Source organism: Pipra filicauda, unplaced genomic scaffold, assembly GCF_003945595.2.
Source record: "Pipra filicauda isolate LSUMZ 115617 unplaced genomic scaffold, ASM394559v2 scaffold114_size2234877_pilon, whole genome shotgun sequence".
NCBI lineage: Eukaryota > Metazoa > Chordata > Aves > Passeriformes > Pipridae > Pipra > Pipra filicauda.
In genome coordinates, this window is record NW_024103596.1 from 1,808,652 (window position 1) to 1,876,161 (window position 67,510).

Genomic DNA, 67,510 nt, shown 5'->3' on the forward strand with positions numbered 1-67,510 from the left:
TCCCACAGACACCAGTAGGAGCACATGACTATTTCACCTCTCCAAAGAGCGCTTCTCCTCCACCCAAAACCACCCAAGGCCTCAGTCTGGGAGCCCAGTACAGAGCTGGTGTAAAGCAGCTCAGTAATGAGATCAACCAGAATTACACCAATTTCCCCCAGCCATAGATCTGGCCCAGCTTTGCTGAGAACACTTGATCTCCTCCCCGAGCGCTGCCAGCTGGGTGAAATACAGCTGCTGCTTCAATAGCGCTCGCAGAAAAAAGGCCTGACATTATTCACAACAAAAAGACAAGTATTGCAGTGCTTGCTTTTTAGATTTCATGGGAGCAGTTTCCACTGGCTTGATGGGAGGGGGAGATGAGCAGAGGGAGCTGCTGGTTGTCAGAGAGCTCTTTGGGCAAAGCTGTCACTAGCTCCCACCCAAGATGTCCCACTGACCTGCAGAACCCATGTGGCATCACCACCATCTCCCCACCCCAACTTTTGCATGGAGATTTCTGGTTTGCCAAGACCAGATCTTCCAGCAGTAGCTCCCATTTTACGGGCTCCATGACCTTCTCCAGCCCATGCTCAGCAGCAAGACACAACATGCAGAAGGGCTGGCTTTTGTTTCAAGAGGAACCATGCCTACCCATTTGCAGGCTCAAATTGAATGGCCAATTCCTTCCTGTGTGCTCTGCAGCCACCACTCTGGCTCACAGCTGACTCAGAGCTCTTCTGCTCCTGCCATGCCAAAGCCTGACCCCCTGTAAACACAGGGGTGTTGCAGTAGCACCATTCAGGCTGTATTTAACCTCTCTGTTGCCTGTATAAGCCAGGCAGACACCTTCTCTGGAGTCCTGGATATTTTTAAGCCATACCCTACCATTCACAGAGAGGTGTGAGTAGGGTTTGCCATGCATGAGCTCTGCAACTCACACTTTGGTTACCAACTCTTCTCCCTCCCCATGCAAACAGAGACCAAATGCCCCAGAGGAAACACCTCGCTCTGACCAGGATGTTTCCCTGGCACAGACTGCTAGCACACCACAAATCTTTAGGATTTGGTCCCAGACCACCATGCATGGAGCGTCCCTGTCTCCTGGTACACGGGGCGCAGCCCCAGCTCTGTGCACAGCCCCAAAATATTGCAGGGGACAGCCCTGCCAATACTCTAGAGACCACCTCCTTCCCCAGCCAGCCTTCATGAGCAGTTTTCTTCATCCTAGAGAGATGACAGATCAAAAGCTTTCACTCCAGAGCAATCTCTTCTCTTAATGAAATGCTTCCTCACAGGTCCACAGCCCACAGTGGCAACATCACCCGCTGATCACTGGCATGGTTGTTTGCCAGGAGGGAAGGCATCCATTTTACAGTGAAAGCATTTAGAAAAGCGGACGGAGAACTTGCCAGGAGAGCCAGCCTCAAGGAGAGGTGGAAAAAAGAGAGCCAGTTAATCACCCAGCATGTGTTATATGTCTGGGTGGAAAATAGGCTGAAAATATCTTGTGTTTCAGAGCAAGCGCATAGTTTTCAGTGGTTCAGCCAGCTGAAGGCCTGGCCTCCAAGTTTCAGAGACAGACTAAGCCCATCTCTAAGCCCAGCTGTTCCCAGGCAGCTTCCTAAATGGGCACGGCAGTTGGACAACATAGCCCTGGGCACAGCTATTCTCACCTCTGACTTGGGGACTTGCTCAGGGGCCCCTAAACACAGAGAGGCATCAGATAGATTGGGTTTTGTGATTGAAGCTGATGTTGGTCCCAGCATTTTTCCAAATGGCCATCATGATTTTCAGAGTCCTACAGATTCAGCTCAGCAGGGGAGGAGGCTCCTATTCCCTTGCTTGCCCAGTATTTTTGGCATTTTGGCCAAGGCCTGGCTCGGGACAGAAGCAGCTGGGCAATCCATCCAGTTGCTCAGCACCTTCATGAGCCATATGGATGGGCCTGAGCCACCCAGCTCTGTGATTAGGAATAACAGCCTAACCCTGAATCTGATTAATAATTCTCAAATAACAACATGTTTGGCACTGGGGGAAGCTGCCAGCAAAAACTGTGGAGTCTAGTGCCTTGTCCACCCACAGGAAATGAAAACAAGGCACTGCTGCTGTCAGCTTCATCTAAAACCCGTGTGGAGGATGAGGACTTTCCCTCCTGACCCCGCATGGCCCATGCCCAGCCAAATGGGGTCCTGAAGATCATCAACCCTGAGCTCAGGGGATGGGATCAGGCTGCTGGGGAGCCAACAAACATCCTGCCAAGCACCTATTGCTGTCCTGCACCCTCCACCCAGCCAGGCTGGTGCCACAGGACCCCTGGGTGCAGGATCTCCAGGGCTCTCCCAGATCCTTGGTGGGACAACAATCGCATCCTACAGATGGGACACCCTGGGAGGGCAGTCAGTGGTGGGACAGGTGGAGAAGATGTTGGCATCAGTGTGGTCTTACCCAGGCTCTGCAGCCTGTGGTTTCCATGCCAGCTTGGCAAACCACCTTTGCCATTGTTTTCTGGGGCTAGAGTTGAAAAAGTTTCCACTTCCTCACCAGCCTTTCTGAGAAAGTGCAAACTAAGCCATGGAGCATGGAGAGTGCAACAAACAAGGGGAGGAGAGGAAGGTCCAAGGTGAGGTGTGCATGCCTGGGCCAACACTCCTCACAGCCAAGGAAAGGGTTTGCTGAGAGGAGTCATGGGCACAACCTGTTGACAAAGGAGAGCAGAGCTCCCACAGAAACAAGCTGGCTCCACCTGGAGCAAGGGATTAGAAACCTCGGCACAGCCCTCAGATTCCTCTTAGCAAACCAACTGTGGCTGGAGGCAGGGATTAAACCCAGTGCCGAGGAATGTGGCTCCTTCCCGCTGCGGAGTCCAAGTTGGCACCGCATCCTCACTCAAGACGCGGCTTACATAATGCAGCTTATGAAAGCAGAATAGCCCGGCCGTGCCAGCCTGTGGGCAGGCCAGGATGGAGAGGAAATAAAGGAAAGGAAAGACATTTTTTGGCTGAGGTAAAGCCTAGCTGCCCCCTGCACCGCTCCCCCAACCTTGCACCATCTCACCAGGGAAGGGAGGAAGGGAGCAGTGAGGGAGAGGGCTCAGGAGAGGCAAAGGGCCCAGTCCTCCTACAAGACTGTGAAGAACTGCAGCCCCAGTGTTCATTCTGGAGTCAGAGAATAGGGATTTTTCCCTCAATTTGCCCCTCTGACCCCGGGTTCCTCCCCAGCCAAGCAGGTTCCCATTGAGATCAACCCATGCGTGCTCTGCATGCAAGGCCACTGCAGGTTTGGGGGGGCTAAGCCACAAGAAGCACCCAGCCCCAAATCTCATTCCTTCCAAACACAGGCCAGACACCTCCAGAGGTAGCTGGGAGATGCTCTGATCCACATCATCTCCCACTGGAGATGCTTAGTGCAGAGAGCAGCAGTGTTGGGCCTATCCAGAGCCCTTCTCTGCGTGTTCCCATGAGTGGTCATTGCACAAGAGAGGGGGACAGTCCCCAAACCATTGCACAAGAGAGGGGGACAGTCCCCAAACACCCAGCATTGGCTCAGAGCAGAGTCACAAGGAGCTAACTAAGGTCACCATCATGAACCAGGCAATTCACAAGTGACAGCTTTAGGCATCCAGATGAGTCACCACTCAGTGGCTGATATCCCACATAATTTACCTGGCCTCGGGGGAAGCAGATCCTACAGACGGGCTGGCCCCTTTATCAGCAAGCAAAGAGTCAGAGTTCAATTTAAAAGCCACAGGAGACAGCATGGTGAAACCAGGCATTGCAAATAGGTTGTCAGTCCCAGATGAAGAGCCTGGGGAGCCACTTGTGGGTGGAGGACCCACTCACGAGCCAGCCCAGGTCCAACCCTGCATCCAGCTGGCTGGGAAAGCCAGGCAGACCTAAGGAGATCTTCCCTTTCAAGAGCTCCCACTTGTTTCCTAAGCAGTTGTCCTCAGTTTAATCAGTAACTGAACAAGTGGGATGAAATCCTGTCTCAGCTGAAGCTGAATTACTGATGTCTGTGATGGCAGGGTTCCCCTTCCAGCTCCACCACCTTTCTCATCTGGGTCACATAAGAAACTACCGAGTGGTCACACTCGACCTGTTCCCAGTGAGCTGGGCTCCAGCACCCTTCCAGAGCATGCCCTGGCCTCCTTCAGAGGGGGAAAAGGACCTTCAGCCACTTTTCCTATGGCTTTTATTGGCTGATGAACAGCGAGCACAGATCTCAGCCGGGACTTGCAGCTGCTGGACCTCCAGGAGGCATTTCAAGAGAGCAAAGCGGGGCTGCCCTGATAACATGAGCTTCTGGCCCAAACAGAGGCTCTTGCAGTTCTGCAAATCATCCTCTCAGCAGTTTGTGCCTGGCTCCCTTCCTGGGACCATCCCTTCCCATCCTCCACAGGCAGAAGGAGGTGCAGGACAGTCACACGGGCCAATATCAACACTGCAGAAACACAGACTTGGAGAAATAAAAGCAATTTCACCTAGCAACAAGAAGTGCCTCTCTTCTTCCCCTTCCGTCCCAGGTAAGGGCATCCAAAAAACAGCTCAGCAAATCCTTACCCACCTCAGGCTGGCTGATTTCTCCTCCAAAAGCCGTGTTCAGGGAGAGGTGTGTTCAGCCAGAGGCTGTGTAAGCATATGAAGGCTGATCTACTGTAAAAGGGTAATCTAGGAAGATCAAATAGCACTAAAAAAACCACACAAAATAAGAAGGGAAGTGGTATGTGGATACTGGAGCAGCATCAGGGCACTCTGTAAGTGTGAAGGGGTAGGAGAAATCCAAGCAGCCACACCTCATGCACCAGGCTTTGCAGGAAGAGAAACCCCCTCGTGTCCTTGCAGTAACTGGGCTGGCACAGCCCAGCACTAAAAGATGCTTCAAGTGTGATCTTGATTAGCTCCTTTGCTCCAGGCTAAGGAGGGAGCTGTGGCTAATCTTATTTTGGTTGCCTTAAAACTCAGTTATGGGGGAAAGCCTGGCATATGAGCAGATATATTAATCGTTTTGGAGCAGCCTTGTCTCCCAGGCTGGTGTTTGATTAAAAGGGAGCACAACCAACAGGCACTTCAAAAAGCTGGTGCTATTTTTGTCTGCTTCATTTGGAGCGGTTCCTGATGCTTCAACGTGCCCAGCAAACCCTTTGGGACTGATCCTTACTATATCATTATTCACATTTTAAGGATGTGTGAGTACAGAGAAAAGGGATTCACTTCCTCCTGAGAGGCTAAGATCAAAAGTCAAAATGTTTTCTATGAATACATAAGCTGTAAATTCAGCTTCTAAGGGTTTCAGCCTCGATTTGTAAGAGCCCCATGGCCTTAAGAGGAGGCCTCCCTACCCTGTAGAGTTGGGAAATGATGTTTAGGTAACTACAAAGCAGATTCAGAAAGAAGGCTATGGGCAAAAAGTCAGAAAACAATGTCTAGAGGGAATGGGGGATTTTTTTTGCCTTCTAATTCATTATAATGGGTTTTTTTCATGTATTTTTTTAATAATCATCTGAAAAGCCACTTTGCAGCACAATGCTGTTTCGACCTTGTTTTCAGTCGGGTAATTGTGCAGTGAGTGGATAAATGCTTTCTCAGCTGAGAACAAGAGGAACCATTAAGCATCAAGCTCCTGACCTAAATTTACTTTCAGGGCAGCTGGAGAAGCAAAGGACTGATGCCTGCTCCCCTTATCACCCTGATGGACAGCCTGGAGATGGCATCTTCTGCAGGGACACACAAATGGTGCTCTGCATCTATGGGGCTCCGTGAGGCACAGAGAAGTGCTGGTTATCCCAAGGACTTTAACCCAAGCAACCTGGTGTAGTGGAAGGTGTGCCTGCCCATGGCAGGGGGGTTGGAATGAGATGATCTTTAAGGTCTCTCCCAACCCAAACCTTTGCATGATTCCATGACAAAACCTGGCTGCCCATCAGCAACTGCCTTGGTGATGCTTAATGGCCAAAACTGAGCCATACTTCCTTTTCCCAATTTTTTCATTCCCCAGGGTCACTGGAGGGACAGGGATCCAGCCTCAAGGATTCAGAGTGTTTGGAAGTACAGGAATTAAAAAAAAAAAAAGCAAAAAAAAAAAAGGCATTACCATGTCTTGTCCCTCCTTCTGCACAAATGCCTTTACAAAATTTTCCTTAATTCAGCTTTTCCTCTGTAACATTTTCTTGGAAGGCAGGAAGAACAGTAGCTGCCTGGCCCCTTTGCCCAAATCAGCACAAAACCTCAACACTTCTGTGCTCATGATTTATCCTATGGGTTTCTTTTGGCTGCAGCACCCCAGATCCAAAATCCTCGTGGCCATGTCACGATGGGAGGAAAGGACATGGTGTTCACTTTGCTTCTGTTCTGGTCACACTCCACCCCACACAGGCACAGGGATAGGGTCATTTTGGGACTGTGGTGAGGAAGGTGCTGCCTTGAATGCTCCCCATGCAAAAGAACAGTTGGTCCACAAAAACACAATAGCAGGAATGGCCTCATCAGCCCAGCAGGATGCTCTAGTGTGGTTAATCCACATTTAAAGATGGGAATGGTTAAAGCATCCACCCTTGTGGGGAAGTACCTCCCAGGGAGCTGGGGAATAGCATCACAAGCTAAATAAAAGACCACAGAAGCAAAGTGACATATTTCTACTACCTTGGTTACGTTTCTAAATGATACCTTTTATGCCAAAGGTGGATGAACAGCATTTTCTCAATAGGGAGAGTGGGAAAGGGTCTTCTTCCACAAAGCCCCCTTTAAAAATGAAGTTTGCTGGAACTTTATTTTCTGTAGGATTTCTATATCCTGTAGAACTTGTATGGGAGGAGGCTGGGGAGATGCACAAACACCTGTAGTGACCCCATAACTCTCTCTATGGACACTCAGAAACCCAGGTCTTTTCCCTTCCCAAAGGAACCCCACTCAAGTCACATCTGAACCATCACTCGCTGGAGAACCAATCACCACTGACAAATCCCCATTTTCTTGAGAGCACAGATGTCTCCCCAAAAAACACCCCAACAATGAAAAGCCCCATCCATACACTATGAGAGTCAAACTCCCTTCAAATGGCGAAGGCAATACACATACAAAAAGAAGCTGCAGAAGTCAGAGTTAAGGTTTTGATCTTTTTTTCTTTTTTTATTATTAAAAAAACAGAACTATTCGGAAGAAGTCCAAATGCAACGGAATATAACTGGCACCATCTAATATACCCAAGTGTAAAATCCCGGAACGTTTAAACCCCCCCAGAACGAGCTGGGGGTGCCAGGGCTGACTGGGAGGGACAAGTGGCCTCTCCTTTCTCCCAGCCCCCATCACGGCTGGATGGCAGGCAGCCCGAGAGCCAGGACACAACAGTGGCATCAACGGTCTCTGTAAAACCAGTCAGTTTGAGAAACTAAGAACATTATGAAAAAAAAAAAAATATCTAAAACTTCTTTTTTCTTTTTTTTTTTTTTTTTTCCTTTATCAAAAGCCCTGCTTTAGTGACATGCTAGCCCTGCTGGAAAGGTAACACACCCACAGCTCTGTCCGGAAGGCGGGGAAGTTGACCGGTCAACTCCTAGTTCAGGACACCTTCCTCCTGTTGAGCCACACACTTGTTAGTGCATTGTGGCCACTCGAGTTACAGTGATGCTTCTGCAGGCAACTGGCTCTGGGAGCCGCCTCCTGCAAGCTCCACTCCACACTGGAACAAATCTCATCCAAGTCTCCTCCACCAAGCCCTCCAAGCTCACCCTCAGTCCCACCTGGAGGCTCTCCGACAGCATCCGGCAAGAGCTCTGCCTGCTCCAGCTGGATGAGGCATTGGAACGTCATCTCTTTTAAGAAAAAAACACTTTCATATATAATTTTTTTTTTGCTGTTTTTATATTTAAATAGAAAAGTACTACTTCACTCTGTGTTATGAGCCAGAGATCAGTTGACTTCCAGTGACAGAACCAGGAGTTCTCCTCAACGCTCCTACGCTGAGCTCAATGCCAGAAGATTCCCAGAAACCTCAAAGTGGCCAGAGGATGATGACCTCCTCATCATCTCCCCATACAGGCAGGAGCACATGGGGCTCCATCACAGCTCCCCTCTTCCCTTCTCTGCAGAAGGGCACCAACCTTAGAGAACCATTAGTCTGCAGAGAGCCAGCAGCGGGGCTGACACCCCACATCTGACTCTCGGTGAAGTCAGCTGTAGTTTTAAGCTCTCCACTCTTCCTACTGGCTTTCTGCGTGCGCAGTCTGTCCCTGGAAGCCACTGGATCCCATCAGATGTACACATGAATTAGACAAAAAAATAAAACAGTGGTTAAAAGTTCTCTAACATCCTCTCCTCCTCCTCTCGCCTTCTGAGGAGTCAACGACAAACAGACATCGATAAAACTAAATTTGCCCTCCTCCCCCACCTCAAGACAACAAGAGTTACTGAAACACAGAACATGTTATCTTGTACCCTTGGGATTACATCTAGAAGGGAAGTTTAGGGGTGCAGAAAGAGCGGGGGGGAAGGCGGTGTCTGTGGGCGCAGTCTGCTTAGTTCTTGTACTCAAAAGGCTCGTCCCCGGTTTCGTTGAGGAGACACGTGCGGATGAGGGCCTCTGTCACAGCGTAGGGATCGCAGTTGGCCGAGGGCCGGCGGTCCTCGAAGTAGCCCATCTTGTCGTGGCCCACTTTCCTGGGGATGCGGATGCTGGCGCCGCGGTTGGCCACGCCAGCGGAGAACTCGTTGATGTTGGATGTCTCGTGGAAACCCGTCAGGCGCCTGGCATTGTCCAGCCCCCCCTTGGGGTCATAGGCACGGATGTGGTACTGGTGGCGCTTGCTCAGCTTCTCGATGGCCTCTTCGATGTGCCTGTGGAGGGAGGGAGGGAGGGAGAGGGGAATGTGCAGTGAGTGTCTGAGGGACAGGACGAGCTGAGCCACTCTGGGCCGTTGTGTCGAAGCGACACGAGATTCACTGCTGTCCCCAAGCCACTTCATGATGATGCCTTATGCCCCACAACCCCCTTTGCTGATCATCCCAACACAGGGCTTCTCTCCACTCCTACTGCTGACCCAGGCTGTTTCTTGGAAAAGGATCCTCGTGGCCAAATCCCAGAGGATCCCTTGGGAGTGCTGTCTGTGAGACACCACCAGTTCAACTCACAGCCAAACCTCCCAGACACACTGCCACTGGGGAACCTGCTCTCATAGGAGGGATTTCTCAATACTGAAGTTTCTATTTGTGAAGCTCACAGAGGCATGAGTTGGCTCATTATCTCTGGGCATCACCAAAATTAAGGCAAGAAAACAGGGCTGCCAGAAGGAATCCCTCCACAGAGCTCCACTGCAACCCAGTGCCATAGGGCCTCTGACTGCACTCAGCACACCAATCCCATACAAGAACTCAGGGTTTACATTTCCAAGATCTTCATCTTTAAGAAAACATGGCATCTGTTTCCACAGCCTTGCCTAGACAGAAGCAAATGGTCTTTCTCTTACAGTAATAAAAAAATAAATTATTAAAAGATAATAATTAAAAAAAGGCCGAGTTTCTTTGTTTCCAGCATTGCCAGATGAAGAGCCAGACAGGCTTTTAGGAACAGTTGCATCCTGGCCACTTGTGCTTGTCAGCACCGACGGAGCTGTACTGCTGGCTGAACTGCCCACCCAGCATCAAGATGAGAGTGTGGCGTTATACAAAATATGTATTAAAAAAAAAACCCAAAACACAAAAACCAACCAAGCAAAAAAAAAAAAAATCATCTGGAAGAAAAGCTTAAGCGTTAACATCCAACACCAGAGCAACATCTCCTGTGTCAGCAAAAGCTTTTCAAAATCTTGCTGCCCAGTACGCAGATGCCGCTGGCCCATCTCAGAACACTTACTTGAGACCTCCTTCTTCCCTCATGCTCTTGGTGCTGAAGTTGGTGTGACAGCCAGCACCGTTCCAGTTCCCAGGGATGGGTTTGGGATCGAAGGACACGACGACACCGAAGTCTTCACAAACCCGGTGCAGGATGAAGCGTGCGATCCAGAGGTGATCCCCCATCTCAATCCCTTCGCATGGTCCCACCTGGAACTCCCACTGCAAGGAGGAGGAGTCACAGGCTCAGTGGTGCGACCATCTCACCATGAGGCACCTCCCACTCCCTGATCTGTGACACAACTACACAACTCAGTGCAGGCAGCCACAGTTTCCCACTGCCTGGGATTTTTCCGTACTACTATCTCGTTCCGTGAGGCATCTGAAATGATTTACCTGGGCTGGCATCACTTCTGCGTTGGTTCCTCCAATTTTCACGCCAGCATAAAGGCACGCTCGGTAGTGGGCCTCCACAATGTCTCTGCCATAGGCTTTGTCTGCCCCTACACCGCAGTAGTACGGACCTGCAACAGCACAGGTGAACATCAGCTTCCACAAGGAAATCGCTTAAACTCACTGAAGACCGAGCACGCACAGCAAAGAACTCTCCAAAGGCTTGGGGTGTGTGGAAAAGCCCCAAAATCTGTTTTTCATGGAAGAATTAGCAGAGTAGAACACTGACGGAGAGCAAGTCCCCCACAGGTTTAAGTCCCCTGCAGACTAACAAACCAAGCAGCAAATTTGGATGTGGCCAATCCCCACCTCAGCCTTTCTGTAATGATCTTAACCTCACGGTTAATTTTTGCCAACGTGCCACTTGCTATTGTCCACCACTGGTTCTAGAAACACCTCCAATCTTTCAGCTGAAGCTGTGTCACAGGAATTACAGTTCAAACGCTCCTGATCTGGTCCAGCGCAGACTCCCGAAAGGTTACCTTGGGGTCCAGGGAAGCCGTTGGAAGGCCAACCAAATGGATGTCCGTCTGTCCCAAGGAGAGTGTACTCTTGCTCCATGCCAAACCAGGGGTGCTGGTTGGACACCATGTCCATAATCTTCCTGCAGGTGTGTCGGAGATTTGAGTCTAGAACGGAAAAGCGACACAAGGCTTAGTAGCACCTCCACCTCCATTCCCCATTCCCACTTCATTTACAGTTTGAGTCCCAGCAGAAGTAGTGAAGAATCCCAGCCCTTTCTCCACTACCAGCACTTTGTTTGCCCTTTACTGTCAGGGCACAGATTGTTTTTGTGTCATGGGTGATGATAAGGGCACGGACGGCATTTGGACAGGTCTTCCTTTCCCCTCCCCAGAAATACCACCTCCACCAGGAGAAGGGAGAACGTCCATTCACCTGCACACTGGCGGTTGTATTTGAAGACCTCACAGAGAACCAGTTTATTGGGATCCTTGCGAAACGGGTCCCGAAACATGGCAGCGGGTCGCAGGTACATGTCGCTGTTGGAGCCTTCAGACTGGTAGGTACTGGAGCCATCGAAATTCCACTCAGGCAGATCTGGAGTGGAGAGAGGAACAAGCCACACTGACCCAGGGTCCCTGGACACCAGAGGATGAGCTCCCTGCCGCCTTCCAGTAAGACAGAGGTGAAGATGCTTATAGAGAACAGGCCTACAATGGGTTTAATCCCAGCTCAGCTGATTCTGTTCCAAATGGAGGAAGCAAAAAAAAAAAAAAAAACCAAAATAAGCAAAAACAGAAGAGTACAACTCCTCAGCCACCCTGGGAAACAACAAGTTGCTGGGCTGCTGGCCAAGACCGAGTGAACTGAGCAGCACTGAGGACATTTCCCATGTCACAACAACTAAAGGGATGAGCAGAGCACCCAGTCTCCTCAGCTGGGCAAACTGGGGGATGGCAGAGCATTAGACATCTTCAAGCTATGAAAATGAAGGGAGCCATGGAATACCCTTATCCATGTTACATGGCCTGAAGAAGGTGGGAAAACAAATCACATATGGGGGGAGTATGGCCAGCGTGGCCCCTCGCCCACCCCTCTGGGCTGTTCACTGCCCTCCAGGTCAAAGCACAGCGGGAGAAGCAGTGAACTCCACCCGGGCAATATTATCTCCTCCATGTCCCAGGGGAAAAGCAGGAGGATGGGAAACACAATGATTTCAAAGGAGTTGTGCCAACCACTCCCTTACAGGGAAAAGGGTAAAGGAGAGGGGGGGAAAAAAAAATAGAAAAAGAAAAAAGATAATTCTGCTCAGTCACACACAGTATTTTCATTTCATAACTGTCTCCAGCCAGCACCATGGCAACCTGGGGAAAATCCTAATGCTATTATTGTGTAAGCTGGGACTGTTTGTTCTGAGGGACACAAGCTCTTAATTACACCGGATAGCTCCATTCTTTCCCCTCCACTTTCTTCTGCCAAACTACTTCCGGCCAAAACGAGTACTCGGGAGTCAATGGGCCACCGAGCCCCTGCCAACAGCCCCCAGCCCTTGCCAAAAGCCCCATCCACAGCACCAAGGACGGGCTCCCAGCCCCCAGGCATCCAACTGAAACTCCGCATCTGGAGAGCTGGGAACATTCCCCTGGGGTATCTGGGCAAAGAGGTAACCAGAAGGGGGTGAGGAGGAATGTCTTCCCTAAAAACTATCCTTCTGCCACAGAAAGAGAGAAATGGCATCCTTTCTCCACCTGGCGAGGGGCTGCGAGTCCTGCACCTGCCCTCTCACCTTCAAGGCTCTTGGGCTCGTGGTCCAGCGTGCGGGTTTTGCAGCGGAGGTGCTCCCCTGTCCCGTCGATCCAGATGTACATGGCTTGGACCTTCTCCCCCTGCGGCAGCTTCATGTACATGTGCTTGATGGCTTTGCTCAGGTGGGAGCTCGCCGAGGTGGCCATGGCTGCAGTCCTGACGAGGGGGTTCCTGCAGGGAGGAATCAAAACCAACCCTAACTGTGAGCCCTTCCTGCGCTCCCACATTTTTCACCCCCCTCAGCCGGGGAGGAGCACGAGACAGCTCGGCCACGGGGCTGGCTGCCATCGCCAGCGGTTGCATGTCATTCCTCAGGGAGAACACACAGCAGCTCAGGCAGATGCTAACAGCCAGGAAAGCCCTGCTCCAGGAGCAGCGATCCCTTCAAAGAGTCCCATTAATACCCAAGCTCCTGCCAATAAACTAGGTCTCATCCACTGTGCAACAGACTTCCAAAGTGCTCCTCAGCCCTGAGTGAACTTTTCACCTCCGCACTCATCACTGCTCCTGAGCAATGCTAACACAAGGAAAGCTTAGCTGAGGCTTTCTTACTAAATCTGCTTCATCGAGGAGGTCTGGGACACCCCAGCTGCCTTCTCAGCCTAGCTGAGGTTATCCAAACCTGGTCCCAGGGCAGGAGAAAAAGTAACAGGCAGTACAAGCAAGCCCTGAGCACCCCAGGCAGTGATGAGGAGGCCTGAGGGGCTCTGGTCTCAGTTGGTGGGAGCTGCAGCATCCCCACAGCTCGGCACATCCTGGAGCCTGCCAGCCAGCCCACTCGTGTCAGACCCACAGCAGTCGGGCTCCACGCGTGTTTTCAGGAGCTTGGAAATGCTGAGTGACTTGGGAAATGTGGAGTGACTTGGGAAGTCGCTCCAACATCCTGTTCCCCTGAAGGGGGGCTCGGACTGAGCCCTCCCCAGCCGACCCGCTCCCCGCGGCAGCTCCCACCGCCCCATTCCCTTGCCAGAAGCATCACCCACGCGCGCGTCTCCTGGCAGGGAGGGATGTCCCCACATTTCTTCAGCGATCAGCTGAAGAGCCTCGTGGACGGGGAAAGAAAAAAAAAAAAAAAACCAAACCAAAAAACTGCAAAGCGAATGTTTTCAACAGAAAACTCGAGCTGCCACTTCCTCCTCCCACCACCTCACCCCCCCCCCCCTTCCCCCAAAGGAGGCATTTTCCCTTGGAACGTCTGGCCGCTGGGGAGCCCCGGGGCTGCCCCCCCTGCCCTCGTGTCCCCGGGGGGCTGCGGCGGATGGCGGCGAGCGGGACCCCCTCCCTCGCTCCCTCCCCCGGGCCGGTACCTGGGCTCGGCGGTGGTGCGGGCGGGCGCGGGGCTCCCACGCTCGGCTCCCGGGGCCGCGCCCGCCGCCCCTTTATGGCGGAGCAGCGCCGGCCCCGCCGCACGGATTGGGCAGCAGGGCGGGACGGGGGGGACACAGGAGGGGGGACCGGGACACCACCCCGCCTCCCTCCTCCTCCTCCTCCTCCTCCGGCGGCACCGCGGCCCGGCCTCCCCCGGGGAAGAGGGGGGAGCACCCCCGCGTCGCCCCGCACCCCGTGGAGGCGGTGGGTGGGTGCGCAAAGCAGAGGGAAGAGGGGGCAGAATGCAGGGGGAGGGGGGGCGTGGGGGTGGTTTAAGTCCTTTTAGCCGTCCAGAAAAACAACCCCTGGTCCCTGGGCAGGCGGGAGCGGAGCCAGGGTTTCCGCAGGGTTTACATTAGCGGCTGCCTTGGCATAACTCGCAGGGATGGAAACCGGCCACCCTGGGTAAACGGGGGGAGAGAAGGAGGGACCGGAGCCCCACCGAGCCATGGGCACAGGCTCTGGCTCGGTGACCACGTCTGGGAGAGGGAAAACAGCCTCAATGCCCCGCTTTTCCTCCTGGAGCAGGTAACAGATTCCAGCACCTGGATTTGCAGACCCTCACTCCAAAGCACAAGGACCGGTCACTGTCACTCGAGTGAGGAGAAGTCCCCCAGGCCCACCACAGGAGCACCCACTTAGCACCCAGCAAACTGCAGACACTGCCCAGTATTTTTCCACCCCGACAGCTCGCTTGTTGTCCCATCTCCCGTCCAGCCCTCTGCACCTCCCTGCCCGGATCCAAGGGGCAGGAGAGCAACGCCAGCACGAGCAGACGGAGCTGCCACCCGTGTGCACCCGCTGCGCGCACACGCAGGTCCCAGGCCGAGCACACGCCACCCACACGCCTGCCCCGGGGCGACAGGCTCCTGGGCTGCCCCATGCCAGCCTCGGGGACATGGCACCAAATTGCTATTCCTCGAGAAGCTGGAGCCTCCTGACCATCAACAGCCACCCTGCCGCAGGCACAGGCACAGTACATCCACAATCCAGAGGGAAAATGGCCAGGGAGAGCCGGATCCTCAGAGGGTAGAAGTGCTGGCTGAAATGGAGCCTTGATTTATTGCCCATCTCGAGAGCCAGATCCCCACCCTGCCTTCGGGGACAACCCGGCTCATTCCTCACCACCACCTCGCAGCAGCCACCAGTGTGCGGTAATCCCCTGAGGCTGTCCAGAACAGAGGTGAAATTAAGGTGCTTTTCTCCTCCTGGAATTGCTTGGGCAAGACAGAGCCACCAACCATTGCAACAGCCACTGCCTCCCCTCAGCACCCCAGAAACTGCCTCCTCTCAGCACCTCAGTTCCTGCACCCTGTGCATAGAGAAATTTTTTTAATACATAAACAAACGCAGTGTTCTACCCACCGAAATGAGCTCAGGATCTGACGTTCTGCCCAAGTTCAGCTGTGGTCACCCAAATGTAACAGCTCAGCTGAAGCAAAAGGAAGTAGATAGGAGCTGCTGCCGAGGCCTAAAATAGCTCCCATAATGGGGAGCTGTCAAGCCACGGGAAACGTAAAGCAGCGTCCAGCCCTCTTCCCTAGGTTTGCAGAGTGTTTCTTTAATCGGGACACTGAGAGCTCTGATAGCTTCCAAATTCTTGGAAATACGTTTGCTACCTGCTGATTTCCCTGTAACTTTGTCCGCCAGAGCTGGCTGCAAACAAGCCCGAGTGTCTACAGGTGGAAGTTCCTTTAGAGTGGGGTCACCCCCTGCCGCCCAAACCTCGGGGCTGGGCAGCTCCAAACAACCCCGAAGGGAAGCGGGGAGCAAAGGCAGCTTGCAAAGTAAACATCTGCTCTCCATCCAATAAATCCATGCCGAGCAGCAAACCTCGGCCCGGGAGAGACCCCCAGGGTGGGCAAGGGTGTGGTGGCTGGGGTGGGAGGATGCAGCTCCCGGCCCCGGCGGGCTTTGGGTGGCTGGCTCATGCCCAAGCCCCTGCGCTCGCCCTGCACAACATGTTTACGAGCCAGCGGAGAAGCGGCAGCCGCGGGCTCAGCGCCCTCTCCCGGGAAGCCGACGGGGCGGGGGAGGGAGGGGGGAGCGTTCCCGGGCCGCCTCGCAGGGCTCACCCAGCTTGTTTACCGCCAGCCTTCCTTCCCCTCCTCCCCTTCCAGCCTGTGTGTTTTTTTGGGGAAAGCCGGCTCAGGCTGTGCCTTCGCCCAGCTGCGTGCTCCAGTGACCCTCATTGCCGCTGACAAAAGCCTCCTGGGGGAGCTGGGGAAGGCACGATGCCAACAGGTGACACGTCCCACGAGTGGATTTAAATCCGCCTTCAAAGGGCCCCGCTCCACAGGCATAGCCAGAGACAATGTCCTGCTCCAGGGGCGAGTCCCAACTGGCACATGTTTTTCTTTCTTCCTCCTATTAATTCACGAGAACACCTTTATTCTCCTGCCCCAGCACTTCCCGCCGGCGTGGTTTATATCCTGAGAGAAGTGCCAAGGTTGGAAAGCGGTTGGTGAGCTGCTGGGAGGGCCAAACAGGCTGGACTTTGCAGCCTCCTGCCTCCAAGGCAGCTGTGCAAACTCTCAGGACCAGGACCCTGCGCTCTGTGGGATAGGTTTGGGGACCAGGATGAGTTCCTCCCAGGTAGCATAAGACATGCCTGCTCTTTTCCAACTCCAGCCAGCAGCCAAGCAGTAAAGGATCATGTCTTCCCTCTCCACTGTGCATTGGTGGGGCTGCTGTGATCCATCCCTTGTCCACGTGTCCCACTCTATCCCTATCCTCATGTCCTCCCCAGCTGCCCTGAACAATTTGCTCTTAGCAAACAGGCCTGGTTGCAGGGACCTCCTGAAAGTGCAGCCTCATAAATTTGGGAATGCCTTAAAATGCAGAAATGTCACACCATAGGAAGGAAAAACAGAGGGGTGTGATAATTCAAGGGTTAAAAAGGTAGGACATGAAACATCCCTGTGGCTCTGGCCCTGGGGCAGGTGGCTGATGGCTTTGTTCCTGGAGTGCTGGGACTCCTTCCCAGCAGCTTGGGGCCATCTCCATGGGTGGCCCCTCCCAACAGATCCTGGGATCTCAACCCCAACAGGTTGTAGACCCAGACTCCTAAGCCCAGGTACCCATTTGTCTTTCACCAGCACTAAAAAAAAATTCTCAAATAGAAAGGAATGCCTTTTTTTTTCTCTTTAAACAGAGATGTCACACAGGGACAGGAATTGTGATGTGACAGCCCATTTTGTTGTGATGGTTGGATCCCAGCAGGAGGCCTGATGCACCCAAAATGCCCCAGCTTCCCAAAATGGCACAGCTGTAAGGGATGAGCAGAATAGTTTGGATTGGAGGGGACCTAAAGGTAATCTAGTCCATCCCCCTGCAATGAGCAGAGACATCTTCAGTATCACTCCTCTCCCCATGCCAACTGCTGAGACATTCTCAAATTCAGCTATACCACTTCCAGACCCATCCAGGGAGGCGTTTTGGGCTGTGAGGCCTTGCATAAAGAACTGGAATGCATCCAAGTGAGACCAGACGTTGGCTGGGTGGCCTGATGCTGCATCATCTCCATCTCTGCCCACCACTGGGCACAGCTGCCTCTGGTTCGACCCACGAAAATGTGCCCACCACCATCACTGGGCCCTGGGCTCTGGAGGGGCTCACAGCTGGGGGAGTTGGAGACGCAGCCCCTTTTACCCACGACTAGCAACACAAGGGCCGGAAAAATAAACCTGACACCTGAGCAAGCACCTAATTCAGAAGTTGCCCAGCTCAGAGTGGCCCAGCAGTCACTGACTGAGGACAGGGAGCTCATCAGGGGGGAACGAGTGCACTGGGGGGACTGACCTTGTGCAAGCAGCAGTGGCCGACCGGTCTCCCCCGGAGCGCTGCAGGAGGCTGACGAAACCCCCCAAGGCAGGGGGGCTGTAGCTGATGGCCCTGTGCGTGAGCAAACATTGCACACTCCGCAGCAGGCCCATGCTCCCTTTGAAGATGCTGCCAGGGTCAAGGGTAGCCACGGGCTGGCGACCAGAGGGATTTCAGCGGCAGAGGAGATCACCTGGGCTGCACAGAAGGGCAGTTTGGGAAAGCAGATTAATAAAATGTGCAGAGGCACATGCCAAGGCAAAAAAAAAAAAGCTCCCTCCCCCATGCAGCTCGCCTGCACCATGTGCCCGTGACGCTCGTAGGTTCCTGGGGGCAGAGCACCTGGGAAAGCCTTGCTTAAACCCCTCCAGATGCTCACACCTCCCTCTGCACCCCCTTCTCAGCCACCTGGGTGCCAGTCCCCGTGCCCACTGCCCACCTTGCCACGCCTCACAGGAATCCAGGGCATTGCTTCATTCCCCAGCACTCCCCTTCCTCAAGGAGGGGGGCACTGCTGCCGCCCGCTCCGGGACAATCCGGCAGCAATCCCGGCAGGCAGCACCTACCTGCCACCGGCTCTGCTCCTCAGACCTTGTGCAGGGGCTGAGCGTCTTCTGCGAGCACGTGCTCGCCCTCAACAGCGACCAGGAGAAGCTGGAAGATGAGAACGTCAGGGGCAGGCGGGATTTGAGACCTAGAAATTGCTTGGCTCGGTTCGTTCTGTACAAGGGTGGAGAATATCCCAGGGAGCGCTCAGCACATGCCTTTCCCCACAGTTGGAAATTGGTCACAGCGTGCATAGGCAGAGTTGTTTTTGTTGGTTTGTGGTTTTTTTTCCCTTTTTTTTTTTTCATTAGCACTGTTCACACTGTTAAATGCACTCCCAGCTAGGTTGGGGCTGCGTTAGCTGTGGCTGGCAGATTAATTTCAGCCTAATACACCTTGCAGCTCCATAAGTGAGAGTACAGAAATCCTCAAGGCGCTACCTAAGTGGATTAAATGGTGAATCCAGGCCTGACATTGTAAATTATAAAAGGTAACAGCAAAGCGCCGTTGTCCATATCCCTCTCTCGTGGCTGAATTAGGTCCCTGTCCTGCCACAACACATGCTTAACCCAGGCCGGTGAAGTCAGCAGCCCCAGATGCTTGTATAAGGTTACACCAGTGATTTTGCTTCAGCTGGAGAAGAGGCAAGTGAAGGCAGAGCTTGCTGCAGGGGCTGCCAGGTGTAAGGGACAGAGTCCAGCCTTTATGTTCAATCCCAAGCAAGGAAACCACAGACAAACGGCAACAGGCTCAAAAACACTTGTAATTAATGTAAGGAAATACCAATGATGTCCTTGCTGAGCAAACAGGTTTTATGCACCCAGGAGACCAAGAATGAAAATCATGTATATAAAAAAAATAATCACAGTATGTTCAAGAAAGCAGTTAATATTTAAAGCTGAGTTGGCAGACCTGAGACCTTGGGCAACTCCAGTTTTAAGGTGCTATGGGCCTTAAAGGGTCACACCCATTGGTGGCAATCTTTGAGGTATCCTTAACTATTTATACGAGAACAGGATGGGGCTGTACAGGGGCAAAAAAATCCCAAATCTCCCTCCAAAATCTCACTCTGGGGATATAGTGCTTATGCTAGAGGAAGAGCAGGTTTGTGCACTCAGGCTAGAGTTTCCCAGATTACCAGGGCTCTAGGCCATCACCCAAGGTGTTCAGGGTTGGGTACTGACCACAGCTGGCAGGGAAACAGCTCCCACCCTCCCTGTGGCACCAAAAGGGACAGGCTGGGCTGCTGGGGGAGGCTGTGAGTGGCCAATGACTGCGGGTGGTGATGCTGACCCCCCGGTCGGGCAGCCTTGGACTTTGCCACCACAGGAAGCTGTGACAGCTGATGTTGGGCAAGGATAAAAAACCCAGCCCCATCCCCTCTGCTGCCCCAGGAACGTGAGCCTCTGCCACTGGCGGCCTTAGGTCTGCCAAGGGTGGGCTGCTTACCACACCAGGACAGAGGACGTGGATAATTCAGGTTTGGGCAGAGCTCCTGACGTCCTTGGTGTTGCAACCCTGCCCTTATCTTTGTATGGAGTCCGACCACTCTGCGCTCCTCTCCAAGCCCCCTTCTAAATCTGGGCTGTGCTCATGTGTCCACCTATTTTTTTTAAGCCTCTTTTTACCCTTTTTTGTTTTTTTTTTTCTAAATAGCCACACAGCTCATGTGAGCTCCTTTTGTGAGGAGATGAACAGGACAGATGTGCCCGCGCCCGCACTGAGCAAATCCCAGGAAGCTGCAGCCAGGCTGAACAGAGCTCCATCCTGCCAGACCTCTTGGAGTCACCTCTTGGGGAGTAATCCCATGGAAATGGCCTTGCACCCTCCCACAGTAACCATGTTGGCCTGTTTTTGCTCACAATCCTTGGTCCTTTCCTGGCAGAAGCCATCACAGTCCCACTGAGGTCAGTCCAGAGCCAGATGAGCACCCAAGGAGCTACACCAGCCTCTGAGGATCTCACTGGCCAACTGGTCAGTTGCCAAGTAGAAAATATATTTTTTTTTAATTGTTTCAATCTTTCCCTGAGGACTTACGAGTTTTTCATGTGTGAGGCAGCCACCACTCCAGCTGCTCCCTAACCCCTCCTCTTATCTCTCAGGCTTAACAGCACAAATCCTTTTGAATTCGTGATCAGAGCTACTCCTTCCCATAGCTCTGCCTGGCACCACTAGGACAAGCAGATGTTTTGTTGCCCATGGCTGCTCCCTCCCCATATCAATTTGGTTTTTGGCATAGTCACCAGCCAATGTGCCCAGGCTGTGACCAAAGGAAAGTGAGTGTGCATCCCAAGGGGCTGTGCTTGGCCCCATCCCAGAGCCATCCCCACAGCTGGCACAGAACAGGCTCTGCCAAGCCATCCTGCAGCAGAGCACAAGTCCACACACCCCAAAAAAAAAGCATCACCCAAAGGGCAACATCTCCTCATTGTCACCAGGATAACATGCGTCCCAGGAGCACCACAGGGACGAGCACAACCACCCACTGCTGTTCAGCCCAACAGTTTCAACTGTGGAGTGACAGGACAAGGGGGAATGGCTTCAAACTGAAACACCGCAGGGTTAGATTAGATCTGAGGAAGAAATTCTTCACTCTGAGGGTTGTGAGGCACTGGAACAGTTTGCCCAGAGAAGCTGTGGCTGCCCCATCCCTGGAAGTGTTCAAGGCCAGGCTGGGTGGGTGAAACGAGATGATCTTTACAGTCCCTTCCAACCCAAAGCATTCTAGGATTCAGTGAACTAATGTAGCGTGACAGGACGTGACCCTCCCAGGGCACATGTGTGTGCATGGGCAGTTCAGGTGTGATCTCTGACACGCTTTCACAAATCTCTGTTGTGTCCCTCCTGGCTTGTTACAGCACCAGTTGTCCTCCTCACACAGGGCAGCCCAGCCATGCACAAAGAAACGAGCTCCCCTGCTTGGGGTGACAGAGTGTGCCGGTGCCAGGGGCCCAGGACTGTCCCCCTGGGGTGCCCAGCACCAGCCCCACAATTAATTTGGAGTTGTCCCTGTACTAACTGCCACTGTGGAGTCACAAGCCCGATGCTGAGATGCAGAGCCCTGTTGCTGCTGGGAACAGCTCCACATTCCTGATTTGACAGCGCCACCTCGTGAGGTGGCCCCGCTCCTGGGGACACTGGGACACTGTCCGGCCCCAGCGCTGCCTGTGCCCACCGCAGGTACCCTCCTCTGCACAGAGGCGATTCCAGGGATGCTGCACACCCTTACGTGCATGGAGGTGACAGTAACAGGGACTGCAGCCACAGCGACAGAATGGGACATGATGCTCAACATAACACAACTGTGTTTTGTCAGTGGCCAGAGCAAGAAAGCCCAGGACGTTCTAGGGTTGTAATGTTGGCAGAGTCTATCCCATAGTGCAGGAGAGGCCACAAAAACTCTGCTCCACACACTCCACAGGAGCAGAACCCTTCCCACTCCCACTGACAGTGCAGAGCCACAGACCAGCAGGCTTCTGCTACAGGGCACATCAGAGACCCCAGGCACGACAATGCCCAAAACCTGGAGGGCAGTGGCAGCCCTGCCAGGCCTGACACCATGGCATTACAGACAGCAGGATTAAATACACACCTGGGGAGCAGATTCCTCCTCCTGGAAGGGAAACTGGTCACTGCTGCTCTAAGAGGAGTTCCTTCTTTCTTTCTTTCCCTTCTTCCCGCTGGAGGGTCTCCAAGGTTGGGCCTCAGTCCCAGACCTGATGAAGCAAGACAACTTGGTCTGTCCAGGGCAGGTATAGTGGAGTCTCCTATGAAATTTCATCATGACCTAAGCAGATGTGCTGACAGCAACCACACACAGCACCAAGGTGCTGACAAGGACCTGGTTTGAAGGCAAGAAGTTTGCCCAAGCAGAGAGAGGGAAAGGGTTTCATTTCAGGACTGCCCAGGTGTGTTTTCAGGGCCGGCCATTAAAAAAGTGACATTTCAAAGAATCACAGAATGGATAAACACAGAAATCACAGACCAGAAGTCTTCTTGTCCAACCTCTCTGCTCAAACAGGATCCCCTAGAGCATAGTACTCAGGACTGAGTCCAGATGGTTCTTGAATATCTCCAGATATTGAGGGAGATATTGAGGGAGACTCCCTAACCTCTCTGGACAACCTGTCCCAGTGCTCAGTCACCATTGCAGCAAAGAAGGTTTTCCTAACATTCAGGTGGGACTTCCTCTGTTCCAATTTTTACTCACCCTATTGCTCAGCACTACTGAGAAGAACCTGGCTCCATCCTCTTGACATCCTTCCTTCAGGCACGTACAGGCATTGATAAGATCCTCACTCAGCCTTTTCTTCACCAGGCTAAGCAGGCCTTGGAGTACAACCAAGAGGGAGATGTTGAAAGCCCTGGGGTTCCCAAGAGCCCTGCAGCTCCACCAAGAAGGTGCCAGGACAAGGGTGTCACAATCAGCATGGCAGTTTGGAACACGTCCCCGGAACACAGCAGGATGATGACCGCTGGTGAGTTACCCTTTGCTGGAGGCTTCAGCCCTCGAAACACTCCCCAGAGGGGACAGTGGGGGGAAAAAGCAGTATTGGGCTTCTGAAATAAGAGCCCTCCCTGTAACACAGCTGTGCCTTCACAAAAGTGGACACTTTGTGCCAGTCCACCCCCTTGCATCCAGATCTTTCAGACACGAATAAAACTTCACAGGATAGCGCGAGGTGTTTGGCACTAACTGACACTTGCTTTGATGTCTTGGGTGGATGGAGTGGGGGCTGCAGTGACTGACACCCTGTCCAGAGCCACAACCCGTCCCCAGTCTGGTGGTGCCTGCTAATTTGGCAGAATTTGTTCCAAGAACCAGAGCAAGAGGACTCAGAGGGCACCAAGGCAGTGGGGCTGGAGCAGCAGCACCAGAGCACAGCACACAGTTCCTCTCCATGATAGCAGGGTTATACGTGGATAAGGCAGAGGAGCACAGCTTGTCCCCTCCAGTCACAGCATGTCCCTTCTCCTGCCCTACGGATGCCAGCACATTTGTGCCCAGCCTCTATGGACCGTATACCTTTGCTATTTAGGAAGCTGGCATTCAAACTTCCCAGCTCCTGCATGCTGCTGAACCTGGTGCTTTCCAAACAGCCTGTGCCACACATCCCAGGGCACGTGGGTGCACCGGGACCCAGATTTCATGGACTGTCCAAATCCTCCCGCCTGTGCACAGTTCAAGTTGTACCACGTACCTCTAAAGCTGTCCCTCTCAAAACTCCTCCTTTGGCTCACCTTGTGTGGCAACACAAAGCCCAGATAACTTTCTCTTCTCCCCCTCTAGCGGCCATAGCCTCTACGGACATGGGGCTTCTGCTGAGAGATGATGTTTTTGTTGACTTTTTCAACACGTTTCTGAATCTTCCCGTAAGTCCACTCTGCACCATAAAGCCCGGGACCTTTCTGAGCTCTCTTCAGGTGAACTCTCAGCCTCTGTGGTGTTAAGAGACCTCGAGAGAATGCGCCACACTCAGGCTGGAAAACGAGGGAAAACTGAGGATCTCAACCTGGGAGACAGAGGTCTAACAGGGAATTGGATGCCCTTCTCTGTAGTGGGAACTAACTTGAACAGCTGGGCTCTGGTCTCCCCTGCCACCCTCCATCTCTTTCAGCTCTCAACTTTCGTTTTGACACAGGTTTTTGGCCAGACACCCATTTACATCAGTGGCACGGGCCAGTGGGACCTCTGGCCAGGGCTGTCGAGCCACCTGGTGAGAACATGCCCCTTGTGAGGAGGGTGAGGAGGAGGGAGAAAGAGCACAGGGCAAGGGATGGAAGGACCCGTTTTCTCATTGCCAGGGCCCCTCTCTGTCTCTCCTGTTCGTGCAGCTGGGGGATTATTTCAAACCCGGGCGTCATTTTGCTTTTAAGCCCTGGGAGGAGCACAAGCCATTTAAAGTCCTGCTGCAGCTTCTGGGGTCTATCCAGCTCTCGGTAAACAGCGAAAGCGGGAGTTAAGGAGAGCATATGGGGTGGCAAAGAAGGAGGACATAAATATAAGCCCCTTGTCCTCCTGAATTCAACAGGAGTGAAACCCTGTTGATCACCAAGCTGACTTAGCCCTCCCCACGGGCGTCCCCTTTCCCCACAACCACGAGCGCCCTTGGCAGCGCTCAGATCCCGCAAGCAAAAGGGAACCTGCTGCTCCCACAGCTGCCGGGAAGCTGCCATGCCTCCCTGCCTGGGCTCTGGGGAGGCAGGCAGGCTGCGAGGAGAGGCAGCCTCGGAGGCAGCCCCGCAGCACCGGGGCTCCCAGGTCTGTAGGCAAAGCTCGTGGGCACACAAGCAGGGGCTGTAACTCGAGTATCCCCCTTCTCCTTCAGCACCAGGATGGCTTTCATCGCCGTATAGCAACAGGGTGCCTTCCCCACCTCCTCCCCCTGTAGCAGGGACCCGTTACTCACCCTAATCCCCAGGCGGGAGACGGCTCCTTGCTCACAGCTAATCCTCTCCCCGGGCACGGGGCTTGCAACGCAGGATCCCAGCCCCACGGCTTTACTGGCTTGGTTGGAAAGGCACCGGCTGCCTCACTTCTGCAAATCCAGCCTGTGCCTCCACCTCGTCCTCTGCCAGAAGCTCCTGGGTTTCATTCGGTCGGGGGAAGCAGGTGAGTCATCGCGGCACGGAGGAAATCGGATCGGCTTCGCCGCCGCCGCTGGGCTTCCTCCCTCCAGGGCTGTCACTGCCTGGTGCCTGCCCAGTGGGTCGTGCCTCTTCTCCGGGTTAAAAAGGCGTTGCACGCCCCATTTTTAGGGATGCAGCAGATCCCGGGGTTTCCATGGGATGCGCAGGGCTTTACTCTGCCACCCGGGTTAATACAGGCTCGCTGTGGAGTTGAGCTGAAGTAGCTGCTTAGCAGTGCTTAACCATGGAGTCCATGGGTGGAGCAGGGATGGAGGGCATCCTGGGGCGTGGGAAACTGAGGTGCTGAAGTGTCAGGTTTGCTGCTGTGCAGGGTGCTCTGGGACAACAGGCCGTGGTCTCTCTTAGCAGCAAGAAGTCTGAATTGTGCTCACTTTACCCCTAAAATGAGCCATCTCAGTCCAGCCAAGTCTTTTGTCAGCCTGCATGTCAACTACCACTGGAAAAAAAGCTACAGCAGCAGGAAAGCAGATTCTCTTTTCAAAAAAATAAGAAATTTAATAAGGCTTTTCTTGAATATATCACTGCTGTTGCTCCATTCAGGTTGAAATTCAAAGCTGGAGGAAGTTAAGGGCAAGCACAAAACTCAAGCAAAAAAGATGGATGTTTGCAAGGGGAGGAGGCACCATAGCTGGACAGACTATCCTGGACAGGAGCAGGTTGTCCTGGCACGCACCACATGTGCATCCCACAGCCTGTTTGAAACTCCCAGTTCAGGGTGATTTGCTGTTCTTCTGGCTCCTCCTGCAGGAGGGTTCCAATGGGGGTGCCATTGGGGGCTGAGGGACTTTCTTGGGATCGCTCCTGCATGCAGCCCTTGATGCCATGCTCTGCAATGTCTCCAACAGCAGAACTCCTGAACTGGCAAAGCGCTGACCAGTGGCTGCTGGAGAAGTGCATCAGCGGGAGCCAGGGCATGCGGCACTTCCGAGCCTTTGTCCAAGGAACAGCAGGTAGGCATGGGATGCTCCACAGCCCCTTCTCAGCCAGCCGTGGGTCACCTGCCCACTGGGACACTGGCAGAGAGCTGGGGGCATGGATAAGCACCAGTGGGACAGGAGACACTGTGAGAGCTTTGGAAGGTGAGCCAGCAGCAGAGCTGGGAGGGAGATGCATAACCCTGGCTCCTGTCTACCCTGTTCCCTCAGTTCATCCAGGAGTTCTTCCCTTCTCTCTTTTTAAAAATTATAAACTGCTCCATCCATCCTTGGGGCTTTCAGGGACTCCCTCCAACTCCCAACCCTTGACTGATCCACAGGGGAAGAATTGACCGACTTCTGGCTCACCACCGAAAGGCTCCTGGGTCTGGATGAGTCAGATACGAGTCAGAGGGACCTCTACCTGTCCTTGATCCACAGGCTGAAAGCCTCTCACCTGCGTGAAGGTTCCAGTGTCATCACCCTCTGCACGACCATCGCTGGTAAGAAACATCAGAGCTGGGGATGAGCAGTGCCTTTCCAGGGAGGTGGTTTTTCCTGGATGCTCCCAGGGAGAGGAGATACCATCACCCGCTTTATTTGGCTGGGGAACAGTCTACATGGAGCCATCTCCCCACTGTAATTCCCCACATCTGTTTCAGGATCACTGCCAAAAGCCAAGCACATCCAGTCCATCAGCAGTAGAAGAGACATCCTAAGAAAGATGCAGGAACAGGTCCTCTTTACGATTCAGAGTTACTGGCTCCCTAAATTCTTCAGCCACTGCAAGATGGGAATAGAAGAAGAGGAATCGTGCCAGCCTTTGCTGCAGGAATATCAGGAGCGTTTATTACATGCTGACTGTCAGGAGCCCTCAGGCTTTTTGGAGACCCCCCCCACGATGCATATCAAAAGGAGCCAGCGCTTGTCAGGGCCCTACTGTGGCCAGAAGGCCAAAACAAAGATCTGGGCTCTGGTCAAGGAGAGAAGAGGCACCCAAGAAATGAAGATGCCCCGTTTTCGGGTGAAACCAGAAAGGCAGCCAGGGTCAGCTAGGAGCACAAGGGAACCGCATCTGGATAAGGATGCTTTGGGATCAATTCCTCAGCAGTCAGAGCATCCTGCAAATGCTGCCTTTAATGGCAAAGGGGGAGTAACTCCTCCCAGAAGACCTAGGGCAGAGCAGATCAGTCATCTGGAAGACCTCTGTGAGGAAAAAATCCTCTCTAACCTGCCTTCCTCTGCACCTCTTGTCCAGCTGCCATCCCTGAAAGGATCGGCCAAGACCTTGAGTTTCCTTCCCTGGGCCCTTAGTGCTGACACCTGTGCAGGACAACCCTTCAGAGACTTCTTGAAGCACCAGGACCGGCCCATGGAGACTCATCTCCTGGACCTGTGGCACGACCTGGAGGAATTTCTGCCCGTGGTGCTGGACTCCAGCAGAGAAAACAACTTCTTCCTCCGTCATTTGACCGGGGATAAGATATGCAAGTCCTACCTGGAGGAGGACAACATTGAGAAGCTTCCCTTGGAGACCAGGACTCTCACGGGTTTGTGGAACCATCTGATGTTTGGAGAATTCTCCCCCTGGATATTCAGAGCCCAGAAGGAGATTTGCAAGGTACAAAGGGGTGCTGGCAGTGGTCAGGTTGGGGGGGGTGCAGCTGGCATTGTCACCCCTGCAGTGAGAAGAGGTATTCGAAAAATTAAGAGGAAAAGAGATTAGGAAGGGAAAAACTTACAGTCACAAGTCATCTTGCACTGGAACCAGTGACCAAGATGCACCAGGCCAGTGGAGAGGAGCATCCTCACTGGTTTGTTGGGCAGCAGAGCAGAGGTAAGCAGTCACTGAATATCTCTGGTGCCCCTGGCTGTTAGATGCACATTCCAAGGGCCAGGGAATGACAGGGCAGTGGCCATCCTTTCACTTCTGAGTCATTGATTCCAGCACAATACAGGTAAAACATATTTAGAACCCAAGCCCTTCTGGGCAGCCCCTGAGCAGCCCAGTGGACCAGCCTGGGTGTACAGTTCCTGGCAGACCTTACAGCAAGGTGTAATCCACCCACAGCACCACCACTGTGACCTTAGGGTACCGTGGGGTGACTGCTGCTGGAACACTGACTGAGGACAACCCACCTTTGCTCCTCCTTAGGTGCTCTGCTGCTTCTATGAGGAATTTCTGGCTGCTGATGATAGGACGTTCCTCCAGTTTATGGTAAGGGGGATGCACAGGGCACACAGTCATCCTTGTGGGGTGTGCAGGCACCAGTGGGGATGGAAAAGGTGGGAGAAAGAGAGAGGAAGGAGAAGCCCAGCATTAGCTGCTGTGGTCCAGCATCCCACAATGACCTCAGCCAACGCCACCTTGGGATGATGCAGCAGATCCTGCTCTGCTCCAGCTGCCTGGAGCAGTGATCCTCAGCTCTTCCACCACAGCATCCCGTAAGTCAGCAGCACTGCAGGCACACCCTGCAAGAGCTCCCCTGAGACAGGCTGTGACCCAGCCTAAAAGCAGGGAGAAACGTAATCACAGTCTTTCAGGGTAGGCAGGGGTGAAACCAGCACTTCTGGGAATTAATTCCCCCTCCTTTTTCCCTTGCCCACAGCAGTTACTGCTGTTAATGTAACTCATGTGCAGACACACGGGCCTGGGCCAGCACAGGGGGGAAGAAAGAGGGCATGCAGACTTTTAGCCTATCATTCAACCACCCTCAAGTTTTCCATATTTTTTTCCCCACTGTGTAAAGGGATGATTTAGGAAATCAGAGTCACACAAGCACTCTTCCCAGACTATTATTCCTCCTAGCAGAGGAAATCCCTCTAATACCTACCCCAAATGTTAACCTTACACCCAGAAACCTTGCACACAGAACCCCCCAAGAATCCCACCTGCTTGGGTGCCTGCATGACCTGTGCAGGCAGTTTTGTCACTGCAGATGGTGTTTTTCAAACCAACTGTTTTCCCCAAAATGAACTCTCTAATCGGCAGCTGATTCTGGAAGTGTTAAGGAGAGGCTCTCAGGGCTGGTGTCCTCAAAGACCTGGCTCACAGAGTTTCAGTCAGTGAGAGCTGAGCATTTTGGAAAAGGCATTAAGTACTCTTGGTTGGAAGTTAATTAGCTGCCCAGATTTTTAAGCACCTCTTGTCAAGGAAATTACCCCTCGGATGACAGACCTGGTCTGGGAGTGCAATTAGCACTGCAATTAGCACGTCAGCAGGCGTGGAGGCCCCGCTCTCCACGGGCACCATCCCCGGAGCCAAACTCCTCCTGGGTCTCGCTGCACTGGTGTCAGGGGAACTGCTGGGGGCTTAGCAGGGTTATTTTTGGTGCTTGCTCTCAGCAGTGTGTATCTCAGCCAGAAACCAGCTACTCTGAGCCTGCTGCTTGGCGAGTCGTGCAAACTGTTTGCCTGTGGGGAAAGACAAAACGTGCAGGAGGGTCTCCAGGGGAATGAGGGAGGCACTCCCAGGGCACCAGCCAGAGCCAGCCTCAGGGACAGCAGCCAACAAAATGGCACAGGAGGTTACCAGCCTGCTGGGGACACCTTCAGGGCTGTTTTCAGCCCTCCTGTGTGGACTTGGAGTTGCAAGCCCTTGTCTGGACTCCCTGGGGGACCTGCTGCCTGCCCCCAGTACCTCCCAGCTGCAGGCAGATGTGAGCCAGATTTAAGCAGCTGCTTAGGTATTTTAAGGTCTATGCTGAGCTTTGTGCTCGCGTAGGTTTCTTCTAGACTGTTTAAAGCTGAAGCAGAGATCCAAGTCGGGTAGCTCTGTACTCTAAGGCACAGTAAACCACATGGGCACAGCGTGGGAGATGTGGAACATGCTCTGTGCAATCACCCTGCCCTCTTCTCTCCATAGTCTCCAGGCGGTGATGTCCCAATGCCCGAGATGCAAGGCCACACTGCTGACAGGAGTGAATGTTTCCTCCTGTCCCAGAGGATAAACCAGACCTTGAAGCTGTGCCAGGCCTTGCATGGCACAAGGAACTTGGAAGGTGTCTCCTCCGAGTACTGGCAGTTACTTGCTTCTCGGGACCTCCGGAAAGGGGGCTCCACTCAGGCAGAGATGGAACTTCTCCTGTGCAGCCCAGGTAAGAAGAGGCTCTGAATTTCTGTTGGCTCGTTTTGGCTCAGTCTGGTAAAGCATATTTTATGCACCTGCAGTGACCAATGCCCCTAGACAGGCCATGGATATCGTGGAGTGGGTTGGGACAGGGTATCTGGGAGCCTTCAGCTGTAATCCAAGCTTTGGCAGCAACCTATGGGCCAAATTCCCTCCTACCAGTACCAGAGGCACCAACTGCGACATCCCCTGCGCTGGGTCACCAGATCAAATGGAGGCTGCAGCAAAGTGACTGCAATCCAAACCCAGCAATAGCTACTGCCACCCCACTTCCACATCCTGACCTTCTCCTGAGGATGCTCGGGCTGGCCTTGCTGGTGGTACTGGTGTCATACCTCAGCTTTGTCTTGACAAAAGTAATTGACTTGGGATCTGTCCCCTCTTCTCTCTCTGATGCAGACTTCCAGAAGATGATGTCAGAGGAGCTGGCTGTGGATAGCCCAAGCAAGGATGATGAGCTTGTGCATCTCCTAAGTGCATTACTTGGTGAGTCCAGTCCAAGCAGACAAAAAGCAGGGTGGGCTCCCAACCATCACATCCTGGCAGGTGCTTCAAAATGCTGTGAGGGGACTGGACAAGCGGGAGTCTTCCCTGCTTGCATCCCATCACCTGGTAGAACATCTCCAGAAGGAGAGAAAGGCCTATCGACCCTTGACAGTCGTGTGTTTTGGGGCGTTAATCCAGCCAGAGAGGGTGGGAGTGGGGAGACTTCTCTGAAGCAGATGCCAAGGAGGTCAAACCATGAGAGGTGAAGAGTCTCCACAGTATCCAGTGTCTCCCGAGCCAGACTCACCACTCAGGCACCAGCATGGGAGCTCCAGGTCCTTCACCCTGAGGACAGCTGGGAGCAGGCTCTGGCTGTCACCTGAGGAAGAGGCCATCCCTGTTCTGTCCCCACAGCTGCTGGACCCGAGGGGAGTGTTGGAGTGATGAAGCTCCCCACTGCTGCAGTAAAGAAGCGAGTTAAAAGACACAGGTCAGGCACTTTGCAGCACAGGGCTTTGTTGGTTTTTTGCTACTTCCACTCTTTCAGGAAGCATATTTTCCCCAGTGTTTTCCAGTAGTGCCATTGCTCCCTGTTTTGTCATTCAGCCCTCTCAGATGGGTGGCCTGTGGGTCTGAACTGCAGAGTTACCAGGGAAAGGAGAAATATTAACACCCCCACAGTTCAGATTTACTCCTCACATCTTGTGTATGTCTCATGCACTTCATCCTCCATCAGCCCCTGAAATGCCACCTGGGCAACGCTCAGATTCCTAGAAAAATCACTTAAAATCACCCTGTAGCCACATGTATATCTCTGTACTTGTGTCACCTCCTGGGAATACTCCAGCCATGAGCCCTCACATCTCCACTCTGGGATTTAAAGCAAATGGAAAAATGGTGGTGAGCGCCTGAGTCGAGCTGGTTCCTCAAGCCCAGTGGTTCTGCAAATGCACCCTTTCCAAATCCATCCCACTCCAAGGGGCCAGACAGCAACTGCTAAAAACGCATTTCCCTATGAACTATCAGCTAGTACATCGAAATTCCATCCAGACTCTCAACCTAGCACAACTACCAAATCACCTCTCGGCTTGCAGGGTGCTGGACTGGAGGAGGAAACACTGCAGATAAGCAGGACAGACACTCTCAAGGCTGCTACATGCAAGAATAGAGCCCAGGGGAGGGGAGGGGATCTAGCACCCTGCACCATTGTCCAACCTCCTCTAGGAACAGAAATCCAGTGGGACCCCAACCCCAGGGCTATCCCTATCAACTGCTCCCTGCTTTAGCCACCAATCCACCAAACCAGTGCCTTCCTTATGCGTCCGGCTGCCCTTGATGTTCTCTCTCTCTGCTCTCCCATCTGGCAGGGTTAAGCAGCAGCAGCAGCAGGACCGGCAGCAGGAGGAGCAGGAGGAGGAGCAGCTGCAGGAGCTGCTCGCCTTGACCAAAAAGCCGAAGTCCAGGCGTCGTGTGCAGAGAACCACCGCTGTACGGCGTGAGGCACGGAACATCAAAACACGGAAACTCAAAGGAGAGAACCTCGAGACAGAGAACCTCGATACAGAGAACCTTGAGGCAGAAAACCTCGAGGAAGAGAGGATGGTAAGGAAGGACCCTATCTGCTGGCCAGCTGGGGACATTTTCCAGGCAAGAAAGAGAGGAGATGCTGTGGGCCAAGTGGTGTCACGTAAAAGGGGTGAGGGGGTCAAACTTGGAGAGTTGCAAAAAGGTGACAGGTAAAGACTCCCTCCTACAGGCTCTGGAGTCCTGCTCCATGCAGACTTCACCAAATTTGGTTAGGAGTGGCCAAGCAATTCACACTATCACCTGTGGCCACCAGTGAAAACGAGAAATGCTGGAAAGCAAAGATAGATGGATCACAAATCCCACTGCCAAGGCTGGGCTCTGCTGCTCCGGCTCAGGTCCAAACAGGAGGGCTCTGTCCAGGAGCAACCTTAATGCTGCAGCTCCTTGGCTCATGCCAGCTGTGCTGTGTCTCCACAGCAGTGGGCCTGGGATGCCATTCGTGAACTCGTCAGGAGCTTCTGCAAGTTCCAGAGGGAGATGGAAAATGACGAACGCCGTGCGGAGTTTGAGAACTTTCTCTGTTGGGAACGAAGAAACCAGAGGGAAAGTATGTCTAGACTCCTGCCACCCCTTCTCCTCCCTCCCCAAGACAGTCCCGAATTTAGGTAGAGAAGTAATTGGAGGAAACCTGTGGCTTATCCCCCACCCCCATGACTCAGTTTTCTCTGCTGGAGTTATATAAAGAGCCATAAAATCAGGTATCTCAGGATGCCAGATGTTGCTGTGAACACTTAGATGTGCAGAGTTTTGCACAGAAAAGGTGCACACACACACTTTGATGCAATATCTGGCTTTCTGATGTAGGCGCCCCATTATGCTGTTGCATCTGTTTCAAACAATATTGTATATGCAGGTTTGCATCCCTGCCACAAAAAAACAGGAAACACTAAATGGAGCTAAGGTGAGACAGGAAGAAATTGTTTTCTGGGCAACAGGGAACTGACCTACAGTGTTTTGCCAAAGGGGGCAGATCTTGAAGGTTTACACGCAGGTTTGAGAAGAGGCTGGAAAAGCAGTTAGAAAAGAAAACCACAGAAATTGCTCAACACACTGAAACCCCATCTAGATCAAGAGAATTTTGTCCTTGGGGGAAGTAACACAGATTTTTACCTTTCCTTCTCCCTTGTTATCTGCTTGTGGCCTCTGTCAGAACCAGGGTAACAGCTACGCAGACCAGCAGGCTTTAGATATAATGTACCGTGGCCGTTCCTGGGGGAAACAATGCACATAAACACTCTGTGGGTGCAAAGAGGAGGGTGGATGGTTATCAAGCTAGAGGGAAGGCTGCACACCGGATGGTCTGGATTCCCTGGAAAGCCTGGCTGCAGAAAAGCTGTAGTCCACATAGGTAGAAAGACCCTCAGCAAATTAACTGCACAAAGGCAAAGGAAGCACAGGCGAGGTGAAGGAGCAGGGTATAGCTCAGCACCAGGTGGCCACTTTCCTCACACCCAGAAGCAGGACACAACAGCTCTTCTCCTCTCTCAGACTTGCCTGTGAGCTCGAAGCAGAGCAAGAGGCCCGCGAGTACCTCCCGCAAGGGCAAAGCCCGCCTGGAAAACGTGGTGCTGGTGAAACGCTGCATATTTGACAAAGAGGTCATTGTTGTCAACTTCCTCGTGGACGACCTCCACTTTTACCTGGAGATGGACAAGTAAGTTCCCTTTCCACCAGGTGGTCAGGTACCACCACAGAATCGTAGAACGTTTGGGTTGGAAGGGACCTTGAAGATCATCTCGTTCCAACTCCCCTGCCATGGGCAGGGACACCTCCCACTAGACGAGGTTGCTCAGAGGCCCATCCAACCTGGCCTTGGCATCAGTCTCCCTTGGCTCTGGTCCAGACCCATCTTACAGGTAGTACCCATCTCTGATGGAGACCTCCAAAGCCCCTGTTTCAACCTGAAATCATCCCCTGGCTCAGGGTTCCTGTTTGGGTATCCTAAAAGTATTTGAGGTTTGATAGGCCCAAGCAATCTAACATTTTGCCTACACCTTTCTTGATGTGCCAGTTGTGGTGGCATGTCTCCCTTGACTTTGTCCCGTCCCCCGACAAACCTGTAGGAGCAATCCATGGCCAACATACCCTAGCCCTGCAGCCAACACACCCCCACAGGCTTTCAACTTCCTCTTTTCCCAAAAAAAGGAAACATCACCTCCCCCAGGTGAATGCTGTGATGTTGAGGGTGGTAGAAGAGGGAAGTAGCTTTTCATACCTCCCGTTTCTCTGTTCCACACCTTGTGGGTCGCTTTTTCTGGCCTAGCAAACACTAAATTAAGCAAGAGCATGACTGTCTAGCCCAGCAGTTAACAGCATTTGTCTCAGAGCAGGACCCCACATGCCTTTGCAGGTTTTCTCGGCTGGCTGATGCAGTGGAAGCTCTGGCAGCCTGCAACATAGTGTCAGAAAGGAAAATTGCTTTTCTTAAAAAGAAAGTTGCTGTCATCAACAAGCTCTTCCTAGACTCTGATATGCCCCCGAAGCTGCGGGTGAGAGCCTGGGACCTGCCCAGGAAGGCTGAAGGCTGCTCATTGCTCAAGACCATGGCATCGCAGCTGGGAAGGGTTGTGGGGAAAGAGGAACCAGGCAGAGGTCTGGATCTGCTCCAGCAAGGCATGCTGTGAGGCTTCAGGGCATGCTCTGGAGCTTGGGACTTCCACATGGGCTGCAAGGGGTGGGAAGTGATCCAGTACCAGACCCACACTAGCACTTGACCCAGATAGATTGAGAACAAGAACGTGGACAGGGAAATGGAGAGATCCCTTACCTGCTGGAGAAATGCCAGAGCTGAAGCACCAGGATGAGTGCTGCACACCACCCCCAGTCCCTTCACTCTCCAGAGGTCATCACCATCATGCCCTCCCCATTGCATCCATCCTCCCCCCTTGCAGTAGCCACAGCTCTGCCTGTGTCCCTCTTGGACAGCACAGCACAATGCTTTCCACAGAAATCCAGGCGGGATCCTGCCCGTGTGGCTGGGGCAGTCAGATGGGATGTAACTGGGGTCTCTGTTCTTAGAGACTGCTGAAATGCAAGGGGGGGTCAGAGAGAGAAACCTGCCTCCAGGGCCCATCAGGCGTGCTGCAAACTGCTTTGGTCTCTTCTGTGCCCAGGTGAACATCTCTGAAAAAGAGAGAGAATTGATCTGGCGTTTATCTTCCAAGGGGCCACTGACCCGTGCCATCTACCACAAGGCCAAGGCCACCATTGTCCCCATCCTGATGTACTTCTGGAAAAGGTACCTACCTGTTCCCTCTCTCCCAAGGTGGAGGAGGCTCTGTGGATTCCAGCCTTTTTCCTCCAGCCACCTGTCACTCTGACATGCTCAAAAAATGCAGATGAGACACCCCCCGGGAGCTCAGATGTCTGCTTGGAGGTTTGCTGTCTCCGGTATTTCCCACACAGGTTCTGCATCTGGAAAGTGATGAGGAGCTTTCGGGTCTATAAGGAGGACAGGAGCTTTCAGACCTCTAAGAAGGACATGATGCCAGTCTCTAAGAAGGACAGGGGACCAATCTCTAAGGAGGACAGGGGACCAGTCTCTGAGAAGGACAGGGGACCAGTCTCTAAGAAGGACAGGGGACCAGTCTCTAAGAAGGACATGGTTCCAGTCTCTGAGAAGGACAGAGTGCCAGTCTCTGAGAAGGACAAGGTGCCGATCTCTGAGAAGGACAAGGTGCCGGTCTCTTCGCTTCCTACAAAAACCTCCTCCAAGTTATCCAAGATCCGCACTCCCCGTCGGCCAAGGCCCATTCCCATTGCTCCAGTTTTTGCTCCAGGTTTGTTCTTCCAATGCACAGACACTCACACCTGGGGTCCCATGGAGTTCCTCTTAACAGAGCCAGACCCCTTCCTTCACACAGCTTGGAGGATGTATGTGGTGCAGGCTTGCTGGAAAATAGAATGGAATATTTTTATCCTGTCAGAATCAGTCAGAATTGCCCAGTGGAATTTTAGAAATTTCTTTGGTGAATAGGGAAGTGAGTGCAGAGACTTCACAAGAAAAGAGCTGTTGCATAATTCCTATTTACTTCAATAACCAAGTTAAAAATACTCAGGCAAACACCCAAAACCAGAAATAAAACAACTAATCTTTTGGGTTGCAAGTCAGATGGGAGCAGGAAAAGGAGAACCACCATGCAGCCAAACACTGGGCTCAGTTGCATTCCATGGAGGGTGCTTTGAATATCTGGAATGGAGAATAAGTTTCATCAGGATTTGAGGTGACATCTCCAGGGAAAGAGAAAGATGTTTTTTCCTTTCTCATCCACTTGTTTAGTTTCAATACACTGAATAACTCTAAAGTGAAAAACACAAAGAAAGTGGTGCTGAGCGCTGTCAGTCTGCCTGACAACCCGCTCCTTGGCTGAATATTCATTTGGAAATTGTCTAATTGATTTTTGATTAAAGGGGAAACCAAAATAGGCACATACTAATCTTGCTTTGATGGTTGAGTGGGCGTCAGCAAGTTGGTGTTCTGCTCCCTGTCATTTATCACTGTCAAGCTCTGGTTAAAAAGCAGCAGAGTTGGAGGATTTTGATAGCTACAGGCAGGTGCTTGAGCTACTGCTCCACAGCCAGGCTGGGGTGACAGACCCCTGTGCTCCAGGACTGCCAGGCCAGTGTCTATTAGCTGAAACCACCTCACACCATGGGTATTCCCATGGATAACATCCATCTTGGGGTTCCACCTTGCTACAGAGCCTCACTGCACTTCAAGGACCTCCTCAGACATGGTTCTCTTAATGCAAAAGCCTACTGCCACCAAAAAAAAAAAAAAAAAAAAAAAAAACAAAAAACAGAAAAAAACCTAACCAAGGGTTTTTTTACAAGCTAGAGACAAGCCAGAAGCCTTGTGTTATACAGAAGCTGCTTGCTGTGTTATCCAGGACAAGGACACACATTTCCCAGGGGCTTCAGGGAACTGGAGGGGAGAGAGAGAGAGTTAAACTAAAAGTGGGTTAATTTAGATTAGATGTAAGGAAGTAGTTTTTTACACTAGAGGGTGGTAAAACACTGGCACAGGTTGGCCAGAGAAACTGGCTGCCCTTGTTTCTGGAAACATCCAGGGTCAGGTTGGATGGGACTTTGAGCAACCTGATCTAGTGGAAGGTGTCCCTGCTTTTGGCAGGGGGTTGGACTAGATGACCTTTAAAGGTCCATTCCAACCCAAATTATTGTTTGATTAAACCAGTACAAACTGTTGAAAGGGTTAGGAGTGACCCACTGCTGCCCAAGCGGGCACAGCCCATGTTTAACTACCCAGAGCCACAGAGAGTGAGTGTTTTGGGTTGCTCTGGACAAATAGAAAACATTGTGATCTCTTTCACAGGGACATTAATCTTGCAGGGACTGTTCCTGGGACAACTGTCCCCAAGCCACAGCTCCTTGTAGCATCTTGCAGGGATGAATAACAGAAGCCAGGCAGAAAAAAAATCCCTCAGCTTGAGTGGTGTGTCTTGGGAATAGATATGTGACCCAAAATAGCTGCTATTTCTGACTGTGCTGATGTCCAGGCCATCTTTTGCTTGAGTAACTTTTCTGTGCCTTATCACCAATGACCTTTATCTAAGGGTCTTCCCTTAGATGACCTTTATCTAAGGGTCTTCCTTTCCTGACCTTTAGATAAAAATCTTCCTTTTCAGCTGGGAAAAAAAAAAAAATTACTTTGTTGCCTTTAAAAAAGCACTAAAAATGCTGGGGGAAATACCTGTAATTCCAGAGAAAACCTGCTCTCACCCACGCCTTGCTTTTCCCTCACCGTGAGGGTTGCGCAGACTCGGTGTGTGCAGGGCTGGGAGGTGGCAGGCAGGGACCCATCTCCTATCACCAGGCGTCACTGTGGCACTGTCTGTGCCTGTGCTCGGCAGAGGGATGGTCCTGTGGGACTGGGCACGCTGCCTGACCCGTTCACAGCCATCAGCACGGAGGTGCTGCCCAGGCAGGCACAAAGCCGGGAGCACATCTCCCCCCATGTCTCCATATTCCATTTCCTCCCACATCTGCCACACAGGACCCCCCCCCCCCAGCCTTGCCACAGATCCAAGGTGGGACATAACACCCCTATCCTGCAGCCCCCAAACTGTTTTGCAGTTTTGGATGACTCAAGTCCTCACTCAACCACCCTTCCTTGCGCTCCAGACGAGGCCCATGTGATTCGAGGGGGACAACACTGCTGTCCTCCCTCCTTTGCCATCGGAGCACTTGCTGCACAGTAACCACTCCATCTCTTATCCCCCACCAGGGAAAAGCCCTGTCCTTGTCTTCTCGCTCACAGAAGGCCTCCAGATCATGATGCCAGAGCCCCAGAAGAAAACTGAGCCTTTGGAGGAGCAAGAAGGTGAGCCAGTGCTGAAGGGAGTGCTCCTGCTCCTGAGGGGAGCTCTCTGGCTGCTTGGATGGGAGCTGGGATTTAGGGCCCCATGCATTAGTCCATGATAGGAAGTTTGTGCGTGTTGTTTTTCTCAGAGGCAGATAAAAATCTTGAGAAGAGGCCCTCCCTCAGCAAGTGAGCGGGTAGGTGGTCACAGAGGTGTTCTACCTCCCCCAAACCACAGCAGCACAAGCTACAACTCCTCTTAAAACCCAAAGGTTCATGCAGGATGCTGGTCAGCCCCACCATCTCCAGTAATATTCACAGAAAACTTAGCCCTGATCACCCTCACCCTGCCTTCAGCAGCAGCAGCCACTGATGCAACCTCTCTCCCTTCCCTGCAGGCACCAAGGAAAGGACAGACCTCTCTAGAACAACAGCCCTCCCAAAACACCACCCACAGGGAGTGGTACAGGGTGTGATCCAAGGAAGCTGAGCAGCCTGGCCACACTGAATAGTTTGTACTTAATCAGCAGGAAGACCTAAAAATAAAGCAACTTCAGCTTACCTGGTAACATAGCACAGCAACCTGCGCCTCTGCAACCGTGACAGGGATATGCCACAACATGTGCTTCTAGCCAAGGAGACACCCTCATCCACGCAAATCTCCTTCCTCACATGTATCTGTGAAATGTATCTCAGCTCCTCACCTCCCCCCACCTTCCACACAAATCAAATACTTCCTGTGCTGACAAGGCTAAGAGAGCCCGCCTGGTTCACTACCCAGCTGTCCCTGGGTGATGAGATGGTGCCTGTCTTGCCAGAGCCTTTCTGATTTTCCAATCAAAATCAGCTCATGCCTGACTGGGGTTTCAGCATGCTTTTTTTTATTTTTTTTTTTTTAAACCATTATATTTACCAAACGTTAACCAAATCATATCAAAGGCCTTCATATTCCCCAGGTGAAACTGAGTCAGAGTGGCTTTGCCAAGTCAGCAGCAAGCTGCAGACATCCCAAATGTTCTTTGGACCTCATGAAGTAAAGACCACAACCTTCATCAGTTTGACTCTGTCAGAGGCAAGCTCTCAGCTTTGTAATTTTGAGCTGTTTTTAACCACTTTTTAATCCCTCTGATCCTAGAAATCCCTGCATCCTGGGAATAACACAGGTGCATTTAAGGCAGATGACAACATGTTTCATATTTGTCAATTATGATTATCAACACTTCTGGGGGATCAAAAATACCCAAACAAATACAAAGTCCAGGAACATTTATTTAAATGAAGGGCTCGGGAAGCTGATGCCACTCCTACAACATGAAATGTGACCAGCTTATCAAAAATTGCCCTTGTGCTATAAGTTGACTTTGCCCCAGAAGCTTTCAGCCCCAACAGCTTCCTGCATTTTTGTGAGCTTTGCACTAACACTCCTGAGCCCAGCTGAGCCCGGTCCCTCAAAGGCTTCACAGATGTGCCTGAAGCTCAACACAGCAAAACTGCAGCTAAGAGCACTCTTCACTCCACTGCTTCTGTGGACTGTTTGTGGTTTTGTTTTTCAGTGCAGCAGATGGGCCACAGTGACCTGGGAGCATCCCTGTGCACACAAACATGTCCTCAGCACACAAGTGCCTGGATGGGGAGCACCTGATCCCATCACATTGGGCTGAGCCCACTGTCCCAAGGGTCACCCAGCATGAGCAGAGGAAGAAGGCAGAGGCACAGCAAATACACAATGTACAGGCATGACAACAGGGGAATGAAGCACGTGGGGCCAAACCAGAATGTCCTTGGGCACCATCCATGGCCTGCAAGCCTTCCTGTACGAGGAGAAGGCAGGCAGCACCTCCCAGATTGGCACAACCTACAGTTTTGGCAGCTGGCTCTGCCCCCAACTCCCGAGGACACCTCCACTCCCAGGCTGTGCCATCAGACACTGCCACATCACCCAGCTGTGATACCGTCCAGCTGCCCTTGCCACAGGTTTTCCATCCTGCCTGACCTGCTTTCACCAGGCACTTGCCCATCCTCCTGGGAGAGGCAGCCTGGTGTTTTCCCCAGCCCTGCTCCCAGTCTCCTGTATCCCCTCCTCCTCCCATGGCCTTTCTGAGCAATCTACTTTGCAGATGCTGTTCGTGGATCACATTTTTTTCTCTGACACCAGCTTGTTGGTACCTCTGGCTTCTTGGAAAGCAGGACACGAGCCTTCTCTGGAAATTCTTCCCAGTAACCAGATTGCCCCAGAGAGATAAGTCCCAGCCTCCTCAGATTCAATCATTGCTCTTACTCAGGCATGCCTTTTAAGGCTGCCGAGTCACAGCCCTTTGGTGAAACAGCAGAATGATGGAAGAAGATGCAAAGGTCAAAGAAAGCTGGAAATGTGGCATTTTACAAGAGACTGAAGGAATCCAGCCCGTGGCCTCACCTCTCCTCGTGCAAGAGCAGAAATGTTGCTGTGGCACAAGGCCACCATGCTCCCCACAGCACCCCTACTCCCCACATTGCTGAGACCTGGGCACGCATCTCTGGGTGTCCTCCTGCCTTCTGGGCGTGAGAGACACAATGAAAAAAAGGGCAGGGAGGAAAGGAAAAAATAAAAATATTGACACAAAAGAAGTCAGCATTCTCTCGGATGCATTTTCTCTACTAGCACCTCATTGACAGTTGCATAGTCAGACTTCCATTACATATTTAAAAGGTTCTCAGGACCATCAGAAGGACCTTTGCTCTGAGCCAGGACCCCTGATGCAGGTGAGAGTATCTTAATGCTGCAGAGTATCTCTTTCTATGCAGGGGGGATGGGAGAACCTCATTCCTAAATGAGTGTAGAGTCACTTTTCCAGGCAAGTTTATTTCAAGTGTTTCCCCATAGGCTAACTGAAAGAATAACAATCTCACTTTGGAAACAAACAAACAAAGAAACAAACAGAAAAAAAAAACCACAACAAAAATCTTTTCAACAGCTGAAAAATATTTCCATAAGCAACATATAATCATCGTGCAAGTTGGAGCATTAGGAGAGAAACAAGCAAGCCCTTGGGCAACCAGGCACACATGACATGCTGTGGGAATCTCAGAAAGGGGTTTGTGCCACCCAGCTGCCAATGTCAGAGCTCCAGGCTGGCTGCATGGACACCAGTTCTGTGCAAGGGAGCTGAGTCTGGCAGAGGACAGTGACACACCAACTGTTTCAGAGACAGGGAGTGCTTGTCCACAGCCCTGCCATGGCAGAGCTTGTCCTTTCTAGGAGGAAAAGGTCCCTGTAGCCCCTTTGATGCGAATGATCACTTTCGGGTGGGTCAGGACTATGCACAGTAGCAGAGTTTTGTGGGATTGTGCTCATCTCCTGCATTCCCCAAATGGAAGTCCTTCAGGTCCCAGCAGGCTGGACACAGAGTGCCTCTACCAGATCAGAGGGATAATGGACAAGGGCAACCCTGCAGCCAGACATACCATTTTTCTGGCTGCTGTGTTTCCAAAAGACTGAAAAGAGGGAACCCATGTCTTTCTAGGGGTAGATGAGTTCCTCAGTGCAAGCTGCAGGGAAGATTGGCTCTTGCAAGGAGCTCAAATTCCTTTTTCTTTATCAGAGGGTCCCATGTTGTCTGACAATGCTGTCCTCCTGCCTCCCAGATGTGCCAGGTACCCCAGGGGCTGTCCCACATCTCCCCGCTCTCCATAAGGGTCAGGGCCTGGATCTCCACATCTCAGAGGCAGATAAACCCAGAGGGACAGAGGTAGGTCATCAAGGGGAACCTGGGCTGGCACTCAGTTTGGTTCTGCTCTGAAGGTCGTGGTTGTTACACCAAACACTTCTGAAGCATCTTTCATTTCTTAGTTTAAGTCCTCCATACTCTGTCCCTGCATGTGCTCTCTCCCATCTCCTTACACACTTCTTCAACTCTTTTGCAGATCAATAAATAAGGAATAAATGGAGGCAGTGATGGTGGGATCAGACATGGGACAGGAGACAATGACATCCTACAGAGAAGGGTCCTGGATGTCTGCAAAGTGACTGTATGTGGGATTCTGGCGTAAACTGTTGTAGACATAAATGGTAAGTGCTGGAAAAGTCTCCAGGAAATACTCAGCATAGTCTCCTATTTTGTCACTGATCCTGAAAGAGAACAAAAACAATAAGGATTCTTAAAGCTTGTCCAAGGAGTCAATAGTCCAGGATGCCCTGCTTCTTCCCTTGCAGGGAAAATGCCATTCCAGAGGTTTCTGATAACACAGGAAGGTTTCCTAGAAACCCCAGAGCTGTGACTGTTCTATACCTTACCTAAACTCCTCAGCCTCTTTTTATTTTTTTTTTTTTTTTTTGCTATTCCTCCAGCACTTCCATCTACCTAATCCCACCTGCATCTTCACTGAAGGGCACTGGTGGCCACGATCCTCAGTGAAACCGTCACTAGGAGCTAACACCCCTCTAACCTCACATGTGAGTGCCCATGACTAGAGAGGGTTGAGGAGTGGTTGAGGTCACTGGGTTTGTTCAGCCTGGAAAAGAGGAGACTTGAGGGGAAACCTCATCAGGGTCTGCAGCTTCCTCACGAAGGGAAGCGGAGGGGCAGGTACCGATCTCTGCTCGCTGTGACCAGTGACAGGACCTGAGGGAACAGCATGGTCCTGTGTCAGGGGACATTTGGGTTGGATATTAGGATAAGGTTCTTTACCCAGAGGGCAGCTGGGCACTGGAACAGGCTCCTCAGGGCAGTGGTCACAGCAACAAACCTGACAGAGCTCAATAAGTGTTTGGGCAACGCTGTCAGGCACATGGTGGGATTGTTGGGGTGTTCTGTGCAGGGTCAGGAGTTGGGTTCTGTGATCCTTTTAGATCCCTTCCAACTCGGGATATTCTGTGATTCTGTGCAACTGTGGCAGGGGAAAGGATGAGAAACACGTACCCTTTATCTTTGTGTTCATCCAGGTTTCTGATGAGCCTCAGTAGGTCAGTGACATCATTGCTGTAGTGGAAGGATTTGGTGGCACAATTGCTATGTTTTCTGGGTTTGAATGATTTTGGATTCCTGGGATTTTTCATTACATTTAGAATATCTTCGTCAATCTGAAAGAAAGGACATAGATTATTCTCTGCCTTTCACACACCACAGCAGCACATCTACCACCACTGCCTTTCTGCAGGGATGTCATCTTGCATGGGAAAAATCTCCTGACCCTTAAAAGCCTATTTCCTAACACGAGCAGAAGAGTCCACTCTGCAGGGAATGCACCATATCTGCTAAGGGTTTCCTCTCCCGCTTTGCCAAGGTGTGGCATTTGTATTAGGACTGTCAACATGGCACAGGAGATTTTCCTACTTGCCTGGAGGGCAGGGGGGATGCAAGAGTCTTGATCTAACTGTGCCACTGAGGACCACGTGGGCTGCTGTACTGAACTGAGACTGTCAAGATCCCAAATGATGCAGCACAACGTTACCTGAGGAAGCAGGCCTGGTCTGGCTGCTTTTGAGACAATCAACAAAACACTTTTGCCAGAAATTTGCTGGCAACGAGGAACAGAGGTCCTTGTCTTAAGTGATCACCAAAAAAGAAACCAAACCTTTGAAGGTTAACCAGCTAATCTATAATGACCACCCCAGTCAACAGAGCTCACTTAAGCATCGATATCTTTCGACCAAGTGCCTTAGATTTAATTGTTTCCCCCAGTTGTCTGATTTGTGTGGGGCTACTTTTCACAGTTACATTTTTAAACACAGCCTATGGAACACTTGGGAGAAGCTTCTACCTGAATGTCTATAGCTCAAACCTCACATCAGTCCAAAGAGAAGAGGATTACCTCCTTGGTCCACTCTGGATAAGGAAAAGTTTCAGTAACATTACAGTCTTGAAAAATAGTTTTTCGGTTGTTGATATCTTTGATTTGATTCCATATACTCTTCAGGAAGTTGAACCTGCTGTGGAATGAGAAGCTTCCTTAGCTACAGTAGGACATGCCTTTTCCCAGCACTACAGTCAGTTCCTGTACCAAAAGCTTTCCCTTTGTACACAGCCAGGACTTACATCTCTTTGCTCCAGAAATAGGGATGTTTGCTCAAACCTTCCAAGCCTCGTTCATCATGAGAGGACAGGCTGCTTATAAGGTCCAGAGCCTCATTGTAATCTGGGGATTTAGTGTCCAAATCCTCGATTCTGACTTGCTGAAGGGGTTTCCTACCCCCTGTTAAAACGTACAGCATGAGCCTGCTGAGGGCCTGCAAAGAGACACATCACTGCTCACCTGCCAGGTACATGGAACTTCCCACCAAATGGGAGGGGACTCGTATTCCTAAGCCCTGTAGGTGTCCAGAAGTATGTAAATACACACCAACACAAACTTGGAAGCTGTGTGCCCAAGGACAGAGGAGACGGGCACGGTAACCTTCCTCTCAAGGGATCTGTGGATATCCCAGGACCAGGCACGGTCCTGCATCCTAACCACTATCATTCTTATGCAGCATCTATTATTACATGGGCTTTCCCACAAATCAAGGTGTTTTCTAGTTGAGGATGCAGAAGGGCTTTCCCTAGGACTCACAGCAACAGAAAATATCAGAGAGAACCTGAAATTTTAAACCACAGGTTGATTCGCAGAGAACTTACCTCTAAATCTGAGTTTACAAGTTCTTCTTGGCCTTCGATCAACTTTCTTTTATTATCAAAGTCTGCCAAGTAAATTTTGCCACCTAAATCTGAGGAAATAAGAGAAATTGTTAACAAATAATGGTGGGAAAACTGGATACAGTCCACCACTGACTTCTGGATGGCCCTTCCTTTAGAAAACAACTTTCTGAAGAGATTTTGGGCTGATATGTCGTGGGCTGATCAGTCTTCACAGCCCTGGAGAGGAGGGCAAAGCTAATGAGACACGTAAGGTTGTTCTTTTCACTCCTCAGTGGCTGTCTGTGAACATAGTTATTCAAAGGAGAAATCTAATGCCACGGACACCCCATTTGGCATAAAGCCATCTACATTTTTACAAATAGCTATGAAACATATTCTCTTAACTGCAGGCAACGGGAAGGCAAAACAAAAACACAAAAAAAGCAAAAGATAACCTATTACAAAGTTCCTGGGCTGCAGATCCTGGTGAGCAAATCCAAGGGAGTGCAGCTCTCTCAGTGCCTGGAAGATCATCTTCAGAGCAGCTTTGTAATCCTTTTGGTCTTCTGGGTCCTGCAGATGTTCTTGGAGGGTTTTCTCCCAGAGTGGGAAGCACAGGTACATGCAGCCTTTTTCCTTCTCAGACTGGAAGAGCTTCAGTAGACGTTCACAGTGACAACATTTTTCAAAGAACTTTTTCTCTTCATCACCCTCTTTGCTGAGGGTTACTTTTACTGCTACCTCTGTCCCTCCGTGGAGCCCGAGGTAGATGCCTTCCCAAATTCTCTGCTCGATGTAATGAAATGTCTTCAGTTTGCCAATCATAGGGCGATAGATTTGATCAAGCTTTTTCAGCTGGTCCCTCCAGCGTTTGCTGTTTGGCTCCCAGTCTCTGGGGGTTTCTGGAACAAACGTGGCATTATGCACGCGAAGAAGATTTTCCATGCTACGAGAACGATTTCTGTTAGCAACTGCGATAAGGTTCCCAACATCAGTCCTTGCTCCTTTCTCACACAACACCTTCGCTGTATTGTGATCATTTTTCTCTACAGCCATCATCAGCGCTGTGTTGCCCTCCTCATCTGCATCATCAATATCCATTTCGTCCTTCTCCAGTAAAGTTTTCACCAGCTCTGGGCTCTCCATTTCAACAGCTAGGATGAGGGCACTTTTCCCCCATTCATCTTTGCTCTTCACATCAACACCATGGTCCAGCAGGAAGCGAACTACGGCAAGAACTGACTCAGGTTTTTTTTTTGAATCCTTCTTTAGAGCATGGATCAAGGCATTCCTATCTCTGTTGTCACGAATGTTCACATCAGCCTCCATCTCTTGAACAAGGATTTTTACGGCCGAGAAGTGGCCCTTCCTACAAGCATCCATCAGTGCTGTTTTACCTCCTTCATGCAGTTTGGCTTTCTCCTCACTAGTTACTCTCCTCAAATTCACTTCGGCTCCTTTGCTGTACAGGAATTTCAAGGCTTCCTCCTTCCCATACCACGCAGCCTCCATGAAAGCTGTGAAGCCGTTGCTGTCAGGGTCATTAATGTCTGCCCCATGGTCCAGGAGGAGCTTCAGTATTTCCACGTCTCCCATGATCCCTGCCTCAGTAAATGCAGTGCCACCATTGTCCTTCCTGGCATGCAGACAAGCACCCTTTTCCAGCAGAAGTCGGACCAGGTCCACCTCACCAGTTTGCACAGCAGTCTGCAGTGGTGTCCAGCCACCTCCTACTTTGGAGTTCACATCTGCCCCTTTCTCCAGCAGCTCCAGCACAAGTTCTCTCTTTCTGTTCTTCACAGCAGCATTTAGCTCAAAGGCAAGGTCTTCTGCTGTCTTCACATTAGAAGGGGTAGAGACCCCCTGTTGTTTGTGAGCTGCAGGCTCCATGATGGTTAGAAGGGCTCTGTACAAGGAATCCTGTTGAAGGATAGGAGAGATGCAATGCTCAGTGCCTTCATTGGGGGGGGATGCCTGGGTTTGGCTGATGAAACACGGTAGTTAACGGCTTTTTCACTTAATTAATAAACAGAAAATCCTGCTTTATTAGCCTGCAAAACCTCGCCATTTACACTCGATGTCCTGCAGGTCTGTGTGAGGGGTAATTAAGGACAGCAATGCCAGTGCCAGCCAGGAGAGCCAAGGCCCAGCAAGAAGCACAGCACTTAAGGAAGGACTCACTGTGTTTGCTTGCCTGGCCTCAGCAGCTCTCACAGCCCAGGCAGGTGTCCCCTGGGGCATCAGGGTGAGGGCACAGGGGAGAACCCAGGCTGTTCTTGCTATAAATATTACCTCAGACTCGTTACAGGTTACCTAATAAGCCATCCCCCACCAATAGTTTCAGGTGGAGAACACAACGGGCAGGGAGAGGTGGGCTTTCCCCTTCAGTTTTGTATGGCAGCCACACATAGTCCTGAATGTCCCTGATCCAATACCTGGAATGAGATGGAAAACCAACCTTAATCCCTCCTGCTTCCACAGGCAATTAGGAGACCCTACCTGACAGAAAGCCTTCCCTAAGCTTTTTAACGACATTAAGAGGGTACGGCCTGATCTGTCTGTATCGATCTAGTATCTAGAAAAGCTCAAGCTCCAATACCTATTTTGCTGCCTGCAAAGGCTGGTTCAAGTGACCAGCCCTTTCAGGAATCATTGTCTGGCAAGCTGGACTGGAAATAAATTACCTAAGCAAATCAGAAAAGGGAGAGGGAAGTCTTAAGGTGTAAAAGTAAAGCGTCAACTCACATGAATTTGCTCCCAGGAAAGCCAAAGATCATTTTCTGAATGGTTTATCTCCCCACCCAGCAGGAAATGAACACGCTATTTCATTTAGATGCATTTCATTTCCTTGTAATAATTTCTATGCCCTTTCCTACATACAAAAAAAAAAAAATAAAGCGTTACTTCCTTGGCTAGAAAAGCAGCAGAGCATTCCCTGGGCACGGTGAGGCTCAAGTTCCTCACCCCTGTCGGGAAGGCAGAAGACTGGGGAGGGGGAAGGCAGGGGCTGAGCACCTACCTTTTCCTCCTCCGAGCCGCAGAGTCGCAAGCGCCGTGCTCCAGAAAATGGTCAAACATTTCTGTCCCGCCCCAACTGAACTTTTGACCACGAGCCGTTTGCGTATCGCGATGTGCTGATGTGCAGCGTCACACAGCCCTGCCCGCCTGGTGTCACACAGCCCTGCCCGCCTGGTGTCACACAGCCCTGCCCGCCTGGTGTCACCCGCCAGGCGAGGCGAAGAAGGGGTCCCTCTGCCCATCCAGAAAACCCGGACGCTGCTTAAAATGCCTTTAAAGCCGCAGAGCAGCTTTTCTCAGCAGCTGCTCTTCAACTGCTGCTTCCCAGCAAGTGTCCCCAGGTGGCGTTTGTTTCCCAGGAACTGTACCCGCTGTCCCATCCCAGGAAGGAGAAGCCCCGGGAGCATTTAATCCACTCGCGGAAGGATGTTGGGGTTTCGGGGAGGGTGTTTGGCGACTTTTTTTTCAGCACGTAGCAGAGAGGTCGTGAGCAAAGTGCTCTCCCCGTACGGTCCCACACACACAGAGCCGGTTTACAAACATCTGCTCAGCAGTGGCTCGGGAGCTGAAGGCACGGAGACGTTCAGTGCGTCAGTGCTGGGGTTTGGGGGGAGTTTGGGGTGGTTTGGGTCATTATTTGAAGCTTTTCCTCACCTTTTGATGAATCCATCCACATGAGGAAACTAGCCATGCTGCTAAATTACACCCGGGGAGCCGCTGAGCTCCGGATCCGCGGTTTCTTCACGGCACTGAGAGGCAGCTCCCACCACCCAGGCACCCTCCTCCTTGGAGCCAGCTCCGTGTAAACAGTGCTGCCCGAGGAGCTTGGTCTCCCAACCCTTCCCATCTACCTGCAAAACATGTGAAGGAAATACGTGAAGGAACCCAGGCTGTGACGTCCCACTCAGTTTCCCCCACTGCCCCATGACACAAGGTGAGCTCAGCAGGGCCCACACAACCTCCCCAGCCACCCTCACTGAACTGTGCCAGCTGCAAGATTCTGTTCAGGCATGAAGCAGGGCTGAAATTGTGTCAATAAAATCATGCCTGGCTTTTCATGCTGCCTTGGTACGTGCACAAACTGGGAGTCTGCAGATGTACACGGAGACACTGCCAGATACAAATGCAGGGCAAAAATGCAGAAAACCCACCTGGAAAGGCTGCATGGATACAGTCCTGCATGTTTTACATGCATATCCCAATCCTTTATGGATGCCTGCACTGCTGGCTCATGCCTGCACACCAGCTTTCACAAAACTCTGCCTATGCAGTCACATCTTTCTACCTTACTGTCATATTGGGCATCCTGCTTCCCACAGCGTGCAGTGCATCCACAAGGTCTAGGAACATCCCACGGTCTCTGGATGGAATTTCACAGAGTTTGTGTTGCCACAGGAGACCTTGACACAGCCCCACAGAGACAAAGACACTGAAAACTCAGGGAGCAATCTCAAGTCACCCTCGAGGCTCTCAAGATCTCATTTTAATTCACAGAAAGAGTCACTCCCAGTTTAACCAGAGCTGGAGCTGCCAGTGTTAAACTACCCATTTGCAGGCTGGCAAACAAGCAGAGCAGGGGCACATCCCAGGCTCAGATCCAAAAGAAGTCAACATTACAGTACATAACAATATCACACCACCCACCCAAGTACAAAAGCCTTCTTCAGCTTGCTGATTTAATTAAAGTCTTTCGTTATCTTATGGTGGGAAGATGAAAAACTCTAGGATGGTGGGAACCCAAACCCTAGGATAGTGAGAACAAGGTGTTTGCAACCAGCAGATCTTTGGCAGAAGTATCCTGTGCTTGTACCTCAGCAGAGAAGGATTTGCTGGTAACACTTTCCTTATCTCTCATCCCTCATCCAAATTGCTTTCCATAGTCATAAGCTTAAACTCAGTCCCTGTGACAGGCAGTTTGTGGTGAATATAAGGCTCTCAAAGGTTTTCTAAAGCACAGGAGTCAGAGAGCTCCTCTCCACAACTATTCCTATAGCCCTGGGCTATGTAGTTCCTGCTGTATTTGCAGATCTGCAGAGTCATTATTTGCCCCCACGAACACAGGGCCTCAGGAGAGGAGCTGCAGAGACACAGTCAGCAGGGAAATCAAGGGCACAGTTAAGCAAATCTTCCTTTTCTTCCATCCTGATGGACGTGCAGCCATTTTTGCAACCCTTCCCCTGAGATAACATCTCCGAGAATCCGTGTCCTGGCTACCAGCCACAAATGAAAATGAAGCAAAATGGGGCAACAAAAACTGCCTGCCAAAGGCAAAATAATTTTTAAAGGAGCTAGGAATAGTAAGATGAGGTTTTTTCTTCATGTTCCCTTCCTGTGCTTTCTTATTATATTTCCAAAAGGGAATATCCCAGAGTTTACATGCTTGGCCACACTGACGTGACTCTCTGTGCTGGAACACAGCTCTGGAAAATAGTCCACAGAAGGATGCAGTTTAAACACTAACAGGTGATGCTATCCATGTAGGAGCATCAACCACATTTCATAGAACCATTTAGGTTTGAAAAGACCTCCAAGATCGTCAAGGTAACTGTTACCCAGCACTGCCAAGTCCAACACCGAACCATGTGCCCCAGTGCCACATCTACACATTTTACCATGGAGTATTTTTACAATTTTTAACTGCATTTGCTAGTTTTTTGGACTGCTGCTCAATCCTCATCACTACAAAAAATGGAAAAAACCCAGCATATGCAGCAGGGAAGGAGAGGTGAGGGCAACAGCGAGGGAGGCAGGGACCTCACCAAGCAGGGCAGCGCATCCCAGCCCCTGGGCAAGGAGAGCAGAGCAGGTCCATTGGAAACATCCCAGATCAGCCATGGTAGGTCCAAAAAGGAGGAGCTAGACTGGGCACCTGAGCTTAAAAGCAGTGGAGGTGGTTCCCCAGCACTGTTCCTCCCAGCTGTTTCTCATCCCCATCTTCCCCCCCCCCCCCCCCCCCCCCCCCCCTTCCCCGGGCCAAGCCCAGGTTGCAGCTGCTCCATATCCGAGCTGTCCTCCAGCACAGGCAGCCCAACCCCGGGGAGGCAGGATGGCTGCAGAACCCAACACTACCCTCGGTGCCCCAGCAGCATCAGAAAGCTTGAAAATTAGCTTTAATTTTTTTCTCAGATCCCGAGGTACCCCGGGGATAAGAATCCTTGTGCACAGCTGGAGCGGATTGGCAACCTTGGCATTTAGCTGCCTGCGAGGGAGAGTGAGCCGTATGGAAACACATCAGCTGTGATTTCTGGCACTTTATTCAGGCAAAGGCCTTGAAGTGGAAGCTGCCGAGTGGGAATCAGTGCCATACAGCTGCTCCCTCCCTGTCAGCCCGCCCGGGGGCTGTCAGAGCACTGCAGAACACAGGGTAGGGCATTTGCCGTGTTTGAAATGGCTCAGTGCATCCCTTTTGCTGCTGAGCTTCCTTCAAATACATCTTGAAATAACATTGCATTTCTTTGCAGTCTTTCTTTAAAAAAAAAAATAAATAAATCATGGATGTACACGCGTGCAAACGTGAATTTGCTGGCATGTGTATGTTGTCACACGTGTATCCATGGAAGATGAAGGCTCAGCATCCGTACGCTTGTATGTGCACATCCACCTGCCTAAACACGTGTCTTTGCGGGGCCACTTGTGCACCTGTGCCCATGTCCTAGGGTCACCCTGAAGCTGCTTGGTCCCACCACAGCGGGGACCTCCTGAGTGACGATGCCACCCCACTGAGCAGCTGCTGGGAACACGCTGGGTCCCAGGGCAGAGGGAAACGGGTGGTTTTTTCCACCAAATAAATCCACACACCCCCGCCCCCCGTCCTGGCTCATGGAAACCTGGCCCTGGAGCAAGTATGTGTTCACACCCCGGGGGGGGCAGGGGGGGCCAGCGCCAGGCCCCACATTTGCTCCCCGGAGCTCAGATCTTCTCTGCTGCTTCCAAATTCGCAGCCTCCTCCCTGGGAAACTTTGGCCGTGGTTTATTGGAAGCGATCGCTGCCGGCCGTGCCCGAAGGCAGTCATGGGAAGCTTTGGCTCCTCTTTCTCAACGTGGTTTTGTGGGTTGGAGTCTTTTATCCCCCCAAGGCTTTAAGGTTTTGTCATACTGCCACTGGATATGGCAAGCAATTGCGGAAGATGCGCTGGATCCAGGCTTGCTTTTAGTGATGGAATTGTCTCTCTGGGAAGCATCTCAGGCTTGTGAAGACGAAACTGTGCTGCAAATGGGATTCTCCAGAAGCAACAGTGGGGTCTGAGTGCTAACACGAAGGCTGAGGCTCAGCTTGGGCCATGCATGATGCGTCAAGAATGGACATAAATTTTCTTCTAAAGAAAGCTCAAATAGATTGTAATTCTATATTTTTCTTACCTTTTTTTTTTTTGTTGTTGGCTTACTTAAATATTTTTTAATCAGTGTTAAATTAGCTTCAAGTCTGCAAGACAAAGTATTCATGTTTTTCATTTAGAAGCTGCAGTTAAAAAAACAAATCAGCAACACTATTTTTTTGTTTCTAGCTGCTTCTAGACTGCTTTACTGCTCTAACTCTTTTGTGACAAATAATTTAAACACTTCCTGGACACCTTTCAGCTCATTTCTTCCCTCTGACATGCACAAAGATTAGGTATACATGCAGACTGCTGTGATTCCAGATCACCTGGCTTGTAAGACAAGGCCATGCTTAATTAAAAAGGGAATAAAAGACAGGGGGAAGTTCAACCAGCCTTCCTCTGGATAGGTAGGGAATAGGGATGGAGCAACATCGATGTATTTTACAATCAATGGTGATCCTTGCACCCTGCATGGCTGTATTAGAAGGGAAATAAAGTTTTGTTATAGCTGCAGGGGCTTGTAAAAGGCATTTTAATGGCAGAGGATGGCTTGTGTTCACAGTAACACCTTGGAACATACATGCTCCAGTGATTCCAGCTCCTCCTCAGCAGTCCCCACACGCTCTCCTCTGCTGACGCAGGCCAGTTAATTTTGGCTTCCAAAACACACAATAAATAGAAAGAAGGCAGCTTAAAAACCATGCTTTGGTTGGGTTTTTATTTAGAGCATTAACATCTTCAAGCTACACTTGGATGCTCCCCTCCCTGCAGTATCTGTATTCAAAACTTAACTCCTGCATTCGTTCTTGCTGTGAACTGTTCGGTTTTCTTCAATAAGCCAAATACCAAAAAGCTTTACACTTCACAAATCTTCCCCCTTCCTTTTCTGCTCCTGACATTGCCACTTTTAAAGTGACTGGAAATGCCCCTTAAGTCACCCAACACAAGCAGATTTGTGGGCTTTGCAAAGCATCCAAAATTAAAATGTAAAATTTAATTGAAAGCCCACAAGCAAAAAAGCCCCAGCCCACGCTCTCACAGTATTTTCCTCTTTACATTTTGTTTTGTAATGACAACATCACATCAGTAATGAAAACAGACCATTGTGCATTGTTCACTTCAGTAACACAGCAAAGGTGTTTCCAGTTGTAAGAATAAATAATAGATAAGAAAGCAGCTAATATCTCCCTGTAAATGGAGTTGGGACATACTGAGGCTCAGAGGTAGGACCAGGATGGGGACAGTGGAAGAGAACTCATAGAATAACATCCCCAAATTGGTCCTCAGTCCCTTGTTCTGCTCAAACAGCTGCTAAAAGCCAGAGTGAACCTGTGCTCAAGCTGGTGCTGGGGCAGGGGGGGCAAAAGACACTTCCCTTGGCGAGGGGTGAGTACCAGTGGGTGAGGACATCTGGGTTTGGGTTTTAGGGATAAATGGAGCCACATGAAGTGGCCCCAGGCTCTCTCAGCAGGAAACTGTGCTGGTGGTGCATTCCCCATCAGCCAGCACAGGACACTGGTGGAATCCCCATCACCCACCGGCACAGCTTCTGGCACCATTGCTGCCAGATGGGACCCACACCTTTCCAGGTGGCTGCAGGACCCAGAAATTCCTGCTGAGAGGGACTTTCAGAAGAGGTCTCCCCCAGGTCTGAGCTGATGATATATCCTGATGCCCCTCCGAGACACTGAATTCACAGCACATGTTGCTGTCTTGCTCACACCACGGGTTTCTGGTAAAGTGCTATGGCTGCAGGCTGGTTTCACCAGCCCAGGGAATACCAAGCCCAATTATAAACCAGCACAAAGCCCAGGTTTTCTCTCCCATGTGTGAAAATTACATTTTCCATGGGATCACTCACCAAAGTGCCTTTTCCACATCGCTATTCTCTCTCTAGGACAAGCTGCCATCCACATCTTTAAAGGGAGAAAGGAAAAACATGCACTGCAAAGCATCTTTGTTCTGCCATCCGTGGTCCTCTGAGCTGATGGAAAACCTGCCTCCTGAGACCCCTCTAGCAGCTCTCCCTGCTGCTATGGGCATACCTTGCTCCATGGTCGCATTACAGATCTCTCTGGTCACGTTAAATTATTATACAGAAGAGGTGGGACACATGCTAAGTGCTACAATAGCTAAAATAATTTAATTTTCACAAGCTCCTCGGCTGCGTGTATGCTTTCAGCAGTGCTCTCCTAATAAATATATATATATATATAACAATAACAATAATGATAAAATAAATAACAATAATAGTAATAAAAAGTTACGCATGTGACCTAAGATTCTGTGCAATCTAAAGGTCGTTGAGCTCAAGCGAGGGATAAAAACGTCACTGCTTGGGATGCACTGCACTGGAAGGAGGTGTAAAGCTTTGATGCAGAGCATGCATAGGAAACAGCAGAAGGATCTCAGGATCAGGAGAAGGCAGATGCAGGATCCCTCCAGCTGCAAATGCCACGTAGTCTTTGGGCTTTTATTCTGGCCGTTCCCTCATAGGAAAAGCTCTGCATGAGGGAATGGCAGGCTCCTGTGCTGGCCTCCCAGCCAGTGGCTGATGCTGCAGCTCAGGGGCAGGGTCCTGAGAGCAGGTGGGAGCTCTCCGGTTATGGATGTTTAGGGGAATCCGATCTTTTTCCAGGACTTGCAACTCGAATCTGATTTCTTTCAGTCTCTGCAGAGGTGCAGGTCTCCGGTTGAGCTGCAAGGGGAGGTACCAGGTTCCCACCTGCTCCGTTCCTCCAGGGAGGGAGGACTGCTCTTCCCAGCGGCTCAGTGGGCAGCGGGAAGCACTCGAGGTCCTGGGGATCCTGCTGAAATTCCAGGATTTCAGCTGAAACCCCTCCGTGCAGACCTCAGACCCTGCTAACCATGTCCCAGCCTCCGCCTGGTCCCCCGGCTCGTCCCCCCGTGGTGGCTTCGGGCTCGGGTCAGGTATGCGACCTCTTGCTGGTGCCGCGGCTGGTGGCCTGCTTGGTCATGTCCTGGTAGGAGGCGGATTTCAGGAACCGGGGGTAGGAGTCCTTCTCCATCAAAGTGCGGGTCTTGGCCTGGGCTTCGTTGAAGCAAGCGGAGGTGGCACCGGAGAGGTTCTTGCGGGTGATCTCCCTGGTTTCGTGGTCGATATTCACCTGCAAGGAAGCAGCATCCCTAAACATTAGCTCGGCATTAACTCCCCTCCTGTGGGGGGGAAAAACCCGGTTTTCTGCATTTTTAGGCGAGGGTGAAGATTCTTGCAAGCTTTTCTATCTCTTCGTGGTTGCACTCCATGACCTTAGAGGTCTGTTCCAACATTAATGATTCAGTGGTGACAGACCACACGATGTTAGAGATGAAAGCTTTCATGAAAAAGCACTCATCTTCCCACCGATACGAGAGCACTTTAATAAAACCCACCAGGATATTTTATTCCTTTCCTCCCCCTATTTGTTTCCACAGGACAGAGGCAGAAAATGCTCTCACCTCCCTGGGTGCCTCACTTTGGACAAACTCCTCGAAGATCCTGTTGGCTTTGGAGGCCAGCTTGGTTTTTGACCGGGTCTTTTTGAAGTCCTCACATGCCAGCCAGAAGTCGAGGTTCTCCTCGCTGAACTCTGTCTTCAGGAAGGTGTGGAAAGCATTCACCCCACCTGGAGAGGGGGGAGAAGAGCAGTTAATGGGGCAGAAGGCAGGGAGGAAAAGGAGGACCACCACCAGACACAGCGCTGCCCTTCGAGCGTCGCCCTGGGAGCTCAGACCATGACATCTGCAGATTTCCTTTCCCTCCGGGCAAATTCCACCCTCTGAGACACTGCTAATTGGCCTCTAGACTCCAATAAAATCCTTTCCCACAGACAAGTAATCCTCTGGTTGTATTTATCTAACCTTTCTTTAATGAGGCTTCAGAGTATTTTCTTTACAGCTTCGGAAAAGAGCTAATTCTACCTAAGGAGAAATCCACTGACGCATCGGTGCGTCTGCAGGAACCAAGCCTTTATTTTTATTTCTCAGCTGAGATCTGGGGAGGGCAAGATGCTGAGGATGGGAGAGTAATTGCAGCAAGGATTTCAGAGCCGTGCTGGGAGGATGGATTAAGTTACAAAGCCGGAGATGCTCGTTAGCCATCACAGCACGTGATGAAGGCTGGAAAAAAAAAAATTTGCCTAGCCCCGAACTATTGCTGTGGAAGGACTTTGTCTTGCTGGGGAATAGCTTTTAAAGTAGACAACTACTTTTGTATTAAAATTTGGCACTTCTGCCACTGTGTGCCTGCTGTGAGGGAGGGATTACATGGGGACCTCAAAAAGAGGTCCCCTCTCTGGGTCTGGAGGTGCTGTCTGCGTGGAGGAGAGGGAGACAGAACCTCACTGGAGACCTGTGCATCACATACACACAATATTGCAGGGGGAAATGGCTATGGTAACTCAGTAAAACAGCTGAATTCCTTCTCCCTGTGGAAGAGCCATCCCTGGAGGCACAGGACAGACAGACAGAGGGCAGCAATGCAGTTTTCTGAGCAAGCCTGTGGGGAGGTGGCTGCATCGCTGTGCAAAGGAGGACACTGCGAGCAGACACTCTGCCTTCTCCCGAGTGTGGAGAAAGGGATGGTCCGGGAATGCCATGACATTCCCTGACAGACTGCTCCACATGGGATGCCCATGACGATGCTCCTGTCCCGAGGCAGCAGCAAGGCATTGTGAGACAGCATTTGTCCCCCCAAAAGCACCCAGTCAGAAGAAAAGGGTACAGCTTCCCAAGTCAGGCAATGAACCCCGTGCATCAGCTCTGTCTGGGCAGGAAAGGGACCTCTTTCTAAATCCTAAAGCATCTCATTTGAGGAGGAGATGAGCTTTCCTTGGATGCTCACTTCAGGCATACAGCTCACTGGGAGCTGTATTTTGTGCTACATGCTCTCACCAAGAGAAGAAATCAAAATGCTACTCACTTTTGCTCTTCAGGAGCTGGTCGAAGGACTCCCTCCATTCCAGTACCTCTCGTGAGGAGTCTCTGGAAAAGACAAAAGGATGTAAGGCTTGCTGTCCTGCTGTGAAGGATGGGAGCACTTCAGTTCTGTGGCTCCATCAACGGGAGACAGTGCAAGAAGGGAAGCAGCAGCACTCGGCAGGAAACGAAAGCGAGAGGCCAATGTCCATTACCTGTGGGCTCTCTTTCCTTTCTCTCTCTCTTTTACAGTCCCTGAAGGCTCACCAGACCTCAGCTCCATAGTGCTGGCCAGGAGGTTCTCTAAAGAATGCTCAGAAGAGCCTTTTTCTGCTGGTACAAGCCCAGCAGAGCCTCCTCTGCAAGCAGAGACCCAGCCCTCAGCAACAATATTTAGTATTTTGTTTTTAAGGCTGCCTGCATTCCCCAGGGATCCCAGGCACTGGTCTGAGACACCAAGAACTGTGGGAGCCCCCTGGGTTTCTTGCCTATTGCTAAGGCCCTGCTCTCTGTGCCTAATGCCAGAGCATCAGTTCCCCCGTCTGATTTTATAACCGGTGGAGCTGGGAAGTGATCCGCCTTCCCGGCCTTCCTGGGTGGGACTATGGGGAGGGGGAGCTGCACTCTGTGCTCTCTGCTGCGCAGATGAGCAGGATTATCCCTCGGGACAGCCTGGTCCATGGGGACCTGTCCCGGGCTGAACCTGGGACATGGTACTGCTTGGCTTACCTCCGCCTGGAGCCCAGCTGCAGCTTGCTGGAGGTCCCGATCCCGTGTCCCAGCTCTGGTTTATGGAGCAGGATCCCTAAGCGGGTCTTCAGATCCTTGGCTCTGGAAGGGAGGAAGGGGAGAGTTGGGCTTGCTGGACTGTCGGACTGCTGCTGCCACCCCCTCACCTCGCAGGGGCTGCACCCCACGGGCTCGGTGGGGGCAGCCCTCGCTCCCCAGCTTCAGCCTCCTCTTTGCTTTCCGATGTATGAAATAAATGCTCCCCCAGTTGCTTTGTCTGCTCCCTGGCAACCACGTTCAGCAGCGCATTAAGCCTGCGGGACTCTTTTCTCCCGCTTGCTTCCCAGGTAGAGTCGCATGAAATACAAAGCACGACGAGCTTTTTCCTTTGGGGCAGGTAGCAGAGCAGCTGCTGAGTGCTCAGCTGGAGCCCCCGCAGCCCCCGCAGCTAACCTGGCTCCTTTTGCCATCCCGCTCTCCCGGCAGGACTACACTTCTCCCAAACCGCTGGAAAAACACAGCGATTGCTTTCTGCCCGGCGGAGCGGGAGCCTGTCCCTGCTGTCAGGTTTCTGCTGCCTGGCTTTCTTTTTGGGGTGCCCCTGAGCCACCAGGAACCTGGCACCACGCCATGGAGAGGGCCGTGCTCCCCAGTGGCACCATCCACCTACCCCATGCCTTCAGAGCCAGCGAGCCCGGCGGCAGCACGATGCTCCTGCGCCAGAGGCTGGGATGCTACTGCCTGTCACCGCGGCTCTGGGGCGAGGGAATGGAGGCACCTCCCTACCGGGAAATCGTTGCGGCAACACGGAGGGAGAATCGGCTCCTCTCCCCAGGGTCCCCCCGAGGCACCGTGCGGCCCCGCTGCTATTTGTGTGCTGCAGCTCATTCCGGCGTCCCCAGGCGCCCATACAAAAATAAGTGTTTAAATGTCAAGCCGGCAGCGCGGGGCTCCGTACCCGTGTTTGGCAGGAGGAGCAACATGTCACTTAACAGTTCAACCGTGTTGACAAAAATACTCCTGCTGCTGTCAACTTGAAGCAACTTCTGCAGAGATGGAGCCGGAGAAACCCTGGTGTGTTTGTACACCCGGACGCTGGGCAGCCCTGTCCAGCCTCCTCTCCCTCCGCGTGTTTCACCTCTGCGTTCCCCTCCTGGGGAGCAGAACGGGTGCAGCCAAAAATCACTTCGCTGCGTGTTTGCTTGCAGTCTGCACCCCAATTTCTACCGAAACAACACAGCCGCCGCAGCAGAGGCTGGTCCAGGTGCACCTTTTCCAGCTAACCCTCTGCATCCCAGAACTGCGGCGTGGCGAAGCTCCTTACCTTTCCAGGCAAGTGATGGGGAGCGAGGCTAACCCCCGGCACATGCTGAGAGCTGGGCACCCAGGCATCCAGCAACTCATCCGGTCCTTGCGGCGATGGCAGGGGTGTGCAACAGGTGGCTGCAGCACCACCTGCGCCCGCGGTCGTGTGCTGTCGGCTGGAAAAGCGGCGAGGAGCTGTGCTTTATATCGGGTGGGAGGCGGGAGAGCTGGGAGGGGGACCCAGCATCGCTCCAGCCTCCAGCCAACCAAAAGCTGCTCTGGCAGCGCCCGTGAAGATAACAGCTTAGGTAAGTTAGTGTGTGCTGTTAGGGGAGGGGGGTGTGGGAGGCCCAGGCTTGTCCTTGAGCATCACAGTCATAGCTGCTTCCTCGATAACAGGAAAAAACAGGCTCGTTTCCATCGACGTGTGGAGCTTGCTGAGTAACCGGCGGCGGGTGGGAACGCGGGTGGGGAGAGCGAGAGGGACAGGACAGACGCTGTAGCGCACAGCAAGTCGTCAGCTCCCTCCTGCTGCCCGAGGGCTTCCAATCCTCCCAGCACTTCCATCGCAGCAGCAGGCTTTTCCCAAGTGGTTTAAGCAGGGGATGCCAGTCCTCAGCAGAGTCAGGCCGATTTGCAGCATCCCAGGGGTAGGAGGATTTGCATTTCCTGAGGCAATGCAATCCACAGAGAGCAGAAGGCTGTACTGTTTCCAATTCCTCGCAAATTACACGGCCAGTCCACAGCTGGAATACATAAGGATTGATGCCTGTCCCCACAAGTTGGCTGAGGTTGCATTTCTTCATCACAAATTCTCTACTGGGTGTATGGTGGAAGAAGGGAAGAGGAGGGGATGCACATCAAAGAAAGTCTGAGCAAAGCTGGGGAAAGCATGTGAGAAAGGTGGATCCTGAAGAGACCTGAAGATGGAAAGGAGACAAAGCAGGGGAGGGGTTGGAAGCTGGAGGGGAAGGACTGAACCAGCAAAACAGAGAGATGAAGAGAAAGGGTTAAACCAGTGTCACACACTGCACACCAGCAAACCCCAAGGTCTGGTGCCACAAACAGAGGTCCACAACAGCCAGCAGGTCCCCCATGCCAAAGTCAGGATTCCAGAGACCTGAAATCCCCCCACTCAGTGGCTCTTGGAAGGGAGCTCTCACCACAGTGCAGGGAGCGACTTTAATCCCCCCAGCTCACAGCTGTCCCAGGGCAAGGGCAAGAGCTGCCACTTCCACTCCTCCTCTCTCCTCCTCCCCACTTGGTCCCTGCTGTTCCAAGCTCCACAGCCAGCACAGACATTTTTCCAGAGCTCAGGTTGTCTCCTACTCTTGCTGCCTGCATTCATCACACAGAGCAAGTTGCCAGAGCATCTTTCCCATGGGAGATGAGCTGTGCCAGGAGAGTGGCAGCACAAAACCATCTTGGCCCTGTGCTGGGAAGAAAGGCTTCTCTCAAGCTGCCTTCAGGGAGCCAGGGTGTGAGGATATCAGCATGGAAAACTTTAAAAGGAGCACTAGGCACCTCAGCTCCCCTGAGCTGTAAAGGGGAGTCTTGTCTTTCTCCCAGTACTTAGCAAAAGACCACAGAATTATTTTGCCCAAAGCGAGGCATGGAACATGCATCAGGACTAATGACTGAGCACACGTTTTTAGCTCCTGTCTTGGCTTTGAAGCAAGAGCAGCCTCTTTCCCGATAGCTCTGTTGGTTTTTTTCCCCTCAAATAATCAAGTTTAAGCCTTCTTGGTTAGCAGATATTCAGCTGCAGATAAATGGAGCTACACAAAGCTCTTATTCATGCCTTCTCTGTGCCTTAAAACCATGGTTAGAGTTGTGATCCTTGCTGTGGATTTAAAGAAAGAAGGGGAAGAGGAGAGGTGAGAGGGCTGTAAGATTGCCTTTGCCTCTGTAGACACCAAGAAGGTCTGTACATGCCCACAGAGTGGACATCACTTGACCTACCACAGGTCTTGGAAGTGCTTGGCCACCTCAGCCTAGTGCTCCAGCCCAGTTCACCACCATGCTGGGAGCACTGGTGTCGCAGTGCCAGTGCCATGCTCACGTGGGCATGGGCTCCTGGTAGCCACAGGAGGGGGTCACACCCAGGTATTTCACAGAATCACATAAGTCTCGAGTTGGAAGGGACCTCTGGAGATCATCCAGTCCAACCCCCTACTAAAGCATGTTGGCACTCACCTCCCAGCTGCAGCAGGTGACCAGTAGCTGTGGGTTTGGGGTGGCAATGTCCCTTCTCCTTCATCACCTGCATCTCTGTCTCCTCCCTGGTTTTCCACACAGATGCAGTGCTCAGCAGTGCCCTGGTGTTGTTCTACCTCATCATTTTGGGGCATGCCTGGTGTTAAGCAGGACTCGTCTCTCTCCTTTTCCCCTTTGAAACTGCAGCCCATTGTCCCAGCTGCCTATCTGCAAAGCCATAGGATGTTATGGTAACTCTTCCTGGTGTTTGAGGCATCCTCAGAGCAGGTTATGCCAGAAGAAAACCTCCAGGAGGCTACACATGTGTTACAGGCACACAGGACAGATGATTTCTGGCAGCAACTCCATGGTGCCCAGCAAAGCCACTGTGCTGGGAGCCACGTGTTGTTTGAAGCAGCCAGGGAAAAGTAACTGTATGGCAAAAACACACCCAGGATGGCAGCAACAGCAATGGGGAAGGAGCATGAGGGATGTGAGCTGGAGAGGAGAAACTGCACATCTCTGCCTTGAGATTACAGCCTGCCAAAACTCTGCTTTGCTTCAGTCCATGAGTCTCCACTGCTTTTTGCCATGACGTGTGTTGAACAAGTGTGCGTGTGGTTTTACCTTATCCCTTGTAGCAGCTTTTGAAGCTCTTGGCTCAGGTGAGGCAAAGCTGATGTCAGGGCAGAGGTGAGGAACTACCTGTGGTGGGAGCTTGGTCCTTGCAAGTTCCTGTGTGGGACAGAGAGCTCTGTAAAACCTCAGTGGGAGGGAAAAAGTCAGTCAAAGGCTGTGTCTTTTCGGGCACCACAGTGGCTCAGCCAGAAGATGCACAAAGCCATAGGAAATGCCACGCTCACAATGGAGGTCCCACACTGGGGTGTTTGAAGCAGGGCATGGCTCTGGGACATGGTAGTGCCAGAACCACGTATGCAGGTCTGAGCCCAGGGACAGGAGAGGGATTGGGCTGTTCCAGCAACATCCTCCCCACCAAGCCTGGGACAGACCCTCCAGCTGCTCTGCCACAGCCCCCTGCACAAGCCAGCACCTGGCTGGCACCTCTGCTCCCTCGGGGCAGCTTTTTTGCCTCTCCCCTTCAATGAGGTGGGAGATGCTATTCCAGGACAGGCAGCTCACCAGCGTGGGATGCATTAGGTGAGAAGGTTTATATTGCAGGGCTCTTCAGCAGGATTATGCAATAGGCTCTCAGCCCAGCGATGTATGTGTGCTCAGATGTCTTTATGCCGCTCTGTATCTAATTTAATTACGTCCTTCCTGTCTCATTTAGCTTAGCAGCCTCCCGCAGCTCTGGCTCAGTTGCCTGTATTATCAGTCCTTGTTTAGGAACACAAAAAAACTCATCTGTGTCGCAACGCCTGGGGCCAGGCTCCCTTCCCATAACCGTGCCACAGCCTTGCTGGCATGAAGCCTGCCTCTCATCCATGGGGACCAGCCCTCTCAGAGTTTATTTCCACTAGAGAGGTCCTGGAAAACCAGGCAGGGTGCTCTGGGGGGACTGGCTTCACCCTCAGAAGCAAAGCACACAACCTCTGAGCACCAGGTATTGCTGCTGGTGTTTCTGGGTTAGTATTTGCAAAGCACCAGCAGACTCAAAAAATAGGAAAATAAAGGTTTCAGCCCCAAAACTACGCAATTGAGGTGGGTAATAGGGAAACAAGGAGGGACTGGTGACAGGGTGGAGGGTGCCCTTGCACATGTGCCCCAATGCACAGTCAAGCTCCAATGAGAGCTTATAGTATAAGGTATTTTTATATTGTTTGAGTGGAATAAGAAGGGGAAGATACAGCAATGGATGGGAAGAGAAGGTAGGGAGGAGAAGGAGAGGAAGAGCCAGGGTAAGCCATGCTGCTGAGGTCTCGCTATATCACAGAAGGTGTGAGCCAAGCAGGCTCACCAAGGAGCCTGAGACCCCATTTCTCCTAAACCAGTGGGTATCCAGAGAGGTGACAACCAGGAATGGTAGAACCTGGACACAGGTGAGCCTGGCTCCATCCATGCCTTCCCCATCACAGGACAGGCAGCTGCCCATGCAGGCAGGAGCACTGGTCCCTTGGCATCCCTCACCCCTTGGCATCCCTCGCCCTAAACCCACGGGGTGCTTAATCGATTCCCAGCGGACGCACACGTCGCGTTCGCATGCGGCACACGAGAGGAAATAGCTGCTCTGGAAATTTGTGGCAGTGCGGAAAGAGATTATTGAAATTAAAAAAAAAAAAAAAAAAATATTAGAATTACAAATGAGTGTTTTCAAGGGGCAGCTGTTATCCACTCTGCTCACGTGCTCACTTTGCACAGCTGCACAGGGAGAGGTAGCTGACAGCAGGTACTCTTAATCTTCTCTTTCCGTTTCTGGCACCTGCTTTTTAAAGCCACTGAACTGCCAGGAAAAAGAAAGCTAAATATGATGGCTAAATATATCCTAACTAAGAGGAGAGACAGAGCAGCTCTAATAGCAGATCCTTCCTTGCATGCATTCAAATTGGTTTGGCTCAGAGACAGTTTTAGAGGGAAGAAGCATCAGATGAAAAGGAAAAACAATAAAAGAAGGGATTTAGGAAAAAAGAAAGGGGGATAGAAGGAAGCCAGAGGGACTGATAAATTCCACTGCACCCATTTCCAGAGAAAACCAAGCTTGTTTAATTTTTGTTTTTAAATGAAACCCCGTGCAGACCATGGAGCAAACACTCACCTTTTGCAGGCAGGGTGGGTTGTGCACCAGGCAAGGAGTGCCCTCTGTGTGCCCAGGGCTGGATGGGGTCCAGGTCTCTGCTTTTGCTTGCTGGCCAGACCTGCTCAGGAGACACTCTGCTTGGCCTCAGCCATTCCCCACTGAAGCCCCAAGAGGGTTTCTGCAGCAGATCTCTCACCATGGAATTTTCTGCTAACACTCAACCTCCCCTGATCTTCTCTACCCCTACTAATGCCTCCCCTTCCCCCTTTATTACCTGGGATTGCCCTCAGCTGCTGCCTGACCCTCCTCCAGCAAGCCCGGGCTCCTCCAGACACCCTAAACTGGCCCATGACTGGCCAGTACCTTGCAGCCTGTCTTGTCTCTCCTCAGCTTATCCCGTAAAGATGAATCAAGCTGAGGTCTGGGGATGAGCTGCCTGCTGGAGTCCAGGGCTGCTTTTTATGGACTAGAGAAAGCCCTTCATTTGTTGTTTGTTCTCTGTGACCTGGTCATGCTTGATCCATCCACATTGATCCCTTTTTTGGGAGACCTTCCTTGTGCATCCCCCACCGCTGGTCCTGGTGCAGGGAGCAGACTTGACATTTGTTTTTATGTCTGGTAAAGAGGGAGTGTGATGGAAAGGCTGACAGAGGGGCAGGTGGGAGCCATGCCACCACAGAGCAGCTGATGCCCCAACTCTGCCACTTCTGTCTGCTTGTTTGTGGGTTAATAGAGAGCATTTGCTCTGGAGCCATCACCTCTTCTCCCTGCCTGAAGGCAGGATGTGTATTGGAGGTGGTCAGGGCTCTCCCAAGCAGCTGCCTTTGCAGCCCTATGTTCCTCTGCCATGTTCCCAGCTGGGAAAGGGCCCATCCCCTTCTGGAAGGTCCTGCAGATTGAATTTGGGGTTTGGGGTGGACAATCCATCAGAGGCTGCAGTGGGGTGTACCCAGAAAAGGACAGCAATGCACTGCTGGAAGGCTCTTCAGATTTTCCTTCCCTGTAGTCTCCCAGGTCCTACTGACACATTTCTGACTCATGTCCCCAAACTGTACCTCCAGGGAGCCTGGTTCTTAATCGCTTCAACAGAGCAGACTGACTGCTTAGTCATATTCCCTCTTTGCTGCCCCATCCAGAATGTCTCCACCAGTGAAACCAGGATCTGAGGAGGCACCAGCTTGTCCCATTCTTTTTCTCCTCAGCAATTCTGCTAGGAGACACCTCTCCATCCCCAGGCTCTCAGTTCCCACTTTGCAGACAGGAAAACGTGCTTGACTCGCACCTTTTCAGACACTCAGGCAGAGAACAAATAGTCTCAGGCTGTTTATTATGTCCTCACGGTCTCTATACAGTACAGGTGAGTAACACTTCACAATGTGGTGACACGAGGAGCTTCTCCAGCCTCACAGGGAAGGTGAGCCTAGCAAACAAGCAGCTAATGCAGAGGGAAGGTCAGACAGAACCCGAGCCCATGCCTTTCCCTGAGTGGGAAGGGATCAGACTGAACAGCCTGCATGGCCTGCCCAAATGGCTCCTGCTGTTATCTACCCACACCAGCAGCACCCAGACACTGCAGAGGCAGCTGCAGCATCAGGATCTCATTAAAATAAAAATGTGGCACAGGGAAGCTCTTTTGAGCTGGTCTTTCTACCTGGTGGCTCACTTCTGAGTTCACCCCATACAGTACTGCTATCCTCAATCTCTTCTGAGCCACCCATAAGTGTGTTTCCACAGGAACAAGACATCTTTATTACCTAAAACAGTCTTATTTGACGCTTGGGTTTGGAGTGGGGTCCTCAAGGCCCCTTCTTGCCAGTGGGACACTGCCATCCCACCGAAGGTGGAGGTGCCAGAAAGCTTAAAGACAAATCTGAACTCTGTGTGTCCAATTTGGATTGCTTGTAGAGGAGAAGGGGGAGAGATTACAAGGGAAGGAGATCTTCAGTCGTGGTTTTTAAGGAAGGGGGATCCACCCCAGGATGTGCTTGTACCCTGCTCCCTTCATTGCCAGTAATCCCGCAGAGATCTGCATGAGTAAACACAACAGAAGGTGCCTCCTTCCCCTCCTTGCTTTTTAGCTGGTGGCTGCAGGCACTGATAGAGCAACATGAAGACATTTCTCTTAGGATAACGCTGTTATCTACGTTGTAAATGCAAAGCTGAGCAGCTCCTCATCTGTCATGTTTTAGATCCAGCCTGGGGCACGCAGCACATGATGCAAACTGGGAGTTGAGGGGCTGCTTGAGACAAACAATTCACACCACAACTGGTCCCCGTAGCTCCCTGGTACACCAGGTCCCTCCAGAAGCAGGCACTGCCTTTTCTTCTGTAATTCTGTGCCAGAAATGTTTGAGTTTTTTGATAACAAACTCATTCCCTTCTGCCTCCTCTCTCCAAAGCCCTCAGTTCCCTGAACTCCTGCTGAGTTTAGGGAATAATCTCAAATTAGAGATACATCCCTCCTGTAAAACCAAGAGGAGGCACAGAGCAGAACAACTGACTTTACCAAGCAAGTACAATACAAACACCTTTATTGACACCACTTTTATGTACCAGAAAGCCAAGGGGAAGCCCAGCTGTGACCCTGCTTATGCAGCCACTGCCTCTGCACAGCACGGCTGCCCTCTCCACCAGCCAGCCCCTACCACAAGCACAGCACATGGAGCGTGGATGGAAGAAGAAGGAAGACAAATTGGTGGGGACAAGATGAGCCTCTGCAAAGCCCAGGGGGAGCACAGTAGAGAAAAGCGTTCTGTTCTAGCAGCAAAATGGACTTTAATTGCAGTTCTGGGATATAATGCTACGATGCTGGAGGGAACACAGCACCAAGGAAGGAGACAACTGCAGCAGCTCCAGGAATGAAAGATAATGCAGAAATTATGTGAAACGTTTTGTTCTTATATAATGGGCAAGGAACAGCTACTAGGAGCTTTACAGCGACAGTGGGAGGTATGTAGGAGGGAGGTGGCTTGGCCAGAGACGAGTCTCTGGGGAAGGAAAAGGTAAAGAAGAGGTAAAGGCTAGATGGGGATGGAGTGTAGGGAAACAGGAGGGCATGGGAGGAGTTATGGGAGACCCAGACTCAGATATACGGGGACAAACAGTGCTGGTGGAGGGAAAGGTGCTTGGAGAGCTTCAGGGAGGAAAGCATAAGGAGGAGGGAAGACCCCCAGGATAGGACAGAGAAGGAGAGAGGGCTTTGAAGGGAGAAGCAAGAGGCCCCAAGGAAGGGGAGAGCTTGCACTGATGGGTGAGAGGCACTCCAGGACTGGCGTGAGGTATGCTTTGCTATTGCTCTGAATGCTGTAAACATTTTGGTTTTGTGTCTATCAGTGAACATTCAGTTCAGTTTGATACATGTGCTCTTATGGGTAACTGGAAGCCTAGCAGAG

The 67,510-nt window shown here is 51.7% G+C and overlaps 4 protein-coding genes and 1 long non-coding RNA gene across 10 annotated transcripts; 1 reads left to right on the forward strand and 4 right to left on the reverse strand.

Moving 5' to 3' along the window:
• Nucleotides 1–7,079: 7,079 nt before the first annotated feature.
• Nucleotides 7,080–24,909, reverse strand: GLUL (glutamate-ammonia ligase). 3 transcript variants are annotated; one of them, XM_027740581.2, is made up of 10 exons: nucleotides 22,471–22,552; nucleotides 21,853–21,976; nucleotides 18,281–18,368; nucleotides 17,694–17,912; nucleotides 12,505–12,695; nucleotides 11,154–11,315; nucleotides 10,739–10,885; nucleotides 10,200–10,327; nucleotides 9,826–10,025; nucleotides 7,080–8,810 (listed from the first exon to the last, which is right to left on the reverse strand). In XM_027740581.2, the coding sequence occupies exons 4-10, from the start codon at nucleotides 17,825–17,827 to the stop codon at nucleotides 8,492–8,494; spliced, it is 1,281 nt and encodes a 426-aa protein (XP_027596382.1). In that variant the 5' UTR covers nucleotides 17,828–17,912; nucleotides 18,281–18,368; nucleotides 21,853–21,976; nucleotides 22,471–22,552; the 3' UTR covers nucleotides 7,080–8,491. The 3 variants fall into 3 exon arrangements, with proteins under 3 accessions (XP_027596382.1, XP_039240148.1, XP_027596383.1); XM_039384214.1 differs by lacking the exon at nucleotides 22,471–22,552 and adding an exon at nucleotides 24,671–24,909 and having other exon boundaries at nucleotides 8,381–8,810; XM_027740582.2 differs by lacking the exons at nucleotides 17,694–17,912; nucleotides 18,281–18,368; nucleotides 21,853–21,976; nucleotides 22,471–22,552 and adding an exon at nucleotides 13,832–13,874 and having other exon boundaries at nucleotides 8,381–8,810.
• Nucleotides 23,560–38,907, forward strand: RGSL1 (regulator of G protein signaling like 1). The gene is made up of 19 exons (XM_027740579.2): nucleotides 23,560–23,633; nucleotides 23,903–23,977; nucleotides 24,744–24,873; nucleotides 25,760–25,861; nucleotides 26,167–26,328; nucleotides 26,488–27,446; nucleotides 27,981–28,043; nucleotides 29,691–29,922; nucleotides 30,354–30,440; nucleotides 30,855–30,930; nucleotides 31,808–32,042; nucleotides 32,445–32,574; nucleotides 33,516–33,681; nucleotides 34,378–34,516; nucleotides 35,141–35,265; nucleotides 35,433–35,806; nucleotides 38,272–38,367; nucleotides 38,496–38,543; nucleotides 38,745–38,907. Exons 1-18 carry the CDS (start codon nucleotides 23,571–23,573, stop codon nucleotides 38,537–38,539), a joined length of 3,258 nt encoding a protein of 1,085 aa, XP_027596380.2. The 5' UTR covers nucleotides 23,560–23,570; the 3' UTR covers nucleotides 38,540–38,543; nucleotides 38,745–38,907.
• Nucleotides 38,908–41,214: 2,307 nt separating this feature from the next.
• Nucleotides 41,215–46,856, reverse strand: RNASEL (ribonuclease L). 2 transcript variants are annotated; one of them, XM_027740654.2, is made up of 6 exons: nucleotides 45,395–46,856; nucleotides 44,940–45,028; nucleotides 44,361–44,551; nucleotides 44,137–44,251; nucleotides 43,245–43,405; nucleotides 41,215–42,454 (listed from the first exon to the last, which is right to left on the reverse strand). In XM_027740654.2, the coding sequence occupies exons 1-6, from the start codon at nucleotides 46,827–46,829 to the stop codon at nucleotides 42,319–42,321; spliced, it is 2,127 nt and encodes a 708-aa protein (XP_027596455.2). In that variant the 5' UTR covers nucleotides 46,830–46,856; the 3' UTR covers nucleotides 41,215–42,318. The 2 variants fall into 2 exon arrangements, with proteins under 2 accessions (XP_027596455.2, XP_027596454.2); XM_027740653.2 differs by having other exon boundaries at nucleotides 44,137–44,254.
• Nucleotides 46,857–47,286: 430 nt separating this feature from the next.
• LOC120323742 lies at nucleotides 47,287–48,036 on the reverse strand. Its single transcript, XR_005564542.1, has 3 exons — nucleotides 47,959–48,036; nucleotides 47,685–47,811; nucleotides 47,287–47,374 (listed from the first exon to the last, which is right to left on the reverse strand). It is a non-coding gene; the product is annotated as an uncharacterized LOC120323742 (long non-coding RNA).
• Nucleotides 48,037–52,967: 4,931 nt separating this feature from the next.
• Nucleotides 52,968–59,494, reverse strand: RGS16 (regulator of G protein signaling 16). Of its 3 annotated transcripts, none has more exons than XM_027740656.2 (5): nucleotides 59,247–59,494; nucleotides 57,923–58,024; nucleotides 57,198–57,259; nucleotides 55,736–55,902; nucleotides 52,968–55,404 (listed from the first exon to the last, which is right to left on the reverse strand). In XM_027740656.2, exons 1-5 carry the CDS (start codon nucleotides 59,324–59,326, stop codon nucleotides 55,204–55,206), a joined length of 612 nt encoding a protein of 203 aa, XP_027596457.1. In that variant the 5' UTR covers nucleotides 59,327–59,494; the 3' UTR covers nucleotides 52,968–55,203. The 3 variants fall into 3 exon arrangements, with proteins under 3 accessions (XP_027596457.1, XP_027596458.1, XP_027596459.1); XM_027740657.2 differs by lacking the exon at nucleotides 59,247–59,494 and adding an exon at nucleotides 58,593–58,677; XM_027740658.2 differs by lacking the exons at nucleotides 57,923–58,024; nucleotides 59,247–59,494 and adding an exon at nucleotides 57,409–57,724.
• Nucleotides 59,495–67,510: the final 8,016 nt, after the last annotated feature.

What these genes read in the sequence shown, in the direction of transcription:
- GLUL (XM_027740581.2), bottom strand. Translation starts at nt 17,827, where the DNA reads ATGGGCCTGCTGCGGAGTGTGCAATGTTTGCTCACGCACAGGGCCATC. An exon ending in CGGCTTCCCTGGACCCCAAG is followed by an intron (nt 10,328 to 10,738) that starts GTAACCTTTCGG and finishes GTGCTGTTGCAG; the next exon opens with GTCCGTACTACTGCGGTGTA. An exon ending in AGGGAAGAAGGAGGTCTCAA is followed by an intron (nt 8,811 to 9,825) that starts GTAAGTGTTCTG and finishes CTCCCTCCACAG; the next exon opens with GCACATCGAAGAGGCCATCG.
- RGSL1 (XM_027740579.2), top strand. Translation starts at nt 23,571, where the DNA reads ATGGGGCTTCTGCTGAGAGATGATGTTTTTGTTGACTTTTTCAACACG. An exon ending in CTTTGTCCAAGGAACAGCAG is followed by an intron (nt 25,862 to 26,166) that starts GTAGGCATGGGA and finishes ACTGATCCACAG; the next exon opens with GGGAAGAATTGACCGACTTC. An exon ending in GCCTTTGGAGGAGCAAGAAG is followed by an intron (nt 38,368 to 38,495) that starts GTGAGCCAGTGC and finishes TGTTTTTCTCAG; the next exon opens with AGGCAGATAAAAATCTTGAG.
- RNASEL (XM_027740653.2), bottom strand. Translation starts at nt 46,829, where the DNA reads ATGGAGCCTGCAGCTCACAAACAACAGGGGGTCTCTACCCCTTCTAAT. An exon ending in TATTTCTGGAGCAAAGAGAT is followed by an intron (nt 44,255 to 44,360) that starts GTAAGTCCTGGC and finishes CTCATTCCACAG; the next exon opens with CAGGTTCAACTTCCTGAAGA. An exon ending in GATGAACACAAAGATAAAGG is followed by an intron (nt 42,455 to 43,244) that starts GTACGTGTTTCT and finishes GTTCTCTTTCAG; the next exon opens with GATCAGTGACAAAATAGGAG.
- RGS16 (XM_027740656.2), bottom strand. Translation starts at nt 59,326, where the DNA reads ATGAGTTGCTGGATGCCTGGGTGCCCAGCTCTCAGCATGTGCCGGGGG. An exon ending in CCCATCACTTGCCTGGAAAG is followed by an intron (nt 58,025 to 59,246) that starts GTAAGGAGCTTC and finishes CCTCCCTTCCAG; the next exon opens with AGCCAAGGATCTGAAGACCC. An exon ending in CCAGCTCCTGAAGAGCAAAA is followed by an intron (nt 55,903 to 57,197) that starts GTGAGTAGCATT and finishes CCCCCTCTCCAG; the next exon opens with GTGGGGTGAATGCTTTCCAC.